This window comes from Phoenix dactylifera, chromosome 6, assembly GCF_009389715.1.
Source record: "Phoenix dactylifera cultivar Barhee BC4 chromosome 6, palm_55x_up_171113_PBpolish2nd_filt_p, whole genome shotgun sequence".
NCBI classification, from domain to species: domain Eukaryota; kingdom Viridiplantae; phylum Streptophyta; class Magnoliopsida; order Arecales; family Arecaceae; genus Phoenix; species Phoenix dactylifera.
The window spans coordinates 6,839,969-6,902,336 of NC_052397.1; the positions used below are offsets into that span (position 1 = coordinate 6,839,969).

General features: G+C 36.8%; 2 protein-coding genes and 1 long non-coding RNA gene across 8 annotated transcripts in view; 2 read left to right on the forward strand and 1 right to left on the reverse strand.

Annotated features, from left to right (window-relative positions):
* The window catches only part of LOC120111219, a 5,671-nt gene extending 3,421 nt beyond the window's left edge, over positions 1-2,250 (reverse strand). Inside the window, exon 1 of the long non-coding RNA XR_005512300.1 lies at positions 1,969-2,250. This is a non-coding gene — a long non-coding RNA (uncharacterized LOC120111219). The remainder of the gene's footprint in view (positions 1-1,968) is intronic.
* Positions 2,251-19,674: 17,424 nt separating this feature from the next.
* Positions 19,675-31,171, forward strand: LOC103722402 (probable pectin methyltransferase QUA2). Of its 2 annotated transcripts, XM_008812952.4 has the most exons (9): positions 19,675-20,037; positions 20,488-21,121; positions 21,211-21,340; positions 23,131-23,371; positions 25,538-25,760; positions 25,854-26,023; positions 26,173-26,476; positions 27,168-27,306; positions 30,681-30,944. In XM_008812952.4, the coding sequence occupies exons 2-9, from the start codon at positions 20,496-20,498 to the stop codon at positions 30,834-30,836; spliced, it is 1,989 nt and encodes a 662-aa protein (XP_008811174.2). In that variant the 5' UTR covers positions 19,675-20,037; positions 20,488-20,495; the 3' UTR covers positions 30,837-30,944. The 2 variants fall into 2 exon arrangements, with proteins under 2 accessions (XP_008811174.2, XP_026666314.2); XM_026810513.2 differs by lacking the exon at positions 19,675-20,037 and having other exon boundaries at positions 20,098-21,121; positions 30,681-31,171.
* An 8,420-nt stretch (positions 31,172-39,591) lies between these two features.
* LOC120111033 (protein WHAT'S THIS FACTOR 1 homolog, chloroplastic-like) lies at positions 39,592-60,683 on the forward strand. Of its 5 annotated transcripts, none has more exons than XM_039127328.1 (4): positions 39,592-41,049; positions 57,932-58,437; positions 59,673-59,731; positions 59,937-60,683. In XM_039127328.1, the coding sequence occupies exon 1, from the start codon at positions 39,627-39,629 to the stop codon at positions 40,860-40,862; it is 1,236 nt and encodes a 411-aa protein (XP_038983256.1). In that variant the 5' UTR covers positions 39,592-39,626; the 3' UTR covers positions 40,863-41,049; positions 57,932-58,437; positions 59,673-59,731; positions 59,937-60,683. The 5 variants fall into 5 exon arrangements, with proteins under 5 accessions (XP_038983256.1, XP_038983259.1, XP_038983258.1 ...); XM_039127331.1 differs by lacking the exon at positions 57,932-58,437 and having other exon boundaries at positions 59,937-60,161; positions 60,242-60,681; XM_039127330.1 differs by lacking the exon at positions 59,673-59,731.
* The last annotated feature ends 1,685 nt before the right edge of the window (positions 60,684-62,368 follow it).

Sequence of the window (62,368 nt, forward strand, 5' to 3'; positions counted from 1 at the left end):
ACTTTGAGTTTGAGCATGAGAATCATGCATCCTATGACTCTCTTGATGTCTTTTTAAATGCCCTGTTCCCCCACTACTACTACAACTATAAAGTTTGGCACATTTTTTACATTTAGCTTTCCAGACTCCATCAACCATAACTCTATCAAATTCAGTCCATACAGCACTAGTCCTCTTACGAGAAGAGGTTTGATCTTCACTCGGTTCACTAGTTCTAGAGAAACTAGGAACATGGGGTTGGGGATTAGTTTCTTCTCCCTCAGAAACAGGAGGAATGCCAAACTGACTTTCCTCAAAAGATGACATATCTAAATTGATGAATTAAAAAAATAAAAACTAACCACAAGGAGGATTGGAGGAATTGAGTAGAGGGTCGGAGGGCAGAGGCAGAGCTGCAGAGCCGAGATTCTGAGCTTCCTCTTGTGCTCTCAACAGGAGTGACCTTCTCTTCTCAACAGGAACCTCCTCTTGTGTAGCACTTGAACACTTGCTAAATGCAAACTAAAAATTAAATTGCTAGAAGAGCACTTTAGAAGAGAGAAATAATAGTATTAGAGAAGGAGAGAATAGTTGGTTTGGTGTGGTGAGAATGAGGGAGGAAAGGACTATTTATAGAAGCCCAAAAAAAAAATTTTCCCAAAATACCCCTCAATTCAGCCGTTATTGGACTGTTGGGAGGGGTAAAAGACTTTTTCCCAAAATAGCCGTTGGAAACGGCTATTTTCCTCACCCCTCACCGTTGCGGGCCGTGCCTGGCACGGCCCGTTTGCACCCGTTACGGGCCGTGCCTGGCACGGCCCGTGGCGTGCCGTGCCCGGCCCGGCCCGCCAATAGACGGGCCGGGGGCCGGGCCGGGCTTCCTTTTGCACCCACGACGGGCCGTGCCGGCACGGCCCGCTTCATAAGCGGGCCGGGCCAGGCACGGCCCGTTTAGACCTTGGGCCCGGTGGGCCTGGGCCGGGCCGGCCCGGCACGGCCCGATGTCCAACACTATTGTAGACTAACACAAGCACAAATCCGAATCACAACCTACGCGCTGGGGTGCTGAGTCCCCTGATCAAAATCTCCTGGCACCGCCGACTCTTCCTCTACAACATCAATTATAAATCACAACTAAATTATTTAATATTTAAATATTCTAAACCATAATTCATATCTACTATGGGGTCCATCACCAGGTCCCCAAACATCTCAATTCCTCCAAATCTAGGGCAGTCGGGGTGGCCCGACTCCCACCCTTGTACCACCGGTCTATGTCGTCGCCAACCGTGGCCGCTGCCACGCCGGCGATGATGGCCGGTCCCGGTGAAGAGACCAAAAGAAAGGGATGATTCCTCTCTCTTCATGGTTGGGAGTACATCACCCTCCCTCAAATCCTTTTTGGTCCAAGGGCAACAGCCATGGTGGTTGTGCCCTCTCCTTCCCCAACCCGACAACACCACTGGTCGAACCATCGCCAGCCGTTTATGTTGCAGTCGCCGGCGATGGTGGCCGATCAAGAGTGGGAGAGAAGAAGAAGTTTCTTCTTCTCTTTCTTCTTCTTCTTCCCCCAAAAACCGACACTGGGTCCCCTCCCCCTTCCTCCATTCATCCACGGAAGACCCTCCTCACAGCCACCGTGATGGTGGCTCGGCCCCCACCCGACGGCACCTAACCGCCGTCGTCGTCGCCGGTGGCCAACCGACGAGGGGAAGAGGAGGAGAGATGGGATCCCGAGGAAGAAGACCTCGGATCCACCCTCCCCCATCACATACAAAGCCCTAGAAATCATCTCTGACCTTCACACGAACCCGACCAGCCCCACCGCCATGCATCTCGGCCATCCCGGTGGCCGGCGGCAGCCAAAAATTGGAAAGAAGAGGCCGAAACAGGGGTACCCTGTTTCGGGCTCTTCTCCGATGATTCACCGGCCAACACTTTACCCATGCCACCCAAAATCCAGAAAATAAAACACAAAGGAAGGATTACCTCGGTCCGGCGGGGCGTTCCGGCAATCCTTTCGGCGAGAAATCGGAGGAGGAACCGTGAGCAACTCCCCTCGGATCCACGCTTCTTCATCCGATTTGTGGAGGATCTTCACCGAAGGAACTTCCTCCACGGCCGACCGGATCTCGGCGCTTGGCCTCCTCTCCGGCATCCGGTCTCCTCCGGCGACCTCCGCTCCAACGCCGCCGCCCCTCCCTCAAAATGGCTTCCTTCACGATCGTGCCTAGGGCACGATCATAAGAGGGATACGGGTCTGGTCTTTTTGGGCCGGCCCGTTAACCTCTTTTTTTTTCTGGGTTTTTACATTCTCTCCCCCTTAAAAAAATTTCGTCCTCGAAATTGACTTACTTGAAGCCTCAAACTTTAAAAAAATGCATCTGTTATATCATCCCTGAGATCTCAAGTAGTCTCCCTCTCGGAGTACCTACTCACAAGATTTTGACATACAAAAATCACAGCATCTCAAAACTTGATCCTTTCTATTTACCACACGTAGTAAGTTCTTTTGATCTCCTTCAAAAGAATTCCAAACTCCCAACCTTGGATTAAAATGCTATAATTATATCCCAAAGAAATTAATTTCTCTTAATTCTACCCAGAGATCATAATTGGCTTGACAGAAATAGGAGAAATCTTTAGTATCAAATGCTCTTAATATTCTATAATCATTTTTCTTTCTTAACTTTGCCTGTGATTAAATGATCAACCTTTATCCTAGGAAAACCGCAAACCTGTTCAAATAGATATATTAACAATGTCAGAGCTAGGAGTCGAAGAACTATATTAAATCATTCCAGACCCAAGCTTAATCACAGAGCTATCAATCCGTTAACGCTAAATTTGAGATGCCCCAAAATTCTTCTTAGAATTATCAAAAATAGGAGAGCCCATAACTACTTCCAGTAGGCAACGAATCAACAACATTCCCCTCTACTAGAAAACTAACGCAAGTCTTCCATAATAATACCCTTCAGATCAAGGCATTATCATTACTATTTTTTTTTTTTCTAACCGGTTTCAAAATAACTCAAACCACTACACTTCTGCTGTGCACTCTGATCTGACTCATCAAATTCTCTAAAGTCACAAAATGATTTCTGACCAAAGCATCACTTTGCATGGAGACTAAGAAAATCCAAATTTTAAATTTTTAAGTAGAAGTAAAGCAAAACCTCTAGATCTTTTTGTCCTCGATTTATATAGAGTATACTTACCATAACTAACCCCTAATCCTTTAGTCAAGTTTAAGGTCACTACGTGATCTCCACAACCTTCTTAGAATCCAAAATATCTAAATTTAATTTAAAGGGAGGTAATTCTTGTATTCCCTTAGCAATTTAATTAGAAGATCTACATTGATTTTCCTTCCAACAGAATTTACTTCAAATTCAATGGGTTAGAAGTCATTGAGCCAATACACTATGATTAGAATTTAACTCGATCGATCTCCTGATCTTCCTTCACCAAGATTCTTAACATCCATCAACAATGCTATATATGATAATTCATGTAAGCGTCTCATGACCGAAGTCTCTACTCAATATGACATTTATTAGTGGCTTCATCAACAATGACAAAAGATCCCTGCTCAAATCTTAAACCTAGGCTTGAGTTTTAAATTAACACATCAAATAGTCTTCTACAATTATAAGTAAAATCCAGTAGCCCAATCCAAACATGAGAATTCAAATAATTAGAATTCTCCCATCAATATGCATACTCTATGGCCTCAAAATAATCAAATACATCCATAGGAAATAGACCTATTTGCAATATCCAACATGCCAACACTAGATATAATCCACATACATTTTCAACTTCGAAGAACGTTCCTTTCAATATTATGAAATCTCCTTAGCTTACTCCAATACTAAATCAACGTACAAATCCCACTCTAATAATTAGCAGCAAAACCAAAAGTATGATCACATCAAAACCCACATCAAATTTGAACTTTCAAATCATTTAAATAATATCTGAACATGGTATACTCGATATGCCATTGTTGACCTACACTTATCTTAGGTCAAACCTCTCTTATCATGATCAAAGACAATTTATACTTTCCTTCCGTATGCATCGAAAACCAAACCGATGCATACATTTTATCACAATGCCCAGTGATCTTACAGCTTAAGCACTGAATTTAATTGTCATGTCCAAAGTGATCATAACCTTAAGCTATGATATATTTCTGTCACGATCCTTAGTGATCTTAAACACATGCTCAGATTCCAACTGGTCACATTTTCCAATAATCTTAAACCTCAAACTTTAATGCCACTAAGGCCACAGTCCCTAGTGGTCTTAAACCTTAGATTATAATATCATTCTTGTTACAATCTCAAGTGATTATAAACCAAATCTCTGATAGTTTTTCTATCATAATTCTCCACTGATACTCACCTGAACATAAACCCTAGGATACCTTAACCTTAAGCTCTGATACCACTCTATCACGCCCCGAACCCAGCACCCGGGTCCGGCACGCGACCGGCCGCATGAGCCCTAGAGCAATGCCCTAAAGATCATGCAAGGCCTAAGATAAACAAAAATTCCAATAAATCCATAATTAATGTATTTAAAACAAACCAACTAAAATGTACTGATTTAATTTCTCTGTCACGCCCCGAACCTAGCACCCGGGTCCGGCACGCGACCGGCCGCATGAGCCCTAGAGCAGTGCCCTAAAGATCATGCAAGGCCTAAGATAAATAAAAATTCCAATAAATCCATAATTAATGTATTTAAAACAAACCAACTAAAATGTACTGATTTATTACATAATTTCAAATGTCCATAAATAAAAGATAGATTAACTTCTATCTATCCAGCAATCAGACTCTATGCTGATCTTATTTCTCGTACCACCCAATGGTCTCTATAAATCCAGTGCCTCTGAAAAAGAAAGTAAGTGTAGTATGAGCTTTTTCAGCCCAGTAAGAATCCCAACAGCCACACACAGTAATAATGATAAAATCATCAAAACATCAAATACATGTCATTTCATCATTTCAAAAGCTCAACAAACAACAAGTGTATATAATTAGTACATATACACAAATCCTTTTCCACATTATGTGATCCATTTCCGTATTACTCTGATTCCCAAGTTTTCAGACTTTTCACTTCTGGCTTTGGACTAACCAAGTTCATGACCCAGTCCAAGACTGCACAATCCCACGCATAAGCTCGTGGCAGCTATCCCACGCGTAAGCTCGTGGAGGCTATCCTACGCATAAGCTCGTAGAGGCTATCCCACGTGTAAGCCCGTGGAGGCTATCCTACGCATAAGCTCGTAGAGGCTATCCCACGCATAAGCTCGTGGCAGCTATCCTACGCATAAGCTCGTAGAGGCTATCTCATGACAAGGTTAGTCCAACCCATTTTACATGTCTAGTTTTACATGTTTAATCAAATTCCAATCAAATTCCAATCACACCACATATTTTCATAATTTCTCAAAAATATGTTAATTCTTCCCAATTTAATTATTTCAATATTTCCATAGCAATCAAAATGTACATCTCATATGTGTCATACAAGCTCATAAAATTAATATCAACATACTGATAAAAAATATATCCAAAGATAAAATTCCATACATGCATAAAAAGAGGTACTCAGTTGTAGGATTCTTACAGAAATTGTAGACTGACACAAGTACAAATCCGAATCACAACCTACGCGCTGGGGTGCTGAGTCCCCTGATCAAAATCTCCTGGCACCGCCGACTCTTCCTCTACAACATCAATTATAAATCACAACTAAATTATTTAATATTTAAATATTTTAAACCATAATTCATATCTACTATGGGGTCCATCACCAGGTCCCCAAACATCTCAATCCCTCCAAATCTAGGGCAGTCGGGGTGGCCCGACTCCCACCCTTGTACCACCGGTCTATGTCGTCGCCAGCCGTGGCCGCTGCCACGCCGGCGATGATGGCCGGTCCCGGTGAAGAGACCAAAAAAAAGGGATGATTTCTCTCTCTTCATGGTTGGGAGTACATCACCCTCCCTCAAATCCTTTTTGGTCCAAGGGCAACAGCCATGGTGGCTGTGCCCTCTCCTTCCCCCAACCCGACAACACCACTGGTCGAACCATCGCCAGCCGTTTATGTTGCAGTCGCCGGCGATGGTGGCCGATCAAGAGTGGGAGAGAAGAAGAAGTTTCTTCTTCTCCTTCTTCTTCTTCCTCCCCCAAAAACCGACACTGGGTCCCCTCCCCCTTCCTCCATTCATCCACGGAAGACCCTCCTCACAGCCACCGTGATGGTGGCTCGGCCCCCACCCGACGGCACCTAACCGTCGTCGTCGTCGCCGGTGGCCAACCGACGAGGGGAAGAGGAGGAGAGATGGGATCCCGAGGAAGAAGACCTCGGATCCACCCTCCCTCATCACATACAAAGCCCTAGAAATCATCTCCGACCTTCACACGAACCCGACCAGCCCCACCGCCATGCATCTCGGCCATCCCGGTGGCCGGCGGCAGCCAAAAATTGGAAAGAAGAGGCCGAAACAGGGGTACCCTGTTTCGGGCTCTTCTCCGACGATTCACCGGCCAACACTTTACCCATGCCACCCAAAATCCAGAAAATAAAACACAAAGGAACGATTACCTCGGTCCGGCGGGGCGTTCCGGCGATCCTTCCGGTGAGAAATCGGAGGAGGAACCGTGAGCAACTCCCCTCGGATCCACGCTTCTTCACCCGATTTGTGGAAGATCTTCACCGAAGGAACTTCCTCCGCGGCCGACCGGATCTCGGCGCTTGGCCTCCTCTCCGGCATCCGGTCTCCTCCGGCGACCTCCGCTCCAACGCCGCCGCCCCTCCCTCAAAATGGCTTCCTTCACGATCGTGCCTAGGGCACGATCATAAGAGGGATACGGGTCCGGTCTTTTCGGGCCGGCCCGTTAACGTCTTTTTTTTTTCTGGGTTTTTACAATTTCACTCCATGTAGACATAAGAATAAAAGGTCTGACAACTTAACCATAACCTCAAAAAAATTCGGAGGAAGAAAATTATGACATTTGACCAAGAAGATTGTGAAAAATGTTGGCACGAGATCATCAACAGCCTGAAATCCGGCCAAAGGAAAGAAGTATGGGGCAGCAAAAGTAAGCTAAGTCAAGCTTATAATGAGTAATCTTTGCCAACACTGACCCCATTCTATCTAATATTAATAAAGATTTGGTGCTTTTCACAGCACTAAAATGGTGGTGTTAGGGGGATGTCGCACCCTGTAGGCACTGACAATGGAGTCAATGCCGACTTCAACAGCCATCAATGGTGGCTACCTTTGGACTCTTCTATGGAGGTCCAACTCCCCTTTCTTATCTTGTTTCCCTCGTCCACTAACGTTCATCTGCTCTTTGGCCAACCTATCCATAGTTCTCATAGAAACCATGGATTGTGGAATCATGACCCCTTATAAGATTATCATTTTTTTTTGTTACCTTGGATCAGAAATTTAATTATATGTATAAATTAACATAGAAACCCAAATTTGTGTAGAGAAAAAGTTCATGATATTGTGTAATATGTAAGGTTGTTTCAACAAAAGGTACCAAGGTTACATTATTTATTTCAGACTGTAGGATGCCTGGGGTTGGAATAATTGATGTTGTGCACCTTCTTGTTGCTCCCTTTTGGATTTGAGTCAACCCGGATGACGATTAATAGCTTCATTGGACAATGGTTACTTTTAAGTTACTAGATCATTGACTTTTTAATTTAACTTTAGTTTTTATACTTTAATTTTTCTTGAAAAGGGGGAAGGGAAAATCCACCACTTAGATTCAAATACTGGGAAAGTACTTTTAGGTTTCAAACCATTAGAACCTCCCCCGTTTTCATGAGAGCTACCGCCACTAGGCTATTTCTTAGTTGAGATATCATCTATAAGGCTGCAAGTGGATTGGATTGACCTGCTTCAAAATAAGTAAAAAATTAATTCGGTCCAAACCAAAGTAAACTTATTTGGACTAGATTTAGATTAAAAAACATGACCCATTTCAGATATAAATTGAACTTGGATTTTTAAATTCCTAATCTAAATCCAAACTGATCCAAAACTACAGTACTTTATATTTCAAAACCCTACAAAATTAATCTTATTTCACAATATAATTTGATAGTAACCTATATTATTGATTATAGGTAATATGTTTTCATCAATCAAATCTTAGGTGAAAGATGTTTTTGATAATTTACCTATTGCTTACTATTATTTTATTATATAAATGTTTATTATACAATTAGATAATTAATATTTATATGTTTATTAGGATTTATATTTTGATTATTTTTGACCAAATTTGATAAAAAAATTTCAATGGATTGATAATATTAAATGTGATCAAATCCTATCCAAGAAGTTGAATTAGGTTAGGGACCAGATACAAGCAAGGATTGAATTTCACTTGTGCCCGTCTCCGATCCATCCAGAACTGTTTGCGACCATATTCATCCATCCTATCGTATGCATTAGACTAAACTTGCCTTGATCTAATTTGAGAAAAACAACCTTGTAAGAGCTCAACTTTCTATTTTTTTAGGTTTAGGATCATTAGGATGATGAGCCATTGTTTTGTTCGGTTGCAAAACACACTCAAAATTAGCATATAACAATTGCCGAGGCTATGAGAAATAGCTAGTTGAGTGTTTTAAGTACCAATGGCAATAAAACAGAATGTTAGCTACCCTACCAAAAGAGAATAATTGAGTCTTGTTTAATGGTAGAAGAGAGTTTATTAAGAGGACTTGTATTGAAACTATCAATTTTGATGATAGACTAGATTTATATTGAAAATTAATTCAAATTCTCCAAATCCTTTATTATGCCTACTAATATGTATTTTAGGGGAAAAAAAATTAAGCCTATGCACATAGCAATGTTGCTTATTGAAATATCAAATTTCACTATCTGCATCCAACCATACCCATTTTAAGAGATGATGTTATCTAACATAAAATAGATCAATATTGAACAATGGGGTTACAACATTGATGATCTAACCTGTTCGAATCTATTATCTCTAAATTGCTTAAATACTAAAAATGATATAGCTTAGAGATCTCTAATCTATACATTAATATATATATATATATATATATAATATTTTATTAAATATATTCTTATGTGTGCGCAAATTTGAATATTATAAGTAGGGCCAGTTATTGATGGTGGAACACTACCTACTGTTGGGATTGACCAAGATGTCAAGCCCAGCTGTACCAGTGTGACCCAAGGATTCTTGTCACATTCCAACTCTCCCACTTCCCCCGACTTTCGATTCACCCACTTCAAAACAATTAGCTATTTTGACCAACCAAGATCTAGTTAGACTAGGAGACCTTAATTTTGCCAACCCAATCTTTGAATTATTTTCTCATGCATGCCATATCATATCTACCACTATGAGATCCTAAAATACCTGTCCACAATGTAGACGTTGCACATAATTTTGTCATCTTGTTTAACTAAATCATGAAAGGATATTTATCAATTTTAGGCTTATGCTTTAAAGTGTCGGTGGGTATTATTAAATGGATTTATGTTTGGCAACAATACTAGTGGTGGTGAAGCATTTATCCTCCACCTAGATAATTGATTTAGTAAAAAAAAACAAAAAACTAAACTCAAGAAAATAAAAGTTTTCCTATAAATTTGGATATCTATGTTTGGTTGGTAAATGACTTTCGTTTTATAAATTTTTTATTTTGTTTTGGTACAATATGAATTATTTATTGCATGAAGACAAGAAAAGAGCTATTTGCAAATGGTAGTAGATATAGAATGCTAGCTACTACCCTAGTTGGAGGCATGGTCCTAAATTTCAAGACAACATACGTATAGAATACTAATTATTTAGTTCTATAATTCTTGGATGTTTGGTGCATTTTATCTTTTTGGTCCAGAAGTTAGGTAGATGTCATGCGTTAATTATTTAAACAAGGGCCGAAACATCCAGTGTTCCATAGGCTACGTTTTCTGTCGCCTCCCTAAATTCATGGATTTCAAGATTTAACTTTTAAATGAATTTATTTTCAATTATAAGATTTATGAGTTGGAGCCAGAATAGCTTTCCGCATTTGCATGAATTACTCAAACCAAGCACTATTTTTTGTTTGTGTGCGCTTTTTCCAAGCATCAAGTCACTTGTAAAAATATCTAATTCTTTCTAAAAAAATCTTAAATTTATATTTTATTCTTCCATGATGTAAGTATGGCTATAATTGCGGGATTAGGAGGCAAAGCAAGCAGAAGGGAAAGGAAGCCTGTTCTATATTAAGAACAACGAAAAGTAGAGTTGTTGCGATGGGCAAAGAGAATAACAAAATACGAAGAAAAAACAAGGGAAGAATAAGAGCACATAATATTTATATGATTCGGTCTATTGACCTATGTCACTAGCAGAAATAATGCAAAAGCTTCAGTATATAAAAAAAAAATTATAGAGTATAAGATTACCTTGCAAACTCTAGATCCCAATATATTTAATCTCTTGGATACTTTTGCTTTCTTCTCTTGGGGTTACAAGGGATATATGTATAATAGAGTAAATCGATTTAGACCCGAACTAATGTTCCTACAATAATTAGGTTAGAAAAATATATATAACCAATCTCCTAAGTCAATGTGGACTTGAACTAGTATCCCAAGTCAACCTTCTAGAGCTGATGTGGACTCGATTTAAAACTTGTAAAGTCAAGACATACTCAACAAATATCCACCTTGGCTTAAAATTTACCATATCAATATATATTGAAACTTTTCTAATTATCTCTTCCACACCTGCCCCTAAGGGCACTAGCCTCCACAAACACCAATCAAGTCCAGGTAATGCTTGAATTTGTCATCTGGAAGTGGCTTAGTCAACATATTAGTTGGATTCTCTGCATTTTGGTATGAAGAATGTTTCTCACCTTCAACACTTTCAACTACTGCAAGAGTATACGCAACCATATCTGCATATCATGAAAGTGGTCTAATCTGTCTCCTCTTCCTACTAGTAGCAATACTATACTGTTATTATTATTGTGACATATCATCCTCTATAAAATTCTACATCTCTATTTCATTAAGTTGAACTGGAGAGTTTTGTAACATTCTCTTTGAATTTTCAACATTAAGCTCCACCTATTTACTAAAACCACAGTTTATACCTATACTGTTAGCAGAGTTCTTTTTCTGGTTTAACATAACAGACTCATCAAATGTAACATCTTTGCTAATAATATTTTGGATGACCTAGTATCATTTGTACACCACAATCTCTCCCTTCACCCCCCTCTGCATAACCTAGGAATATGCATCTTTTTGCCCTTGGTTCAAATTTATGATCAATCACATGAACATATACAAGGCAACCAAATATTCTCAAACTAGAATAATTAACAAAGTAACCGAATTATACCTCATGGAGAATCTTACACTCAATTGCAATTGATGGAGACAGATTTACTAGGTACTATATCGTACTAACTACTTCAACCAAAAAAGTTTTTTCAAGTATAATGTTTAAGAGCACACAATGAGCTCTCTCCATGAATGTCCTAATCATCCGTTCTACAACTCCATTCGACTGTCGTATTTCTTGTACAGTGTAGTGTCTCTCTATACCTTTATTCTTGGATAACTTGTCAAATTCATCCAAATAGTATTTCAACTCATTATCAGTTCTTAGTATTTTAATCTTTCTTCTGTTTGATTCTTAACCAACGCTTTCTATTGTTTAAATTTGACAAATTCTTCATCCTTGTGTTTTAGAAAATATACCCAAATGTTTCTAGAATAATCATCAATGAACATCAGAAAATAATAATGCCCACTCATCAATGCAATTGGAGAAGAGACTTAAAAGTCTGAATGGATGTAATCCAACATGTCGTTGGTATTGTGAAATCACTACTGAACTTTGCCCTGCACTACTTGCCGAATACACAACATTCATAGTAGTCTAGTTTCTCTATCTTCACACCATCAAGCAGATCTCTTGGATAGAATCATCATTCCTCTCTCTCTCATATGCCCTAAAAGTATATGCCATAACTGAGTAGCATTCATATTTCATAATCTTAAGATAAAGAAATTGCTGCAGTACTTGTTATTGTTTTACCCAGTAATTAATACAAGCTATTAACCAACTTTTCTTTTATCACTAAAAGGGCTCCCTTAGAGACTTTCAACAAACTATTCTCACTGATATACTTATACCATTAAGAATCCAAAGTACCTAAAAAAATCTATTTTTTTTTTCAATTCTGGAATATACCAAGTTTCTGAGATCCTCACATTACCATCATACATCTCAATTTGGATTATTCCTACACCAACAATCGCAATAGATTTATTGTCTTCCAATATAACCTTTTCTTTCCTAGTCTGATAGATAGAAAACCAATCTCTATCATAAGTCATATTAAAAGAACACCAGAATCAAGAATCCACTCTCTCCAAAGCTACTGATACTGACTAACAAAATCTCACTACTAACATCATTGGAAGTTTCCTATGCTATACTAGTATTAGCTTCAGAGATAGGATCTCTCTTTTCAGCCTTTCCTTTTCTCTCTAGACAAAGTCTTCTAATGTGCCCTTCCTTTGTCGATGAAAATAACAAATATTTTCAATTTTGATCTAGACTTACCCTTACTACTAGAACCTCTTTCTCCAGCAAGCCTTCTTCTTGATTCTCCTCGTAACTCCTAGACATCTTTTTCTTCAACTCTTTAGATTGCAAGGCATCTCTTACATCACTAACTAAAAGAGATTCTCTACCATACAACATGGTATCAATGAAATTCTCATAAGAGAATGGTAGTGAGCATGATAGAATAAGGGCATGATCTCATCATCAATTGAAACACTAATATTTCTTAAATCCAAAATAGCTTTATTAAATTTATTTATATGATCTTTCATGGGTGTGCCTTCTTTCATGTGTAGGTGGTAGAGCCGATATTTCCAGTATATTATGTTTGTGAGTACTTGGTCATGTACCTATTCTTCAATTTTAATCATAGTCCAGTCGTTGTCTTCTCTTCAACGATTTCTCTGAGCACCTCATCTATCAAATACAATTGAATTGTACTATGTGCCTACACCAATAACTCTACCTTGTCTTCCTTGGACATGCTATCTAGTAACTTCTCTTTACCTTCTAATACCTTCCACAGCCTTTGTTGCACCAAAAAGGCTTGCATCATAAGCTGTCAAATGCCAAAATCATTTGCACCATTAAACTTCTTGATTTCTATTTATGCAATCGTCATCACGAAACTCCAATCGAAAAAACCAAGGCTTTGATACCATTTGTTGCGACAGGCAAGGAGAATAATTAAATAAGAAGGAAAAAAAGAAAAAAACAAGAGAAGAACAAAAACACACAATATTTATATGGTTTATATATTGACCTATATCCACAGACAAGGATAATGCAAAAGCTTCATTCTGAAAAAATTGGAGATTACAAAGTACAAGAATACCTCACAAACTCTAGTTCCCAATACACCCAATCTCTAGGATACTCAATTGCTCTCTTCCCTTAGGGCTCGTTTGGTTCACGGGAAGTATTTTCCCTCCTAGGAATATGATTCCTGGGAATCAGATTTCTAGGAAGAGGATACCTAGGAAAGTACTTTTGGCATGTTTGGTTAACCATGGGAAAGTGACAAATTTCCAAAGTGCTTATGTTTGGTTGACCATCCACTTTCCTAAGAAAGTTATGTATAATTTCTATTATGCCCTTAATAAAAATTAGGTCTTTAATGCCTCTTTAATGCTTCTTTAATGCTGAAGGGTCTTTTTGGAAAAAAAATAAAAAAGGAGTGATTCCCACCTCATGGGAAAGTAACTTTCCCATGTTTCTCATGGGAAAGACTTTCCCATGAAATATGGGAATCATATTCCCATGGGAATACAACTTTCCCATCTCTCTCCTTTGAAAACTCCAACCAAACAAGAGGCATTTCATTACTTTTCTGTTGACCACACTTTCCCCCCTCCTTTTCCTGCGAACCAAACGAGCCCTTAGGGTTACGAGGCATATATATATATATATATATATATATATATATATATATATATATATATATATATATATATATATATATATATATATATATATATATATATATATATATATATATATATATATATATATAAAATAGAGTAAATTGATTTAGTCTTAAACTGATATTTCTATAATAATCAGGTTATGCCAATATATAACTGGTGTCCTAAGTTGATGTGGACTTGGACTAGTATCCTAAATCAACTTTCTAAAAGTGATATAGACTCGATCTTCTAGAACTTGTAAACTCAAGACATGCTTAACAAGAGTAAATGCTTGAAGACCTCGAGAGCAAGAAGATGTTTGAAATGAAATATCGTTACATCACACTAGTTCTTAGACTGATCTACATCCACCATGTTCTTGTATCTTCTTGTTTCTTCTTCCCATCTTTGGCCTTTCCCAATAGCTCTTGTAACTATTAATTTATCTAGTTAATAAATCCAGGAAAAGTGTCTCAACTCCTCCATTTTCATTCAAAAAATAAAAAAATATAGCTACCATTTCTTCACTTAATTATTCTTTTAATTACATTTTAAATTGAAAAAGAATATAAAACATAGTATATGAGAAACTATCAGTACTATATATAAATTTTCTATATAGTATAACAATATCTCCCATTCTATGCAATTTTTGAACAATTAAATTTTGCAGGTTGCTCATGGCCTCATGCAACTAGAATTTTAACTCCATGTCCAAAAGTCCCATTAACACCAAAATTGTTATATAGTTATAGTGAGCACCATTTCTATTACCATGCTTGTATCTGCATTATTTCAAAATAAATTGATGACTATTTTAATATTATTATTTGTCTTTATAACAGACAGCTATATTCAATCATGAAAAATAAAAATATTATCTGCTCAATTGGTTTTCACCAAAGAAAGAATAATTTTAGTTAGTATAAAGATTTAAAAGTTGTAATAAGAACCATAGTTTTTTATCTTATAAAGAATATTATAGCCGAGCGTCTCCAAAATCTTTATAGGGTTATCATGATAAACCATCCATGAACCTTGCCATTCTCTGTAATCACAATGTACCAAGTACGTCTTATTTTGAAACTTCTCTCTTAGTAAGAAAACTTTTTCTCTTCAAAGAGATAAATTAGTCGACATCATGCTGCTAACAGTGCAGTCCCGTGGCCACGCTCACTGATTGTCCGCATGCCACATAATTGTGATAGCTATCAAGCTTTGGAGATAAGAACAAGCCTAGAGCAATCTAAATTACCAAAGTCTAGCCCACATAAAAACATCAAGCTTTCTTTGCATCTGACACGTGGCATGTATCTGCCTTAACCTTCGGCCACATATTGGTGCGGATATCAGATCGCCTGTTACGTGGAGCCACGGTCGTCACAGAAAGATGGTCTAGCCATTTTCGTTGATTGAATTGATTTTATGTTATTTTATTTTGTTTTATTTTATATTGATTGAGCTTGTTTGCATATTGTCACTTTATAGGATTGTTTTCTTTGTGGAGTCTTTTTGTTATTTCTTGACCCTATATATACGAGTCCATATACTTATTTAGGGTTATTGAATGATTGAATGAAAATAGCTTTATTTGTTCTAAAACTCTGGTGTGAAGCCATGGCCAGAGCCAGGTGAGAAGCCTAATTATTCTTCTTTGCCCTCCTCTTATCTTCTTCCTCCCTCTTTCCTCTTCTTCCTGCAGTTGTCCTGCATCAACTCTGGGGATTCAAAAAAAAAAAAAAGCATTCGAATTTTGCTTAAAAATTACTTGTTCATTAATTTTTAAGATACAGATTAATTATTTTTGATAAAATTGGGGCAATCTATTGGAAAACTAAGGCTGCAAGTTGGATCGGTACTTTAACACCGGACCTATGTCCAACCCAAATTAGATTTATTTAGGTTGGACGTGAATACAAAAATATAAACTGTTTCTGAATTTGATTTAGATCACTAAATTTTTTATACAAATTTGAACCAACCATAACTAGGATAATATATATTTTATTTCCTCCTTATATATTTAAAAATAATTTATTTTGCCTTATAATTAGTGAATAGTAAGTGTTGCCAATTATACTTGAATATAAGTATCAATCAAACTTATATAAAATACATTTTTAATTAAAAATTCCATACTATTAATTTATTATATAATATATTTATGACATAATTAGATAATAAATTTATATATTTATTGTGACTCATTTTAGGATTATTATTGACATGATTTGACTTAAAAATTGGATCGATAAAATTAATAATTATATCCAGTTCAGTCCAATCCACATGAAAATAGATTAGATTTTGAATTCAATTTCATAAAATAGTTAAAAAAATTTAAAATTCATAATTAAGTAAATTTTTCATGCAAAATTCATCAAAAACATTGATAAGTGGGGCCCCAATAAGTTGGGGGAGCAAGGGGAGGCCAAAGGGATTTGAAAAAGTTCAATGACGAACCCATGAGCCTTGGCCTCCGTCACCGTCCACTAAAGTGGTCTCGCACCAGCCACTCAGCCAGCGATCCTGGCGCTCCAATCGAGAATCTTGTATTATTAGTGCGGCTCGGCACTCGAGACGTCCACAATGTACGGCTGAGATTTTGTCGATTTCCCACTTCCGACCGGAAAAAATTCCACTTCCTCGGAACTGAAGTAAACCGCGTTTCCAGAATCCCAAGATCCGCAACTCTTACGTCCTACAATCTAATAAAATTACATCGCCGCAACTGGTGGACCCAGCGTGAATTTTGGGAATGCCAAGGGTAGAGATAGTTCAGGAACACAATCACATGGCGGCCATCATACTGGAGAGGAACGACGTATATGCGGTGGAAATGGACGGTCCTGATTTTTGAAGGTGTAAATCTTGCGGTTGGAGGTACGACTGGACGCTAGGGAGCGTGTGGGGAACGGCATTGTCGTACACCACCGACACAGCCCAGCGCCGTCGAGCGGTGGTTATCATCACCGGCGGGGACCACACGTCCACATCCTGGCCCTGGACCGGTAATTTGAGTGGCCCTGGACCGTCCACATCACCGACACACCTCACTAATTTGAGTGCGGTGAGGTTACCTCGATTTCATCTTCTGAGGCTTTTAGGGCTTTCAGTGAGCTGCTTTCAAGGGCAAGAAGCACTGCTGAGAATGAGAGCCAAGGTTGTCTTGACATGCAGAGAAGATAAAATGGGGGTCAATAATTTTTTCATCTTTGTTATTATTATTATTATTTTAATTATTCAATAGCTTAATACGCAAATGAGTTATTTTGATCCGCTTGTTTATTTGTTATTTCTAATTGTTTTGATAATTTTGAAGAAACAAAGATTTTAGGCCCTTTAGAAAAGAATTTGATTGTTGATTTTTTCCTGTTTTTTTCATATTCTATTTTCTTAGCAGTCATGCTTGAAATTTGAAAATACTTTATTTTCTCTTTTGAAAGAAAACTTTCGTTGCAAGATTTTACATAAATGTAAATCTTTTCTAGTTATGTGAAGTTTTGTGCAACATAAACTTTTGTGTCACAAAACTTACAAACATTCAATTCATCATCATATTGATAAACTATTGTAAACAAGCTATTAAGGTTCTTTACAAAAAAATAATGGTAGAATGGCCGCTCTTCAATCAAACTTAGTCTCTCCTTGATGCAAATAATAAGGAAAGAGATAGATACAAGCTAGCTAAACAAAAGCTAGTTAATATTCCTCTACTAATCATGATCATATATCCGTTACAAATTCAAAAGCAAGCACAAAGCAGTTATGGCTAACAAATCAATCGCAACTACTCATAATTGACTATATCAATGGTAATTCAAAATGATTCATAATTTCTATTGTCATCATGTTTTCTAGTTTATTCTATAAATTCTATCCAAGATATATTAGATCAATTTGCTCTTTAAAACATTGAGAAGCTATATTTAACTTTTTTTTTTACAATCAAAATTCTTGTTGTACATACACATATAGTCCCATTTATTTTTTAATATATAGTTACTATCTTTCAACCTTCACCAATCTCCATTTGGCATCATACGGTTGCTTTTATTATATAACCAACTTGTCCCTGCTTCCATCAACATCTTCACTTTTCTTCTGTTGTCTATAGCAATCATGGCCATTTTTGGGTTTCAATAATTTTATTCTTCATTTCCTTTCCTCCAAAAGAAAAAGATTTGTATAAAATTTTAATTTTAAATAAATAACATTTAGAAAAAAAATCTTCATCTTCTCAAATGCCAGTCTAATTAGTGTTTTTATATCCAATTGGCAGCTGACTAACTTATTTTCTATTCATCCAAAATTCCATCCAAATGTATGATGAGCTAGCTGATTTCTTTTTCTTATCTAATCATCTTTGCATCTACCCACTAGTCACCAGAAAATCTTTATTGACATGCTCCACTGGCACGTCGTACGTAGAATGTGTGTCTTGAAACTTACTGTTTATTTGCTAAGGTGCTAACATTTTTTAAGAATTTGGTTGATCTAACCACTTTAGTTTTGGGATGTTTTTTACAATTTTCATTTTAAACATCAACGAATAATAACCTTAGTAATTGAAGTAATTAGAAATTCCTTTTTTTAAATGATTGCTATTGTTGCAACAATGAATTCAAACATCATATTATAAAAAAAACAGCCAACGTTGCAAAAATAAGAGCTTGAATACCACTTGTAAATAATCCAAGAAGCATAACAGGTATAGGAACTACTGAAGGGACTAAAGAAACAAGAACAACAACTACTAATTCATCAGCCAATATATTCCCGAAAAGTCGAAAACTAAGAGATAAAGGTTTTGTGAAATCTTCTAGGATGTTAATTGGTAAAAGTATTGGGGTTGGTTGAATGTATTTCCCGAAATAACCCAATCCTTTTTTGGTAAGACCCGCATAAAAATATGCCGCTGACGTGGGTAAAGCTAAAGCAACAGTAGTATTTATATCATTCGTAGGCGCAGCTAACTCCCCATGAGGTCAATGAATAGCAACCACCCTCACTATTGAAGATCAGGATTATCTCCAATATTTATATATTTTCGTGAAGGAAAGAAGAGTAGACAATTAAGTTTGATTATTAGCATTAAGTACATGTTAATCTGACTATATAGCTCACAATGTGACTTATTTTATTGGTCATAAATATAGCATACGTTGACATTAGGGAAAATACTTCAAAGTAATCGGTTTATCATACTGAATTATACCAGAATGTGGTCATCATTATTTTATAAGTTTGTAATAGTATTTCAATATCCACAAAAAACTAGACCTAATATTTTTTGGTAAAAATATAGTGTATGAGGAAGTTAGGGAACATACCACACGGCGACCTGATGTGGTCTTCCAAGTATACCTAATGAAATTACCATTATTTTATAAGTTTATTATCCCATTTTATTATTATATGCAAACATAGCTATTACGTCTTTTTTGCGAATTTAACTTTAAAAGAATTATAATACCGCGATTGCGGCCTTGCAGGCCTCAAAAGGTGTCAAAAGTGGTTCCACAGATCTGCCCCACTTCTTGCACTGATTCGTCCCTCCGGTCAGTACCATTAAAAAAAAAAAAATGTAATCTTTGTAACTGTAGAAATTTGCCGATCGCCCACATTTGATTCCTTCTTTCCGCAACGCGGATCCTGTTGGTGAGTGCTTAAAAGGCTCGTGAGAGAGAGAGAAGCGAAGCACTCGAGAGATTGGGAGGGGAACGCGGCCTCCTCTTCCGTCCTCTTCTCTGTTCCGCCATTTGTTAAGAGAGTGGAAGAAGAAGAAGACGAAGTGGGAGAGAAAAAAGGAGGAAGAAGGAGAACAGGACAGTGAAGTAAACTGTGAGGGAAAACAAAGCAGAAATCCAAGTGTTTTTAGTCGTGGGAATGGTTGGATGACTCTGTCGGGCGAGCTGCCGAGATCCGCAACCTGAAAAAGCTCGGATTTTTCCGGTGGTCGCTTCAATTCTCCTGCAGATTCTTGGGTATAGATTCCTCTTTTCCTTGTTTACTGACTTCCGCTTTGCATTAATGTGGTGTCTTGGATGAGAGGTTGGGCTCCATTGGGGAATAGAAAATAGGTCTTTTGATTCGCTGCCCTGTACTTTAATGAACTGGAACTGAGGTAGGGGAATTGTCCTTTTGAAAAAGTGCCCTTTTTTCCCCTCCTCTTTTACCGAGGAATGAGGTAGATGGGACCGTTCCTGGATATTGGTTCTGCTCTGGTTGCATGGCCCACCAAACCCATCTCTCCATGCTCCCCATCTCTTATCTCCCCACTGCCCATTTAGCTAATCCGCTGTTCTGAACTTAGAAGGGATAAACTTGGCCTTCTTTTAGTTTTTTTGATCTGTTTGTAGTTGAAATTTGAGTTTTTGATCGGAGAGATGAATTTTTGATCATGGATTTTGCTGACTTCCCATTGGGGCAAGCAGGAGGGAAGATGTCGAGGCCTCTATATCGCGGGCTATCCGGCGGCGGACGGGTTAGTGACGACATCGGCGGCTATAAGATGTTTGATCAGAAGTACCAGGTGAAGGATTCTTTGGAGAATGGATTTGGTCATGAGGCCACGAGCCCAGGCAGAGGAGCAAGAAGCCGGCCAAGCCTGACGTTATTGCTTCTTAAGCTTGGTCTAGTCCTCGTCACCATCCTCGCACTCTTGGGATCGCTCTATTGGGCTGTCTCCATCTCCAACTCCTCTCGCCACAACATTTCTCATGGCTACCGGCGGCTCCAAGAGCAGCTTGTAGCTGACTTATCGGATATCGGGGAGCTGTCGCTGGGCAAAGCAAGGTTGAAGGAGCTGGAATTCTGCCCGCCAGAGTATGAGAACTATGTCCCATGTTACTACAATATTTCAGAGAGCTTGGATTTGGGAGATCATGAGGCCCCTATCGAATACGAGCGTCAATGTGTTCGAGAGTCTGCGATTGATAGGGACTGTTTGATTCTGCCACCAAGGAATTATAGAATTCCTCTGAGGTGGCCAAGTGGGAGAGATATCATTTGGAAGGAGAATGTGAAGATCACCGGGCAGGAATTCTCATCTGGGAGCCTAACCAAGAGGTAAATTTCGTGTTTGTTTTTATTTTACTAGATTGAATTTAGCTCGTGCTTCTTTCGATTTATGTGGCTTTTAAGCTGCGTGCTTGCAGGATGATGGTGGAGGAAGAGCATATCTCTTTCCACTCTGACTCCCTTATGGTTGATGGAGTGGAAGACTATTCACATCAAATAGCTGAAATGATTGGGCTGAGGAATGAGTCTAATTTCAATGAAGCTGGGGTGAGTGAAATTTTTCTCATCGTGGTTCACGGCTTCGCATACTTACAGTTGGAGAAAGTGATGTAAAGAACATAACAAAGCATACAATATACGTGAATGTAAAAGATTAAGCTGAGCTGCTTTATTTTAAAAAACAGCTCTGTTTAACAGGATATGTGCTTTGAGTTGCTGTTGGTTCTTGTTTAACTATAAAACAGAATATACTTTATACAAGGCTGTAAGGAACCTTGTTTTAGTGATGCTGTTTGGAAAGTAGGCTAGTTTACAAAAAGGACAATATTCTTAATTGGGTGGATACTTAAGGACTGTTCTTTAAAAATCTCAATTGGGTGCATAGAGTTCATGTCTTTCAAATAACAGGTCATAGTGTTTTTTTCCACTTCATTTAACAAATTTCCTTCACTTTCAACACTTAGAAGGAACTGTTTCATTGTGCATTTATTTTTGTTTTTTCAGACTGGATTGCATTTCCATAGTTCTTGGAATTTAGACCATCACTGCAGAATTTCTTTGGATTAAACCTTTTGTTGCTAAGTAAAGAAGTTAGCATATTTCTGTTGTTTTTAGTATTCAACTAAAGTATCTGAAATCAGCATATCTTTGATGTCACTAGTGTAGACATTTTATTAGTATTAAACTGTTGTTTTTTAAAATATTTTTTATGTGTCAGTGAAAATGAACCTTGAATATGACACTACCTTGGAACTCGTTGTGGCCTTGAGTTTGACAGGTGACTTGATCATGACATTGCCGATGTCTAGGAAGCTGAGTAGAACAAAATCATTGTCATACAAATTTTAAATTATTGAATTTTTTTATTTTAGTTTCCTTCTTGGGAGAAAAGGTACTTTTGTTGTTTTTGGGAAAATCTTGTTTATCTAACACACACAGCAAAAGTTTCTGTTTATTTTTGTCAAATTTCTGCTCGTTTCTCCCTTTTATGTGGCACTTTTTTTCAAAGTTCTCTCTGACACCTTTTAGAACTTTCTGTCTCATAATTCAAGAGGCCCAATTTTGCCTCTTTTTTATCCAAATGTTATGATTTTCCCTTATGATTCAGTTCCAAGCCTGATATTATATGACTTGATAAAAGTGAGTTGTATGGATACATTAAAATATAAATATATACAAAATACTGCTACTGTTGGATAATCAATAATCTCTTGCATGATTTTGTTAAATTCCATATATTTTTTTATGTGTTAAATAAAATTATACCTTAATGTCCATTTACAGGTTATAGATGGATTAAATAAGGCTTGTTGATTATGTTTATGCAAATATTGATATAATTGTCATTATACAGTTAAATATCGTTTGCTTTTTTTTTTTTTGTGAACTGGTCATGTCATGCTGGTATACTTAGAGCTAACTTGGTTGACCTAGCTATCTTTTGCAAAAAAATTCTGTATTGCAAACTTGATTTTATCCGAGCTAGTCTGGAAAGAAACATCATATATTTTGTTGTTTAACCTGGCTGAGATAAGCTATCTTCCTGCACTAACCAGAAAACCTTGACAAGCACATTCAGACAAGAATTCATCTTCATTCTGATCATTATTTTCACTTGACACAAATTTGTTTCTTCTTCTCAACAGCAATGCTTAAAATAGTCTTACTTAATCAAATTAGCCATTGTTATTATCCTCTTTGTCCAGATTTTCATTTGTAAATCAATGTTATTTGATTTGCAGCTTGTTGTTATAATTGTGGTAGTGACAGGTCGTCTTTATTCTACTTTTGTCTATTTGCATGTAACTTATGTGCTAGGTCTGACCGTAATATTGCAGGTCAGAACTGTCCTGGATATAGGGTGTGGATTTGGTAGCTTTGGAGCACATCTTTTCTCAAAGCAGCTGCTGACCCTGTGCATTGCTAACTATGAGGTTGCTGGTAGTCAAGTTCAACTCACTCTTGAGAGAGGCATTCCTGCTATGATTGGCTCATTTGCATCAAAACAGTTGCCGTATCCATATCTTTCCTTTGATATGTTGCATTGTGCAAGATGTGGGATTGAGTGGGAGAAAAATGGTAAGTTAATTGGTCATAATTGCTTAAAGTTAGAATTGCCTTGAATTCTTATTGTTTTACTCTCTTTAATCCTGTGTCTGGGTTCCAGCAGCTTTGATGACCCTTACAAGACCAGTATTTCTTATTGTAGGTGAATATGATAGTGAACTAAAAATATTTGGATCTTTGAACAATTTCTCAATCAAATAAAAAGAGGAATAGAGATGACAAATAACATTTAGATATTTAAGCTGATGCACTCAATTTTTTTCTTAACTTTTTCCTGGAGCATTATTTTACAATTAGTAAAGGCATTGTGAGAGGGAACAATTCCAGTTGTCAAGCCGGTTTTATAATATTATGTTTTTTCATCAGCATATTATGTTTTTATTTGGGCTATTAATAGCATATAAAGGCAGTAGAAACCATTGCTGCATGACCAGTATAAAAGAAATATGTTTGTGATGCTAATTACCACAAACTATTTGTATAAGAACTTTAACATGCATAACAAATGAATGAACAGAAATGGTTTTTCCCAGCTTGGAATGATTACATAAATGGACTTTCATCATTAATTAGAAACCTGAATGACCCAATAACTTCTTGCTTGTACAATTGCATAATTTCGACTCCATTAATTTGTTATAGTATCGTCCATTTTGGTGGCAGTGACATTAGTCTAGGACTTGCACATCAAAATTCTAAGGTATGATGGGCACTGGCTGCCATGTTACAATGGCCCAGATCAAAATATATGGATATAAATTTTCCATTCTTAGTTATGATTCATAACTATGGTAGCATTGTACTTTTATCCTTTTAACAGTCATTTCTTTTTACATCTCAGTTGCCTATGTCCCCTTAAACATTTTGTTCATATGGGCCCTTGAAGGTCAAATAACACATTTCCAAACTTCTTCTTCATAACAATTCGTCCATCATTGTGATAAAGAAAAGTTGCATATTCCTATAACATTAGATAGAAAATGTGGAGGATCCTCAACATTTATCAACTTACTATGAACAGGACATCTTAAAAAAATTCCTTAGGATAAACCCATAGTGTAAAAGGCGAATTTAATCACATAATATAGAACAGAGCAGATATGAGAATGCTGTAGAAGTGTCATACCAAGGAAGAATAGTTCACATGTGTGAACATGATAGGTAGCACTGGACCTTCTCTAACTGCATAAATTGACTGAACTAAGTAACGTAGTATGGTCATGTGCAGTGAATATTTAATGCTGCAGTAAGAGACTAACTTGGATGTGTATCTTAGGTCAAGAAAAAAGACCTTTAAAAGAAATATTTAAAAGCACATGCATGTAGAACTAAGTAGAACTGAAAGGGTATGACTTAGAAAATATAGCTGAGCCCAAATACTTGGGATTAGTTTCATTGGTAATTCATGTGATTTAACCGTATGTGACCTGTAATAGCTATAGATTGCGAATACTCTAGTATATATCATTTTACCAAGGGATGCCATATTAAAGAAATAATTAATAAGATGGCAGAAAAATCAATAGAAAGGTCCAAGCAGAAGATAACGAATGAAACTAGGAGACAGTATATATGAAAATAAATGATCATCAACACTTTCTATTGCTGGTTACACATAACTAAACGAGAGAGTAATAATATTAGTTTTTTCTAACTGCTTCCTGAAGTATGTAAGTTGCACGTGGTATGAATCCTATACAGTTGTCTTAGAGGAGTGCTGCTTTTTTTTGATAATTTATATATTTTAAGTTCTCTGTAATGGAGGGATAAGGTGGAAAAGAAAGTAAAATCAGTAGGCTGAAATTTTATTTCATGGCGATGACTTGAATTTACCAAGTTCTCAAAAATTGCAAGCTTGCTTTTGTTTTCCCGCACTGTCAAAACAATGGGTTGATATTAATGTGTTTTTTCCTTTTCATCTGAATGCGGCAGAGATCTTTTAGATAAGTTGTAGTTGATGTGATATACTGGAGCAATAGACTATGCAAACTACGAAGAAATCCATATCCTCCTAAAGTCAACTTCTTGATCTATTGCTTTTGAAGTGAACTGAGGTTCCTTTTAATAAGAATCCCAGTAGAAAATCATAGGCCCTTTTGTCTCTTTTTGTATATCAGACCCATTTAATTTATTTATTATATTTCAATTTCTGACTTGCTGTCCAGTATGTTGTTGCAGATGGTATTTTCTTGGTTGAAGTTGACAGACTTTTGAGGCCTGGGGGTTATTTTGTCTGGACTTCACTAATGAATACTCATAGATCTCTACGTGACAAAGAGAACCAAAGGAAGTGGACAAGCATTCGTGATTTCGCTGAAAATCTGTGTTGGGATATGTTGTCACAACAAGATGAGACGATTGTGTGGAAAAAGACCAGTAAAAAGAAATGTTACAGTTCTAGGTATGCATTCCACATCCATGTGCTATGTATTCTGTTAATACACAATCAATGAATGATCCTGATTTATGACCATATAATACATTCATTTTATAGGAAATCTGGACCTGCAGTCTGTGGTAGAAGCCATGATATTGAATCTCCATATTACCAACCACTCAATCCATGCATAGCGGGAACCAGAAGTCAGCGTTGGGTTCCCATTGAATATCGTACACCTTGGCCTACTCAGGCTAAATTGAATTCTACTGAACTTGACATACATGGTATGTTATAATATTTAGAAAAAAGAAAAAACAAAGAATGTAACTGTTCTTTGTCTGGTGATGTGATTTCTTAAAGTTACCATGTCAGTTATCATCATTTATATCTGCATGCCTGTTTAACATAGACTAACAGTGTTTCCCTTCACCAGGTGTACACCTAGAATACTTTGCTGAGGATGCTGCAAACTGGAACTCAGTGGTTCGAAATTATTGGTCTCTTCTCTCACCTCTGATATTCTCAGATCATCCAAAGAGACCTGGTGATGAAGATCCTGCCCCACCCTTTAACATGCTCAGAAATGTGCTAGACATGAATGCTCGATTTGGTGGTTTCAATGCTGCTTTATTAGATGCTGGAAAATCTGCGTGGGTGATGAATGTGGTGCCTAGAAGTGGCCCTAACTACCTTCCGCTCATTTTCGATAGGGGATTTATTGGTGTTCAGCATGATTGGTACGTATGACTGCTTCCGCCCGCTATTATTCTGTTCTGCAAGTTATTTACAGTCTTGTGCAGGTACCTCCCTGTGGATGATGCATAATCTGATTGCTGGTTCTCTAGCCTTTATCTCATTATCTTTTAGACAAAAATTGTTTAATATAACGACAAAAATCCCATCTCAAGTCCTCTTTCTTTCTTTCTTTTTTCTTAGTCCCTCATATATTTGTTGCCATCTTTCCATAGAGCATCCAGTAATGGAAGCTGCAAGCATTCAGTTTATGCTGGATAATATTCAAAAGGCAGTTAATGGCTCGTCTTTCATAACACATTTCTGTAGAACATTCAGCTTATAGTCCCTGCCAATACATGCCTTAGAAGGAAGCATTTGATCTAGTTTTCTCACCTTCTTCTGGTCTGGTTACTTTAAGAAATATTCATCATTTCTAGACCTCTTTGTGTAACTTCTGAGTTTTTAGCTATTCATTCAAAGCCATCCCAGATAGATAAGATTTGTTAATTTTGGTTATAATTAGGTCTAATCTTTCTAAAGATGTTATATATATGTATATAGAGTTGAATTTACCTTGCTTGTTTGTTCTAAAGTGTCAATGAGTTCCATTTGATTTGTTTCTTCATGTCTTAAATCTCTCTTCTATTAATTTGTTTTCAATATTATTCATAAAATATGGCTATTTTTAATTAGGTGTGAAGCATTTCCAACATATCCAAGAACTTATGATATGATGCATGCTGATGGATTGCTATCTCTTGAAAAACATCAGAAGCACAGGTGCTCCATGCTTGACATATTCTTGGAGATTGATCGCATTCTACGACCAGAGGTATGCAATTATTTAAGCTTATCTTTTTTTATCCTTTTTCTTTTTTATGTTGGTTGACAGTCAGTAGTCATACCGTGTTTGCTGTAACCTTCATATAAGCAATTTCTTGCAACCTGGAACTTCCTTTTGAAAATGACTGTGTAACCTGGTATTTTAACTAGGTAGCTATTCATCAATATAAAACATTTCCATTGTGCATGGTTGTCTATGCAGCATGAATGACCGTGCCTTAGAATGAAGAAGGCATTTGATGTGATCTACAATAAACCTATTATATAACAAGTTTGATCTATGTGAAGTTTGATTGTTGCTTTGCTATAATTTGTGATGAAGATCCTCTATTTACCACTGTTGTTTGTATTGGAAAAAAAATCAAAGAAAGATCTAAGAAATAATGTTTTATTACAAGATCCGCCGAACCAGTACCGGAATCCGTTCCGGTCAACGGACGGCTGACACACGGTACGCTTGGTAATCATTTTTTTTTGAGTTTTTCAAGTTCAATTAATTGGTAATCAATCTTTTCAATTTTTTTAATGATTTTAAGTCTAATTTGATATTTTTTTATGTTTTTTGATGTTTTTTGATATTTCTGTGATCTTGGTTTAACCTAAATGTTGCATTTTATTGTTTGAAAATTATTCAAAATATAAAATAATTAGTGAGATGTTGCATGCTACAAGAAGCAATATGAAATATCATCAAATCAAATAGTGAGGTGAAAAATATAAAATAATACAATCAATTATATATATTTGAAGTACGACATACATATTGATATCTAAAATCTCGTCGAGTGACAATGTCTTCTGTAGATAACCGGATTATTAGCATAGTCAGGAGGCAGATCAGCCCACCTCTCTAACTAAGCAGTGTTATAGTTTTGTATGTTCATCCCATAAAGAACGCGCTCTCTGGGTTATAAGCATTTCCAGATTCCGGTTCCGAACCGGGTTGACTCTGTGCAAATCAGATAGTTCCCACCGAGTTCGAACGGAATTGGTTGGTTCCGAACGGTTTCGGCTGGTTTGCGGCCGGTTTCGGTCGGTTTGAAATCTATTCCGGCTGGCCCAGAACTTAATTTAATAGACAAACCAACCCAATTTCCCATCGGGTCAGCTCGGTACGGGCTGAACCTGGTGGTTTGGTCATGTTCGGCCTACCTTGTTTTGTTGCATTCTTGAACCAAAAACTGAAGTTTCATTTATAAATAATTGTTTGAGTGTAACATTTATAAATAAGTTTTAAAAAAATACAACTTGTCAGAATAGCCATAATCAACAATCTTAATCCTATATCAGGATATAATTTTTCCTGATCTAGCTTGTCTAGCTTTACAGCACATGCACGGCTAGATCATCTTAAAGTGTCCTTTCTGCTTTTGCATTACAAATGTTTCAGAATTCTCATCTGTAATTTGTCCATCTTTCCAACATGGATCCTCCTTTCACGTGCATATCATACAACATAACTAAAACTAATATCAATGTCATATTACCATACAGCAATAATAACAATAAAAAAAGGAAGAGTGTAATGCAGCCAGCAGCTCTGAGTCTATAGAAACACTTCCTGAAGAATTCCTCTGGAAAGCATTCATAATTCTCCAGCTACTCTTTTTTTTGTGGCACACCCTCCAGTCTCAGTCCTTTTAACATCAAACTAAGATTCAAAACCATATATTTGGAATACGCGTAACTCTGTCCTTCATCATGTTGCAAACCTTCAGATTCAAAGCTTACTTTATTATGCTAAACTCGCTCTTATATTTTGATTTACATAAGATAGTTGATATTATGTTACATTATCTGCTAAGCGTGCTGGTATCAATGGGCTCACATAACCTTTGATACTGCACTTTCATTTATGCATCTCTCTAACCTCTTCAAATTTGGATTTACCTACCTTTTAGTCCTTTGTTTTATGCGGCAAAAAAAATTTACTTGTATGAGGACATGGCTATAAATGCTAGAGCCTCATATTTGCTGGGTAATAAATAAGAAAGAAAATAAGAAATGAATAAAACCTGTCATGTACATGAAAGAAGAAACTGATACATCAAATGTTTATTCAGTTAGGACTAGTCTTCATGATGCTAAGCATATATTATTATTTAAGAAAATGTTATCATAAATTAGGCAAACCTGAATTGCCAAATACCCATTTGAGAAACATACAGAGTATGTGTATGCTGTTCATAGTCTGTTCTTTTGCTGGGAGAGATTACGCTTTTCTTGTTAGTGTTGCAAATTTTAGATCAAATTTGGAAGATCATGATGGTATGTTGGGAATAATATCAATGGAATATAAGGAAACAGGAGGAAGGTCTTGTTGTATCTCAAGTCTCAGCAGTCTTGCTTGTCTTAAATTTGCTCACTGTTCCTCTTTGTCAAACTCTCCCAGTACAAGTAAACCCGGAAGAATAAGTTGATCAGTACAAGAATTTATTGTTCGCGGTAAAGAAATGACCATATTCTTTGAGACGAAAATTAGTTGGCCAGAACTAAATAAAAATCAAACCTGTAATCCATCAAGGCAGAGGAGTTTCCTACTCATAAATAATGGTTTAGATATTACTTCCTACTACTTGAAACTGCTTATTGTTGTCTTCTCTTTTCACGTGTCTCAGAGAAATGATATGCCAAATTAAGCCAAAGTTCTTGCCAGATCAACAGGGAATTTGCTGGCTGTTCGGTCCTCTTCACAGTCCATTTCCCTATAAAAGCATAAAAATAACAAATGGAACATTATGGCCTCATGTTATGAATCTCTTGTCATGTCAAAGTTGATTATAGATAAAATGTCTGCTCATGTATCAGGGAAAGATGCCATCCAATCATCTCTTCCAATCCATAAATTAATTGTTGAAAGGGGATAAAAAACAAAAAAATTTAAATCTTCTGATGGCTGCCGACAGTGGTTTTTCCAAGAGTCAGATTCTTTTGGCAATTGTTTTCTTTCCCTTTCTCTTTTTTGAGAAGAATTGTCAATAATTAATCAACTTCATGATTGCTTCACTCCAAAATAAGATTCATCGAGGTCTGTCTAGTATTTGTGTACTTCTGTATCAGAAAACTAATTGTAGCTTCTTGTATAAGATACCACATTGTCACTTGATTCAATTTCAAACAAATTGTTGAAATTTTAAACTTACAAAGATTACCGATGCTGCTTGTCTTTTTCAAATTCTTTCTGCAAAATGTTACAACCCCCGGGATCATCAGCAATTGGAGAACATGAGATATTCTTTTGCTGGCCAATTTCTGCAAAATATTTGCTTATGTTAAGGATCCAGTTTTTAGCAATTTTGAGCTTCTAAGGTCTGTGATTGCTCTTGTAAGACTTGCATAAACTGGTAATTGATACACATGCAGGGCTGGGTGATACTTCATGATTCTGCTCCTCTTATTCAAGAAGCCAGATCTGTAATAACACAGCTAAAGTGGGATACGCGCATGATGGAGGTTAATGGTAACAACGATGAGAAGCTCCTCGTTTGTCAGAAGCCCTTCTTCATGAAGCAACAATAATGAATATGATTTACCATGTCCCACATGGGATATGATATTTGTTATTTGTGGATGGTGGTTTGCATAAAGTTCCTGTCAAGAAAAGGAGCCTTGGGGATTTAGATTAAATAGGAAGGTGAGGACCAAAAAATAATTCTTCTATAAATACGATAATGTACTCCTGTGGAACCGCAAGGTGTCCATAGGGCTTTGTAATTAGGCAAATGCATGCTAGAGAGCGTAGAGTAGGTTAAATTTTCATGTTAAAGCTCATTATAAGGATACAAAGATGAAGCTGTGAAAGTTATTATATTGTCAAGAAGAATACCAAATAAAGGAATGTTGATGCAGTATAATATATTCATTACTGTCAATGCATTAGATGGACAAATTCTTTTTTCCATTATATTCTTCTTTTTAGCAGTATTTTCTATTCTGTAAGTGCATTTGCACTGCTTGTCTCATGTCACAATCTGTATCCATTGTTGATTGTTTTTGAGATAAAATATGAATGAGCGCATAACGCCATTTATATTCCTCTAGAAGCTGACAACCTCATCAATTGCCCCACCAAGTTTATGCATGAAACATAAATATTGATTTGTCTCAATGCTCTCATATTCTGGTTTTTTTGGCCCTACCTTGCTCTTCTTATTTTAATTAATCCAACCACTCAAGCTGCACTTAAGCAAGCAGGCAGTCATTGGATTAGCTGTGAATTTCACCTGACTTGGACCTGTAGTCATTCAATCTCTTCATTCAACCACCAAGTTCGTGCATGAAACATAAATATTGATGTGCCTTAATGCTCTCATATTCTGGTTTTTTTTGCCCTGCCTTGCTCTTCTTATCTTAATTAATCCAACCACTCAAGCTGCACTTAAGCAAGCAGGCAGTCATTGGATTAGCTGTGAATTTCACCTGACATGGGCCTGTAGTCATTCAATCACTTCATATCATTATCCTTTTTCTGGAACTAGCTCATCTAGTCAACTCACTTAGGTTTTCCAGTCAACATTAATCCCTACAAGGTTGATGTTAGGCATAGTTTGAAATATCGGTATTATAATTGTTGTAACAACCATTGTAATGGTTTTCGCCATCTCTCATAATGTTATTGACATAAATAACTCGAAAGAGTCTAAAATTTTTTTTCTGTTATTTTCTGTTATTACAGACCGTTATAATACAAATGATAGCTGTTATTTTTTCATTATGCTTTCTTTTCAATAAAATACTATTTATTTTTAAATTTAAACTTTTCTTTCAGAATTCCCTCCAAAAAATATATTATTTTATTTAGTAAAAGGGAAAAATAATATTTCTGTTTTTCTATCATTATCCATTATAGCATCATTACCACAGCCATTATTTCATTAATTTTTTTAATATTAAAATTTTAAAAGTTATGCTTTAAGATAAATAATGGATGTTATTACTATTATATCAGACCATGATAACGTGTTAATCAAACTGTGAGGTCGACGGCCATTTGTAATAATGTGCTTAATCTTCCATGAGATTTCTCAACTTAAGTTTGCTTCTCTATCTGACCCCTGCTTAACTTTCTCCTCTCATTATTTTTTTACACTACTATGCTGGCTTGATTACTGTGCCTCTAGGTTCTTATTTTATTAATGCAGTCATAATATTTCACAAAATTATAAATGACTAAAAGGAAGAACTGTTTTACTCCTAGAAAGAGAAGAAATTAATTTACCAGTCTCTGAAATTACATTGGCCAGTGGCAATTGGCAGTTATATTTGTCTGTCTCCATTGTTTTGGATGTCTATCACTTTGGCATTCTTGGAGTATATGACGCAATAGGCATTGAGAGAGAGAGAAAGAGAGAGAGAGAGAGAGTCGAAGCAGGGGTCGACGTCCCACAGAATTGAACCGTTGTATATTCGAACCAAATTTGGTGGTCATTTAAGAGTTAGCTGCACATTTTGCTTGATCTTTATGGTGGGCAAGAAGTTGCTGAAAGAAGGAATAGTCTTCAATCCTGAGATTTTAGAGGCCTGGAAATCACCTTTCTTCAATAGTGTAGGCTATCTCAGGAGGACTAATTTCTTGCCTCAAGCTTGCAAATAAGCTGATCTCCAGCCAGCCAGGCCTAATTATAACTAAATTCTGATTTGAGCCGAGGTGTTTTTAACTTGAGAAGGAATTAAAAAAAAGAAAGAAAAAAAAAAAAGACCAAGCCTGAAGTGTTCCCAAATAGCTCATATTTGATTAGAGCCTGAGATCTCCTCAATGTACTACAATTCATGGTTATATCTCATTGCTAGAATATATTTTTAATATATTAAACCATATTTTAATAAAGTAATAAAACATATAGCAAAAATAATAAAAACAAGGTGTGAACTTGATTAATTAATTATATTTGAGCTTAATTAAATCATGCTTGAGCAAGTCAATTTTGAACTGCATTTTAAATCAAATATAATCTACTAATAACTGACTTGCCCTTTCAACGGTCCTACTTCTGTTCCACTAGTCCCTCTATTTCAAAAAAATTCCAAAATAGTCCTTCTTTATTGATGGAATACAGTTATGACTTTAGCTTTTTATAAATGAGATAAAGTAGTCCCATGATCCAATCAATGACCAATCAGTTTAATATTTTTGTGTTAGTTGACAAATATAATCTTCAGTGCAAACTCCTTTAGTTATCCATATCTCCACTCTCCTAGGTTATAAAATTAGAGTATATTAAGATTATAATCATTTTTGAAACATCAAAATGTTACTTTTTAATCGAGACTATTTTGTCTTATCTATTGAAAAGTAATTTGTTGGATATCTTCTTCTTCAAGTGGAAACCAAGCTTCAAAACTCTACGCAATATAAATTTGATGTAACATTGTAATGAACCGACCTTAGCTCGGCAGAGAGGAGGACAATAGTTGGTTTTAACTAGCAATCTTTAAGTCGTTGGTTTGAATCCAGCGGATCGAAAGTTTTAAAATTTTTATTTTTTAAAAAAATAAAAATAATAAAAAACTAATCAATTATTTACCAAAAAATAAGATTTTTTTTATCTCTTTAATTTCATTTGAAAACAATCAAAATTTTTCGTCTTTACACTATAGAAAGCTCTTTCAAATAATTAACCATCAAAATTTTGCGTCTTTACACTATAGAGAGCTCTTTCAAATAATTAACCATTCTGTCAAGCCTGTTCAATAACTAGAATAAGATTACTTGCACACACTTTATTCCAACAATGCTCAACTCCTTCAAATCAGGCAAAATTGGTCAAATAATAGTCATATTTCGCTAATAAACCACAAATATTTTAGAGAATAAATTGAAAGTCACTCTCAATACCAATATTGTTCATTTATATATTAAAGGATCAATTTACCATCTTAACTATCTAAGTATTCATGATCTTAACTCGGTAGAGCAGAGAAATCTAGTTGGTTTCAACGAAATATCTTTAGGTTGCTGTTCCAAATTCAGCAGGTCGAAAATTATAAAATCTTTAAAATAATTTAAAACTAATTTAATTATTTTCATCAAATTTAGCAGATCGGAGATTTTGAAATCTTTGATTTTTAGAAAATCATTGACAATCAATCTAATTGTTTTCAACAAAAATTGATAAAAGATTTTATTTTACGTTTTTAATTTTGTTGAGAAACAATCAAAAACTTTCCAAGCCTTTGTTTCCTTACAAAATTATTTTTAAACTAATCTATTTTTTATCAAAAAATGGAGATAAATCTCAATTTTTCCTTTTAATTTCATTAAAAATAATTAAATTCCATTAATAAAATATAAGAAAATCAAGCGAGTTTTAGAGTATATTTTAGTAGCTTTTTGTCTTTTTGAATTTATGTAGATAAGCTAAACAACTTAACTCTATACAACTCTTTCAAATGATTAAACATTTTATCAAGCCCCATCAATAATTAGAATAAGATTACTTGGAGAAACTTTATTCCAGCAGCAGTCAACTCCTTTTAACCATACAAAATTGGTCAAATGATAATCATATTTGCCAATAAACCACCAATAATTATTGGGGCCGCCTTTTGTATCTTCATACATCTACGGTGTTGTTCTAAAGATGCATTGTGGAAGCTAGGCAGTTTTTAAAACTCTTTCAAGTCGATGATAGGATCTATTGGAAGTGTTCTAAAAACAATTTTGTAAGAATTTTTTGTCAAGACATGTGCCAATATGGATTTGAATCTTGATGAAAACAAGGGCACAAATTAGGGGGAAAGCAGACATTTTTGCCTATAAAGGCCCAGCTGCTTGCATTGATTTCATTTTTATAGAAGATGAGAAGGACAAGGGTAGCAATGGCTCTTTGAAACATCCGGCAACTCATCTTACGAAGAATTTATTTATCGAGAAGTAAACAATACTGCAGACTAGATGTCTTCCTTTGTTTTTCCTTCATTGTGGACCATTCTGGTGCCATGATTTGGATGAATGACATTATATTGGATGTATTCGTACTAGAGTCATGTGAGCCATCCATCTCATCAAAGAAAAAAAAAAAATCTAGCTATTGAATTATGGATATGATTGCCAATCTACCATATATGGGCATACCTCGTTTGATCACATGCTATGTAGAACTGCCACCATACTTACCTCCATGCCTGATTATTATTGCTTTCTATCACTACCCATACTCCCATGTATAGCCACCATTATCTGACATATTTTACGTTGTACACATTCCATCTGCAGCTAATTTGTGCTGTATAAATTAGGATCTTCCCAAAAGAACTAATCAAACAAATTCTTTCCAAAAAGCTTTTTCTCTCTCATGGTATCATTACCATCAAAACTTCAACAATCTAAAATTCTTCCTAAACAAACACATGTTGTCCAAAATCCATCATCTCTTCTCAAAACCTTTATTCATGGAGTCTGCATCCAACATCACTCAAACTTCAACCTCATGGGTGGTGCTTCCATTAGCAACATCTCTAACTATGTCAAACTTGTAGGGCCAAACTACTTATATATGGTGCGATCAACTTGAGTCCATCCTCATTAGCATAGGCTTGATGGGCTTTGTTGATGGTTCCAAGCTGGCCCCTCCCAAGGTCATTGCCACATTCACCTTTGGACAATAACCACAACTGAACCCTGCCTACCAACATTGGAGGGAGCTTGATCACATTGTATAAATTTGCATCAATGCTACTCTTTCTGAAAGTTTGGTGCAAAAGAGGTTTGCAACTAGAGCTGATCATGGGTCGGACTTGGGCATAGAAAAAATCAAACTTAAATAGGCCAACCCGAAATCCGATTGAAAATGAATAGGGTTAGGCCCGAAGATTGGTCTGTGATCAGCTCTATTTGCAATACCTCAGCTCAACTATTTCAACAACAGTCTATGATTTTAAAACCAAATCTTCTATATGACCTCCAACACATCAAGACTGCCAAATTCACTTGCTGCAATGGATGAGAGGTTAAAAAATTCTGATCTTGTTAGGTCTCAGATAAGATCCATTTATTACATCCATAGAAAGTTAAATAGAGAGCCTCCAATTCTCAATAGCTCTTATTCTAGAGGCAACAACGATAACAACAACCGGCGAGGTCGTCTACATGAGCAGACACGGCCACAAGTATCACTTGACTTTCCTTTCTATATCTCTCAGCAACCTATCTCCACTCCTGGACAGCCACAACAATATAACAGACGAATATTATTACTGCTACCTCTCAATCGCTGGACTGCATCCATGCCTTACTTTGTTGATAGCCAATGGATTCCCCACTCATGTGCCGCCTCTCACATGAGTTTTGATCCTAATACTCTACATCAATCTTAGCTATATTCGGGTTCGGATCAAGTTTGTGTTGGAGATGGTAAGGGTCTTCCCATTTCTCATGTTGATTCCTCATCTACTGCAAAATCTACTTTGGCTCTTCATGATGGATGTTATAGTTGTTCCTCATATTCTATTTTAAAACTCGCTAGTGATAACTAATGCTGTGTTGAATTCTCTCCATGGGGTTTCTCTATCAAGTATCTCGAATGGGAACCATGAGGACCCATGAGTTTGTATGTAGTTCTATATTAGTTATGTACCGGATAGATCTTGGGTACTTATATAAAGTCAAGAAATTAAAATAATACATTCTAGCTAATCTTTTTGGATAAAATCTTGAATTGTTATAAATAGTATATATCAGAGCAGATCCGGTCCATAGTCTATATGGACTAGAAGATACTTCAGCATGAATCTACTAGGACTGATTACAAGCCGATCGTGGTATTTTGCAATTAGATTTGTAATACTTATAAATGGATTTATATAGATTTGGATCTTTAGCATGGCGAGGTTACTAGAACTTAAATAGGAAGGAGTTTGTGAGAACTTATGAGGGTATGTTTAGTTTCATATCAGTTAGGCGCTAGGTATATTTTGGATATTTATACAGGACCAATGAACTCAAATAATATCTTTTGGCTAGTCTTTCTGAATTAGGTCCTAAATTATTACAAAAACACCGCTACTGGCCAGACCAGCTAAAGAGGATATTTGCTCTCTTTCTATTTCTGCTAACAAATCATCACATCGGCCAGCTTTCTTTAGCACCCAAGTCTCAGCTACCGCATGGCATCATCATTTTGGACATCTCGGCTTTCATTTACCATCTTCTATAAAATCTAGTGAGTGGCACAAGCATGGTAGGTCAAATATTAGTTTTAGAGCTACTTAGCATAAGATTAAACTAGTTAAGCAATAATCTAAACTACTAAGGAAGCATAAAATAAAATTTAAAACCTAAAAGCTAAGAAAACTAAGGAACTAACTAATTAGGGATAAGTAGTATCTTCCCATCTTACAATTGGAAGGGCTCTATCATCACCAAGTACTTAACTGAGCAACACCATTGTAGCATGTTGCAACTAAGGACTTTATCATCTGGCTTGCTGCCAATTCCCAGAATTTACCAAGCTAGATGAATACAGAGGATATATAGGGTGTGTTTATAGACTTTAGGAGCTCTATAAGGGATTAGGACAACCGGGTATCCTTAGTGTCCAAGTTAAACATGAAAATAAACTCCTAATACATCATTATTAAGCAAACTTATCCAAATAAGGCTTCCTGAAGAAAAACTTTTCTTACATTAACCTAACAGCCGTCAGAATAGTACATATGGTAGCTATTTTGTTGCCGCAATAGGTTGTGAAAATTCTACCTTGGTCAACTCAGGGTCTTTGGTTTTCTCGGACGATGTGCAGGCACGGCCGTTTTTTCTTCGGACGGTATCTTGGCTTCCATCGAATGACATGGAGTCAGACTTAGACTTGAAGTTTTAGTGGCTTTCTAGAAGGCTTTGCTGACCGTCTTTCTTCTGACGATGGACTTCATACCATTGGAATGGCAGATGTTCTGCCAAATCAATGTTGCTTGGTTTCCGGTCGGGCTTGACTTTTTTGTTTTTGTCCTTTGACTTTTTATTTGATATCGATACAGTTTGTGAAATTTATTAAATAGCCAAAAGTAGAAAGTTACTGTTTCATGCTTTCATTAATGAAATTTCTACTGCACCACTCTTTCTTGTTTTTTTTTTTTTTTTGCTAAAGCGAAAGGGGTAGGGGGGAGGAAGGAACAAGCCCACCCCCGCATAGCAGCCCCCACTGGGCCCACGCCCCGCCAGGAGAATGTTCGATGCGGGCAGAAATGGCCGTGTGTTGGGCACCCCGACCGGTTTTACTCATACCCTCCCCACCCGTAGGCCCGGCTCAGCTACTCCTCTAAGCTCTGGCTCGAGTCCCACGTGTGAGTACGTCACACCCGGCACCACCCCGGCTACTAGCGGTTCAAGAGCGGTCCTACACCACAAGTCCAAGCAGTGGCCAAAGTAGTGAGCTCCGGTCCACAATTTAATCGTCGCCGCAGCGATTCGAACTTGGGACCTTGTGGTTAGAATTGATGCCCAGTACCACTAGGCTACCACCTTGGTGGCACCACTCTTTCTTGTTCATTGTGATGTGTTGGGGCCGCCCAAGTTGCCTCTGTTTCTATATGGCTTTTGTAGATACACATGGTTCTATCCATTGCAGTCAAAATATGAAGATCTCATTTGCTTTCATCTCTTCAAAAATATAGCAGAAAATTTATTTTCCACCACTATCAAATATTTATTTTCCACCATTATTATTTGCTCTTATTTTCCACAACTTTAATCTTGATCATTGCCCTCATGAAAAGTGTTAGGTAGCAAGATTATATTCATTGCCACCAGCGGCAGCCAAATCAAAAACTTCTATTGGCAATTATCGTCCAAACCACTCGGTAAAATGGCTACATAAAATCGCCACTCATTATCAAGCAAGCCACCCATCAATTTATTTAAACATAGTTTTTTGCATAACAGCAAATCGCTGAGCCACTAATCTCTAATCAACAATCTTTTTCTTTAAGGATCTATTTAGATAATTCTATTGGATCTTTGGATAATCCTAGTGGATTCTTAGCGTTAGCATTGGAAACAGGATTTTTGGTATTATATAATATGAGGTCTAGCCTAGTCTATGTCAGCTAAACCCATTCGAATCTATATTCCTATAGGATGGAAAAAAATAATAATATATTTTTTTTATTCCTATAAAATTTGGGCCGGCCCATTCTGAAAAAAATGATTGCCCAAGTAATCCAAATAGATTTGGACTGCCCAGGTTATCCAAACGGGCCTAAATGGGATAAAAAGACCGCACTGCGCTATCAACACCACCCATGAAGCAGTAATCTTATATCATAACGACTCGAACCTCAATCGTAAAGCCTCTCCCTCTCCCAAGCGAGCTCATGGCATGGCGCCGCTTCGCCACCGCCAACCTCTCCTCCCTTCTCTCCCCAAAACCTAACCCCAACCGCAACCTCCCCTCCGGCGCCGCCTCCGCCGCCCCCTCCGCTCCCTCCGCCGCTGACGTCCTCCCCTTCCTCAACTGCCGGCAGCGGAAGAAGCTCCGGAAGAAGCTGCAGAGCCCCCGCGTGCGGCCCATCCAGCACGACGCCGGCCGCCTCGTCCCCCACTTCGAGACCATCCTCCACGGCGAAGCCCACCTCCGCTTCATCACCCGCACCAAGTCCTTCCTCGCCGGCCTCCCCGGCCGGGGCCTCCCCCTCGCCGACGCCGGCAAGCTCCACCGCGAGCTTGGCTTCCCTCGCGGCCGCAAGGTCTCCCGCTTCGCCGCCCGTCACCCCCTCCTCCTCCACCTCCCCCGCCTCCCCCCCGACTCCAAGCCCTACCTCGCCTTCACCCCCCTCATGGATTCCCTCCTCGAAGAGGAGCGCGCCCTCATGGACGCCATGGAGCCCCAACGCGTCACAACTGTCCGCAAGCTTCTCATGATCTCCGCCCGCCGCCGGATCCCCCTCGCCAAGCTCCATCACTGCCGCCTCCTATTTGGCCTCCCCGACGACTTCCGCGATCGGGTCCGCAAGTACCCGGACTTCTTCCGCATCGCCGTGGACCCCGACGGCCGCCATGTGCTCGAGCTCGTGGAGTGGGATCCGGCGCTTGCCGTCAGTACCCTGGAGCGCGACTTTGTCCCCGATGAGGCCCGGGTTCTGAGGACCTTCAAATTTACCATTCCCCATGGAAAGTCCTTACCTCTGGAGGAGGATGACGAGAGAACGTTGAACTCTCTGACTACTCTCCCCTTGGTGTCGCCATATTCTGATGGGTCGGAGCTGAAGCCATGGTCGCTGGAGGCAGAGAAATACCGGGTAGGCGTGATTCATGAATTCCTGAGCTTGACATTGGAGAAGAGGGCTTGGATTCACCATCTTGTGGAGTTCAAGGAAGAGTTTAGCCTCACAAAGCATACGTACCAGATGCTTTTGAAGCAGCCCCGGGCATTTTATCTTGCAGGCACTGCAATGAACTGGGCTGTATTCTTGAAGGATGCTTATAAGGATGATGGGAGTTTGATCGAGAAGGACCCGCAGGTGGTGTTCAATGAGAAATTGCATAGATATGCATGCATGACAGAATCCGAAGGAGGCGAGGCAATTGTTGAAAAAAGGATTAATGGCTGATAGTGGCTATTTTATATATTAATGTAGATTGATTTGAGAAGGGAACATCATTGGCAATGAAGGCAGCAGGGCAGGCTGGGTCTATTTGATTGCTGCTGGAACTGGCATCTTGCATGAGATTGGGGCTTTGAGGCAACTTCCTCCATTTTAGGGGTCTTTGAGTAATTCAGTTACAGGCTATTGACTGGTAACTTCTTGTTCTCATTGACATATTATTTTTTCTTTGTTGAACTTACACATCACTGATTCACTTTTCTTGCTTTATTTTGGTTTGTCGCTAACATCTTAGTAATGTGTAATTCTTTCAATCAAATCAATTAATTGTTCCAATACTTAAGCTAAGCCTTCATTTTTTTTCAAATCACATTGTACCTGTTAATATAACATAAGATTATGATAGGATAAAAACAAATTACATAGATTACCAAAATAACAAAGATAAACTATATAGTGTAATCCTATAATAAGCCTATAATGGCAGCATGTAGATATTATTCTAGAATAGAAGGCAAATAATTCAACCTGTGTTAATAAGACTTATGACTTGTGTGGCTCAGTTTTGCCATTCTTGCAGTACAATCCATGACTGTTATTTCATAGATGATGCGTAGTTCATCTCCTTATGTTTAGTAAAATCTTTTTGCAGGAAATATATCAATATTCAGTCTTGTTTTGTAATAGATTAAAAATTATTGATATATATTTGTAGATATATTGTTGTATATGATGATGTTCATTATGTCTATTTTTTAATGTTTGGCACCTTATAGCATTATCTGGTATTGGTACCTATTCATGCATCTCAACTTAGGATTATAGCTTTATGATGTGTGTTGACATGGATGAGTTAAGTGAGAAAACAAAGCAAGTTGGCCTTAGAGGCATCCAAATTGTGGACTGTCATACTTGGTAAATCTTATTGGAATCTAACTTATGACCAAATGTATAATATATTTTTATCAGATTATGCTCTGAAATGGAGCAAAAGACAAAAGGAGTGCAAATTAATTCATTGTGATTTAGTTGGAGTCATGGTAGCAATATCTACGGAAATGTGCAAAAGAAAGCTAAGAACAGTCTAAGACTGGTCACATGAATAGAAAAGTAGAAATGCACCCTTGGAGACAATGTAGCACTTAAAGAAAAGAATCCTACAATTAAGCTTAAAAGAGGTAAATGTTTCCTTCTTTCTTGTTGGGTAGGGAAGTAGGTGCTATGACAACAAAAGAGAGAGTCCACTTCTGGTGTAAGCTGACTAGTATTCAATTGCATGTTTGGAACTTGAGAACTTTTAAAATCTTGTCAGCCTCTTAGGACTCCAAAGGAAGTGGATTTTGATAGTCCTAATTTGCTGAAACATGGAGTAATGTTATATTGGAGAATATGAAGGATATTCTTGTAGTAGTAGTTTCTATACAAGTCTTTGTGTTAATAAGTGGGTTATCAAAAGATCCATGCTTGTCAGAGGATGAGGATTTGGCATTGGTAATGGTGAAGCTAGGATCTTGCAAGGGAAGGAGTGATGGACTTGATTCGAGTAGTTTTGCTGGGTGGCTTGGAGATGAGATGATGAAATCAGATGTTTGATGTCAGAGAGTAACAAGCATATCTATGATTTTGACCTTTTCAAGACTTGCAATTTGAGTTTGTAATACTGGTTGCTTGAATGTATATGTTCCGAGATGTTTAAGGCATTCAAAGTATAGGATTTCCATCCTTTTTAGCATGCATTGTGGAAGGTGTAACTAATGAGTGATTCTCCTCAACTAGGATTGGGTTTGGGTGGAATTTTTTTGGCAAGCCAGGTCAATAATTCACAAAGTACCAGTAAAGACTATGTGCATTTTCATTTTGATTCAAGTATATAGAGTGAAAGAGTTGAATGATAGTTGCATTGGGAAACATTTGATAGAAAGCTATTATAGGTTAGATGATAATGATGCAAGTTCTCTTAATGTGACTTGGGCTACTTGAGGGAGTGGATTAAGGTTATAAAGATTATTGAATTAAGTGAGTTAACTAAGGTTTTAAAGGGCACTGAAGCTTCATTTACAAGTATTCTAAATGTAGTCTGTTTTAGTAGAATGTCCTTTTGGTATGGATACTAACAAGGTTTGCTGTCTCAATACCGGATATTGTATCAATACCATGCTGTTACAATATTGATACGCTCAGTACGGGAGTCGGTTCGGCATACCAAGACTCGGTCTGCATCTTGGTTTGGTATTGGTATGGTGCAGTATGTCCGGTATGGGATGGTACGCACCGTTATGGCGAACCATGGATACTGGAATGTTGATTGGTTGGTTCTTGCAACTAGGATGTTGAATATGGCCTAGCATTGAAAAGCCAAAGATCCTAACAATTAGGGTGGACCAAGATTGATCAAACCATAGATTTTTCTTGAGAGCCTCATTTTTATAATTTTCTTGGTGGAAATAGAACTTCATAAATTCATTGTCCTATGCTATAGTTCTCACCTATTTATTAAGTCTCAATTGGGAGATAATGCTATTATAATAGAGAACCTTCTCACTTTCTGTCAAAAGACCCCATACCTTTTGTCTCTCTGCCTACTTTCTTCTATCTCTTCATCTCATCCTCTCTTTAGCCTCTAATCCAACTTTCCATCTTGTTGCTTTTCTACAATCCATGCATATATGCCTTCATATGTCTATGCATCTATAAGTGTGGCTGTGGCTTGGATCAGATTGTCTCTTTAACCTTGGGCATGTAGGATGAGGCAGTCTTGCCATGTATTTTTTGTTTTCAAAGAGTTGTGGATGTCTCAAGTTTTTTGTGTTTAACCCTTTTCTCTTTTTCCTCCTTGCTTCATCTATTGTTTCACTTATATGGTATTTTAGAAACCTTTGCCTTTTTCATTTTTGAAATAGATTATGTTTGCTTTTATGCTGGCAAAGTAGGTCAGGTTTGTTGTTAGTACTGGTTGGTAATGGGTGTGACTACTACTAGTGAAAAGTCGAAAATGACAATAACAATATTACTATTAAAAAAAAGAAATTGGCAATGACAATAATGATCTAGATGTCAAAATGGAAGATAGTGTGAAGTGTACTTTTCTCATGCTTCCAACTCGAATGCATGAGCCAAGGCACATGACAAATAACTGCATATCCCATAGTTCTAGGTTCTAAAAGACGTGCAAGGTGTAATACTTGGAATTCATAATCCTACAACAATATCCACAAAAAGAAATATTCTACTCAAATTCCACATGACAAACAATTGTCAGGCTCAAAGCATCCATTAACCACACTATTAAAAAAAACCAACTACTAACTAGAATCCAATCCAACAAATCTCCAAAACTAAGGAAATCCACTAATACGAAATTTTGAAAACGTATATTTATCAAAGTTGCTGACAGCCACAACATACTAAGTTATAGCACAACTAAGGCTAACAAGAACTAAGACAATAGTTCCAAACCAAAGGGCATGTTTGGTAGTGCTTTAAAAAAGTGCTTTTGTGATTAATGCACAAAGCACTTCCAAAGGACAATGTGTTTGGCAACGTTTTACGAAAAGTGCTGCTGTAGTTGGACCTTTCTTTTGCACTACTATGGATAGTAAATAATAGGAAAGATTGGATTCAACTATTGACTACTTCTAGCGGAAATAAAAACGCTTTTTAGGAGGAGCTAGAAAACCTTGCTTCTGGCTTCTTCTCTTTTTATAAAACAGAAGCAACACCAAACATAGTCTAAGCCTTCCATGCTCACTACCTGTAACCAGTAGCCAGTTCTTGGTGTTTTCAAAAGAAAAACAAAAACATGGAAAAGTGAGCTAATTAGCCCAATAAGTTACCATTAACACCACTAGAGGGATCAAGCCTAAGTAAAATAGATAAATAAATAAATAACAGTAAGTTCATGAAAATATTGGAAGTAAATTATGAAACATAGAGTAATTACAATCTCACTTTGTAAGCAATCAGTAATTTTAAAAATTCAACAAGTGATAACTTGTAAAAGAGGTGGAAGAATTAAACTATAATAAAAAAATAATTGTTGAACATTTTCAATGAGTTTTCTGAAAATTTAGCTATACAATTTATTCACTCTCTGTGTCTTTATGATTATGGCCACAATTAGCCCCATGAGATGGCCTGAAACCACATTTGGCCATCTGGTATTGGCTTGAAATCACATTTGGTCCTATGATGGAGGCATGGAAGAAACTAGTTTTTGAGTATAATAATACCAACGATTAGCACAACCCCATTTTGCCCTGTAACAAGGCTTGAAAGAAAATAGTCTTTGAGTACAACAATGGAAATGATGAGCCTACTAGCTAGGCGGGATCATAGTCAAACTGAGAAAGTTCAGACAAGTCATAATTTTGTTTTCGGTATCATTCTCAAAGGTTCACCAATGTCCAAAACCCAGTTAAGATTTAGAATTTCCAAAGTAATTCGTATAAACAAAGCTCCCAAAATGTAAATAATCCTTTCATTTTCAAATTGACACAAATTCCTAAAATAACAGGTTTCCATCTCAATAAATGTTAAGAGCCTTGTTGCTCCTCCGTACTTCATCCAAGTTATAAAAATATTGTATTTATAAAAAACATAAACTATTTATTTTCATAATATAAGTTTTTAATGTGTAACCATAAAATCAAGCTTTCAAGGGGATACAATTAGCTAATTTTGCAATACAAACTATTTAAAAGCTAAGCACATGATACCATGTTTTCAATGTAATGAATCCATCTAATGTCATTTCGAATAAATAATTATATAAAATTTAATTTTCAACCTATTATAAGTGATAGAGGTAACTTACCAAATCACGAGTACTTATAAGTAGATCCTTCCAACAAGGAGCAACGACTGCACTATCCCAACCTTAGACAACACGATCATGACATTTATTTAGATTCATATGACTACTCAAAAGCTCGATCCTAGGTCTAAAACATAGATCTTCCCCCATAGGGGGCTGCATAACCTTTCTTTCATGGCTAAACCACAAAGCCTAAACAATTAAGAAGCCCTCTAGGTGCACTACGACTTAGGGCAGAAAATCCACAAGAACAACCACCAAATGGTGGCTCTAGGCAAGGGAAAACTACTACTTGGTAGCCTGGGGCTGAAGCTTAATCTTGCTATATGTCCCATAAAACACAAGAAAACCCCTAAATAAATTTATTTAAAGTAGTAAGACTATTGCACTGCTGATATTCATGGAGAAATAATTGCAATAATCATAAAATGGGAACATCTGAGATCTATCATTTGAAGAATTCTATTATACATGAGCCTTACCCTGACATGCATGATCAATCTATATAGATTTTAAATGCACATAGGACTCCAAAATTATAGGGTGAGGTATTTAACTAAATGCAATCACCTGATGATTCATGCCTTCTATCCTCCTCTTATTCCTTGAGATGAGAAGCCCTAGCCTCTAGCCTTGAGAGAAAACAAGATGGGAAGGAGAATATTAGCCGGTTTGCTCGTAACGATAGAAGTACATATGAGAGATAGCGAGCAATAGAAGGAGAGATCGAGTGAGAGATGAGAGAGAAGAGAAGAAAGAGTTGCCTATCCTGAGAGGATGCGAGAGAGTGCAGCAAGAAGAGGGCTTGACATGAGAGAAAAAGGGAGAGAGATTCTCAACATAAGGAAGAGTGTGTGAGAGGGAGGAAGACAAGAGGGACGAGCATACTGGACAGAGAGCATGGGCATGTAAGAGAGGTAGGAGAAAGAGAGAGGGAATATGGGGCATGCAAGAGAGAGATACAAGAGAGAGAGGGAGAGAGCATCGGTGGTAAGAGTGAGAAAAAGGGGGTGTGTGTTTGGAGGCAGAGAGAGAGAGAGACAAAGAGGGGTGCAGGCATGTTGTGCAGAGAGAGGCATCAGGGCTTACACACCATAGAGCACTCCCCTTTCCCTCCAAACCGAGTGATATTCAATTCACCCAGTCAAGTAGAGCTGGATCTCCTCAGTTATTTTTCTTAAGGGTATTATAACTTCTCATCCTACAATTAGTGCTCAGTTTCTCAAATTGGAAGATGCTTGATTCTTCTGTAATTACTTGTTATTAAAAGGAATTGCTTGGAATAATTTAAAACCTCATCTGCAACACCTTTACAAGCTTTCTTGCAGATTTACGTTCAAAATTGTGATATCAGAATTTTGCTGCTTTTCCAGGTGAGCAACCTTCTTACCTTTTCCTATTGAACCTAGTGAAAAGAAGCCACCACTCTGGTTTGCTTCCAAGTTCCAAACGTGAAGGTTTTTTATGTTATAACAGTAGCGTCCTTACGAGATCCCACTGTAGAAGGCTTTATAGATGCAATAAACCACCAGATATTTTAAGAAATACTAATCACAACCTCCTATGCTTCCATCTTTTCGATCACTCTACAATTAAGAGCAATTTCAGCAACCAGTCTGCATCCCATTGAACATCTCAGTTTTAGATTTTGGCTTTGTTCACCAATTAAACCACCAGATCATGCTACGCTAGTTATCTTTGTGCGACTCAGAATTTAGAGAGTGAATGACATATATTGACCTTTGGCAAGATTTTGTCTTTGCACACCTAAACGATCTTTCAAACAAAATGAACTTCTTTTCCTCTGAAGAATGGGGTATTTAGGCACAGTATTGATAATTGAAAGGCAGCCGTTGTGCATGGGTCGTAGATCATCCTTAATGGAGTCTATTTATTTGTATACTGGAATCGAATGTGAAGGTATGCTAACAACTGATCATCCTGGATGCTTAATCTCATAATGGAAAATTTTAGTCAAAATTCAAACCTCTCAAGGAATAGAGGATATCAGTTTTGATGCAGCTAGTTTCATTCTGGTAAAAATTTGTCTTGACAATAACCAACCTAATACTAGGGTTGCAAGCTAGTGAGTTTGGATGACGTTGTGTATAGGGGTGGCAAAATATGATCCGACCCGCCAACCTGATCTGTGTTCGACCCGCCATAAACAGGTTTGGGTTTGGCCTAAACAGGTTCGGGTCGTAAACAGGTTGACCCGTTTAACCTGTTTAGTAATTGGGTCGGATACGGGTTTTAGATATCTGATCCGTTTAACCCGTATAACCTGTTTAATTTTTGGGCTGATAGATAAGGAAATAAGGACCACAGGCCCACAACCCACAAGGCCTACAGGCTACCGCTCGGCCCAACTCACCGCTCGGCCCAGCTCCCCACGTCGGCCCAGCTCCCCGCGTCTGCCTAATTTCAGCGCGAGCCGTGAGGTTCACGAATCACGATTCACGGCTCCATCACTCCACCCGTCCACACTCATGTTCTCCATTCTCCTGTTCTCCATTCTTTTTAGGGTTAGGGTTAGCTCTAGCGCCGCCGCCGCCCGAGTTCTTTGCCTGTCCCTCTTCCCCTCTCCTCCGGACCTCCGCCCTCTCCTCCCTCGTGCCGGCTACTTCCGCCTCCCCGTGTGTTGCCCAAGGTGACAAGCCAAGAGGGGGGGGTGAATTGGTTTCTTTTAATTTTAACTATCTTACTTGTGTTAAATGATGAGTTAGTGAACTTAAACAAATCACAATGCAAACAACAAGAGGTATAGTGGTTCGGTGCTCTCCTTAGCACCTACCTCCACTCCCCAAGCGACCCCTTGGGAATTCACTATAATCCCGCGGATTACAGTTGGATTGTTTTCCGGGCTCACAATCCAAAAACCTTTACACCTTGGTTTTCCGGGTTCACCAAAAACCTATGTTGGTTTTACGGGCTCACCAACGAACCTTTGTTGGTTTTACGGGCTCACCAACGAACCTTTACAATTGGTTTTCCGGGTTCACCAATCAACCTATTCCGTTGGTTTTGCGGGCTAACCAACCGACCTTTACAAGTAGTTTAACAAATAAAGAAAGAAGATTTAATCTCCTAGATGAGCAAATATAACAATATAGTCTACAAAGAAGAGTTTAGAGAATAGTTATCGCTTGATGTGACTTCTCTCTTCTTTGTCAAGGATGCTTCACTCTTCAAGGGTGGATGGAGCTCTTAATGACTCTTGGAATCTGCTCAACCACTTTTTTTTGACTCTTGAATGAAGCTCTTGGATGAAGCTTGCCTTGCTAGGGTTCTCTCTTGAATGCACTTGATGTATTTTCCAAAGCTTACTTCCTCTGATGAATACTCCCTCTTAAATACTTCTCCAACCTCCAAATAGTCCTTCCTGACCGTTGGATTGAAGAAACTAGCCGTTTATAGCCGTTGGGAGTCCAAAAAGCACTTCTGCACAACTAGCCGTTATGCTTCTGCCCGTGCTTGGGTCGACCCAAACCACTGTTCATCAGATTTGGGTCAGCTCAAACTTTTTTTGGGTCGACCCAAACCACTGTTCATCAGATTTGGGTCAGCTCAAACTTTTCTTGGGTCGGCCCTCTCAGAACCACAGAACCTTGCATTTCAGCCTTCCTTCACTTGGGTCGACTCAACATTTCTTTGGGTCGACTCAAGGTTCAGTTGGATCGACTCAACTTTTACTTGGGTCGACCCTCTCAGGGTTTACAGAGAACCTTTTCTGTCATGTTTTCTGTCATTGTCTTTGGGTCGACCCTCTCACTGTTTAGGTCGACTCAAGCTTGGGTCGACTCAACTTCATCTTGGGTCGACCCTCTCAGTATTTCCAGAGAACCATTTTCCTGAGTCTTTGAGAGGCTTGAGGTTTGGGTCGACTCATGCTTTCCTTGGGTCGATCCAACTTACTGTTCATCTGTGCCATTTTTGCAGAAGTGTGCCAAATGCTTTCTTGATGTGCCGGGGTCGACCCAATTAACCTTGGGGTCGACTCAATCCACACTTTGCTGCATCTCAAGGTTTGATTCATTCATATAAACAATGAAATGTATTTATATCAATTTATAGAAATATACTGAGAGTAATAGACTTATAAATGAAGTATCGATTTAACTTATAACATACTCTAGATAATTGCTTGTTAATCATCAAAATAACACTATCATCCTCAATCTCCTTCTTTTTGATGATTACAAAATAAAGAGTATGAGCCTATTGATACTTATCTTAAAATTAGTTTTAAAAGGGCTTAACTTGCTGAAATTCAGCTTTTCAAAATATAAGAGTGAAGTCTCCCCCTATATCATTCAAATGTTGCCAATTTGACTTTTTGAATTGCTCCCCCTTTCATTTTTAATTCTTTAAAGATGAAACTCCAAAAATTTGAGATAAAACATGAGTTTCAGGTTATGTATCGAGGTGTGAAAGGTGCGTGCCAAATTCTGAAATTCTATGTGCCAAATTCTGAAATTTGATAGAAATATTTGATTTGATCATTTTCATTGTTACAAATTGCTCCCCCTTGGATGTATATGATTTTCAATTTGTTTTACAAGTTATTTCTCTTTCTTTCTTTACTTCTCCTCTTATTGCTCTATCTTTACTTCTCCCCCTATTACTCTTTCTTTACTTCTCCCCCTTTTTGTTATCATCAAATAGGTGCATGGGAAAAGACACAATAAATAACAAACATTCAAACTTCATTGATCAAAATAGGAACATTTTAGTACATTCATGTCAAAAACAAAAGCAAATACAATGTTCCTCAGTCAAAGTTTAAAGATACATGATAAACACAAAATACATATGAGAACTAGATATCTAGCCTAGGCTCTAAACAGAAATGCTAATATCAGCCTAGGGAGTATCTAATGGCTGGGATCTAGTCCTCATCCTCCTAGTGTACGTGGCGAGGGGAGGTCGAGCCTGTAGCTTCTCTTTCCGCACGTTGGATCCGTGAGACTCTCCCGGATCGCTTGGCTACGGCTCTCTTGGGTCCCATTTCTCCAAGATCGTGAAGTAATCTAGTGTTTGGATATGATTGGAGGAGATTGGAGAGTGGGGAATAAGGTTTTCGGAAGAGGACAAAGGGTAAACAGTGCCCTAATAGAGCTCTTGGGTCCCCCTTTTAACAGTGGGGTCCCGACGTTGGGTCGACTCAAGAAATTTCTTGGGTCGACTCAACGTTGGGTCGACCCTATTCTGGGTTGGGTCGACCCAAGTGCAGAATTTTTCTTTTCTCTTCCTTTTTGCTTCTAAAAATTTTTCTTGCTTCCAATCCTTATAAATTCTTTCTGGGACAATGATACATGAGTAAGGAATCTATAGATTACAAGTTTGACTCATGTTTTATGGATTTTTAGAAATGGGGGGAATGTATCATGAGACTGCTTGCTCCCTTTTTATATCTCTTCAATAAAAAGGATCACATATGCCTAATTTTCTCCTTAGCGTGCAGACTCTATCTTCACTCAAGGATTTTGTGAATATGTCAGCTAATTATTTTTCAGTACATATATGCTCAATACATATGTTTCCATTTTGCACATGATCCCTAATAAAATGATATCTTATTTCTATGTGTTTGGCTTTAGAAATGAGACATTTTAGATGTGAGCCAAAAGAGATCTCTAAATGTAGATTCCAAAGATATTTTTCAAATCAAGTGTAGATGGAATCTTTTTCAAGTTATTTCAAGGAGTATCAAGAATAATATTCAAAGAAGGCACGAATGAAAATTCAACACCTTTATATATATATATATATATTAAGTATATAGCAAGATGAGAGCAATCTAATTAATTTTCAGAGTATAGTATAAGAGCAAATAAAGATCAAAACTTATATACTCGAAAAATATAAGATTATGTTGAATCCTTAATTCTTAATGACTTCAAAGTTCTTTCATGATATAAAAGTATTGGGGCATAGATACCAAAACATGAATTTATGCAGTGTAGGATACATAAAATTTAAGGCTTTGAAAGTTCTTTTAGAGCTCTCTTAAAAACTTTCTTTTACTCCTTTAAAGATCATAGCATCAAAATCAATTAAAATGAATTGGCTCAGGATTGAAACACTAAAGTGCAAGCCAATAAGAACTCATAAGTAGATTCCAAGATAAATTTTCGAAACTAAGACAGATGGAATCCTTTTCAATTAAATTTTCAGAAATAAATGATTTACCGATGAATACAGATGGAAATCCAACTTTCAAAAGATATTCAATGAAGCACAAAGTTTAATACCACTTTACATTTAGTATTCTTTGTCTCATCTTTAGATGCGAATTTATACGATTAAGTTCTATATGATCTCTCACTCTGAAATTTTCTTTCTCCCCCTTAATTAATCATTCCATTTGAGAGTTTAGAGTTTGAAGATAATTTTCAATAAAGAGATTGAGTATTTAAAGCTCCCCCTCGAAAGATGCATTTTCTTTCAAACTTTTTTTTTTTGTTCTTCTATAATATCAAGAATGTAGAGTGATCTAGAATTTTTCAAAATTTATAGCAATCACTCTTTTAATCTTTCAAGAATAAATTATATTTTCTCTTAATTTTTTTTTGAATATGTATGAAAATATTAATCAGAAAATAATTCTTTTGAAGCTCAAATTTCTTTCAAAAGTAATTATATTTTCTTTCCTATAAGAATTATTGAAGTGAGTTGAAATATTTTAAGCTTTAGGATCATTAACTCTCTTCTTAAAAATAGCTTTTCTTTTTAATGATAGAAGCATTTAATTATGTAGGAGTGTATATTCAAAATATTAATTTCTTAGTCATATTTTTTCAGCAATGTATATATGAAGCACTATAAATCTTTTTAATATCAAAATAATATCATATGTTTAGAACCATTTATTTGCAATCAAGATCATTGAAAAACACATCATTTAGACCAATTTCAGTATACTTATAAGATAGAAGAAGATATGTTTCATATGCGTATCGGAGCAAACAACCAAAGCATCAAAATTAATTCTATTTTTCTTAAACCGTAGTTTTCATCTAGGAATCATATTGAGTTATTCTCCAAATTTTTTTTTTAATTTCTTCCTTTAACCACTCAATGAACATTTTGATTATCTTCATTTGTTTTTCGGTTTTACTTTTTTATGCTCTATATTCTATTTGCTCCCTATCTGGTGGAGTTGGAAGGGGCACGAGGTACTACCACTAGCCTCCCTCTTGTGCCGTCCCTAATATGCCCTACACCGAATAGTTGGGTCAAATAGTGCCGGGTACTACCACTAGCCTCCCCATTGGCACCATCCCTATGATGAGCAATATAGAAGGGTTAAAATGTTCACTTCAAACTTTTTCTGTAATTAATTACGGATTTTATCTCTTCCAAAAGAATGCTCACATAATTCTTATAAATGTGCTGAATATATTATACTTGTTTTGCTTTTACCTAAGATTGGAGTACTTAGTTTTATTATCTTAACAGATTTTTATGAATCTTTTGATATCAATTAGATGTGATTCATTAGAATTAGTTTTGCATATAAGCACAAAATGAGCATACAATTTGGCCTACAAGCTGCATGATATGGTAATACAGCTTCAAACAATAAAATTACCTTGCTCATTATTTTTAAACTCTACAATATGGGGTCATAGATATACCTTTCTTCATGCCAAACTTCTGTAAGAATATTCTTGTGAACTTACTTTGGCCAATGAAGATCCCCTTTCTTATTTGTCTTAGTTTGGAGTTCGAGAGGAAAGATTAGTTCATCCATTTTACTCATTTCGAACTCACCCTGCATAAGATTAAAAAAAAAAAAAAACTTTACATAAAGCTTCATTAGTAGCACCACAAATAATATCATCAATATATATTTGAGCAATTATGATATCAGAATTTTTCTTTTTGATACATAGTTTTATCACTATTACTTTCTATCAAAAAGTTGCTTAATCATTCATATCATGCTCTTGGTGCTTGTTCTAAATCAAATAGTATTTTATCATGTTTGTAATGAATATTTTTCAAATATAGATGATTATTTTTACATAAAAATTTTAATAATATAACCACACAAAAGTTCATTCTACACATTCATTTGACAAAATACAAGTCTCATAAAACAATCAAATGAAAGTGGTTATCTTTGGCTTCTAATTATGCAAAGATTTCATCAAGATCTATTTCATCTTTTCTGATTAATTCTTTTAGTAATCACAAATTCTTCTTAATTTAGTGTGTTTCTGAAAAACTCAGTTTTGTTCCAAATATAAAAAGTTTTCAGATTCTTCAATAAGATTTCAAATTTTATCCCTTTCAAAATGATTTAGTTTAACTTAACCAATTATCATCTTGTTCATTCTTCTTAATGTCTTTTAAATAGAAGCAAAAATGACAAACTATATTCTCAATAAAAGATCTAGTTTTAATAAGAATAATATGAATTGACATTTCTACAACTGGTATCTTTTCATTGAATATTCTATATGCATTGCTTAGAGAGTAATATCTAAAGAAACACTTGTTTTATCAGATTTGGCATATATTTCATTCTTGAGAACATAACATGTATAACTGAAAAAAATGAAGGTATGCACCATTTGATTTTCTATTTTTCATGAGTTCACATGGGGTTTTCTTCAAAAATAGATTTAATAGAAACCTTATAATATGACAAGCTGTGATGATAACATTAATCAACTGCTATCGTAAAGCATTGTCCTTACACAACAAAGGTTCTATTTTTATATTTTTATAACCCCTATATGTAATAGTATTCTTGGTGCAAAAACAATTGTATTCAATACCGTTTTCTGTGCAAACCTTATTAACAAATTGGTTTTCAAAACTGTGCCATGATACTTTCACAGTTTGCAAACCTTTTTCATTTGAAACCTTTTGTAAGTTTGTGCCAAAGCAGAAAATATTTCAATTTAAGTGCCAAGAATAAAACCAACGTTAGCTTTGAAAAATCATTCATAATTACAAAGTCAAGAAGCTTATCTCCTATGGAGAATTTTCAAAGACTAAGAGGTGGAAACAATGTTTTCAGATTTCGAAATGATTCTAGTTTGTTCTAGATGACATGCATAGCAAACTTTGACCTTGTAGAAATTAATTTAAGTAAGCCAATGACAAGGTCTTTTGAGATTAAGTACATACTAGTATGAGTTGATTTTATATGCCAAAAGTGGTTTCTTTAATCTTGGTATTCATAGTGCATATATTTAAAGTCATACCAAGTATACATTCTCATGTCTATGATCAATAAAAGATAATACCATTGATAAAAACTCTCAATCAAGCATATAGAGAATTCATAGAGTTATTCTTAATAAATTGATTAATCATTTAGCAACTTATCCAGCAGTAAGTAAAGCATACTATAAAATGAAGTGATTTGATTATGTTTTTTAAAAATATTACCTATATCACAAAATTGATTAATACCTGCAATTTATGTTTTAATTAGATACTAAGGCAAAGAGAATGATGAGATGCAAGGATTACTAATTTCATTATTCTTTTCATTTCAATTACTTTTCTTAAGTATATTTTAAGTTTCATTCTCTAATATGTGTCTAGAGCACCCAATGTCTAAATTAACATCTTTTGTTGGAGCCTTGAGTGCTAGACACACCTATAGAAAATATTCAGATTTTCAACTTAGGAACCCAAGCTCTTTTGGGTCCTTGTAGGTTAGCTATTATTGTTCCTTTTGGAACCCATATTTTCTTAATAGCTATTTTGTCCATAGGCTTGCAGATTTTAGGATTATAAGGAATGTATTTCTGCATACTCTTATTAAATTTAACAAACATCGATTTAATATAAGTAGATGATGGATTTTTAATTTTCTGTTTTTGTTCATTAGGTTCATCAGATAAATTAGAATCCATTTTATGATAGATAGTGGAGGATTTAACACATATGTCATTAAGGGATTTTTGTGTGTACCAAGATTGATATCCTAATCCAGCCTTTTCAAATTCAGCTCTTTGATTATTTATCATTAAGTTCAGTTTTTCAGAGCTGATAGTAAATTTTTCAACTATAGGCTTAAATTTGTTAACCTCTTTAGTTAGCCTTTCATTGTCTTCTGAAAGTAATTTATTATTTTTCTGAGTTATATCATAGCTTTCAGCAAGAGATAGATTTTTCTGATTTAGCTTTTTATTCTTTAAACTAAGCTTCTTATATTCTAAGTATAGATCAGAAAAAGGATCATGAAGTTCATCAAATGTAAAATCAGATTGAGTTTCAGCATGTACTTTATCTTGGAATGAGAAATCACTTTGTGTTCCAATACATACCTTATCTTCATGTGCCATAAAGCAAGGATTTTTAATTTCAGTTTGCTGCTCTACTTCTTCGGAGCTAGTTTCAAATTCACTAGAAATGTTAGTGCATTCATATTTAACTTCAAGCATACTCCATATTTTCTTAGCAGTCATGCAAAAAGATATGTTATTAAGTTCACTATCATCCAATGCACAATATAGAATATTCATGGCTTTTGCATTTTGCTGAGCCATTTTCTTATCATGATTAGCATTTGTATGTAGCCCATTGACTATGATACTCCATAAATCGTAGTCATGTGCTTGAATGAAAATGCGCATGTGTGCTTTCCAATGTGTGTAGTTTATACCATTAAATAGTGGAGGTCTATCAATTAATTGTCCCTCACTCATAGAACATCCCACTTGGGTTGTCATGATCTTTAACTCTTGATTGTGAGATCAATAATTACTATTGGAGCACCTTGCTCTGATACCACTTGTTGCCCAAGGTGACAAGCCAAGAGGGGGGGTGAATTGGTTTCTTTTAATTTTAACTATCTTACTTGTGTTAAATGATGAGTTAGTGAACTTAAACAAATCACAATGCAAACAACAAGAAGTATAGTGGTTCGGTGCTCTCCTTAGCACCTACGTCCACTCCCCAAGCGACCCCTTGGGAATTCACTATAATCCCGCGGATTACAGTTGGATTGTTTTCCGGGCTCACAATCCAAAAACCTTTACACCTTGGTTTTCCGGGTTCACCAACGAACCTTTGTTGGTTTTACGGGCTCACCAACGAACCTTTGTTGGTTTTACGGGCTCACCAACGAACCTTTACAATTGGTTTTCCGGGTTCACCAATCAACCTATTCCGTTGGTTTTGCGGGCTAACCAACCAACCTTTACAAGTAGTTTAACAAATAAAGAAAGAAGATTTAAACTCCTAGATGAGCAAATATAACAATATAGTCTACAAAGAAGAGTTTAGAGAATAGTTATCGCTTGATGTGACTTCTCTCTTCTTTGTCAAGGATGCTTCACTCTTCAAGGGTGGATGGAGCTCTTAATGACTCTTGGAATCTGCTCAACCACTTTCTTTTGACTCTTGAATGAAGCTCTTGGATGAAGCTTGCCTTGCTAGGGTTCTCTCTTGAATGCACTTGATGTATTTTCCAAATCTTACTTCCTCTGATGAATACTCCCTCTTAAATACTTCTCCAACCTCCAAATAGTCCTTCCTGACCGTTGGATTGAAGAAACTAGCCGTTTATAGCCGTTGGGAGTCCAAAAAGCACTTCTGCACAACTAGCCGTTATGCTTCTGCCCGTGCTTGGGTCGACCCAAACCACTGTTCATCAGATTTGGGTCAGCTCAAACTTTTCTTGGGTCGGCCCTCTCAGAACCACAGAACCTTGCATTTCAGCCTTCTTTCACTTGGGTCGACTCAACATTTCTTTGGGTCGACTCAAGGTTCAGTTGGGTCGACTCAACTTTTACTTGGGTCGACCCTCTCAGGGTTTTCAGAGAACCTTTTCTGTCATGTATTCTGTCATTGTCTTTGGGTCGACCCTCTCACTGTTTGGGTCGACTCAAGCTTGGGTCGACTCAACTTCATCTTGGGTCGACCCTCTCAGTATTTCCAGAGAACCATTTTCCTGAGTCTTTGAGAGGCTTGAGGTTTGGGTCGACTCATGCTTTCCTTGGGTCGACCCAACTTACTGTTCATCTGTGCCATTTTTGCAGAAGTGTGCCAAATGCTTTCTTGATGTGCCGGGGTCGACCCAATTAACCTTGGGGTCGACTCAATCCACACTTTGCTGCATCTCAAGGTTAGATTCATTCATATAAACAATGAAATGTATCTATATCAATTTATAGAAATATACTGAGAGTAATAGACTTATAAATGAAGTATCGATTTAACTTATAACATACTCTAGATAATTGCTTGTTAATCATCAAAATAACACTATCATCCTCACCGTGGGGCACAGCAACTCAAGGGTTTCGACGGCTCGGACCCGAGCAGCGGGCGGCGACGAAGGAGCCACGGCGGAGGAGAAATCTCACAGCCGCCATGGAGCTGAGGAGCAAGACGAAAGAAAAGGAGCAGAGAAATTAGAAAGAAGGGAAGAGAAACGGTGAGTCGTACTCGTATCTCTCTTAATCTCTTCATTTCAAACTAACAGTCACCCTCTCTCTCTTGCCAAAGCCCCAACCCCCCACCTCTGTCTCTCTCCGTCTAACCCTCCCACAGTCCCACCTCTCTCTCTCTCTCTCCGTCGAAGCCTCCCAACCGCTCCACATCTCTCTGTTGCCGAACGGAACCCCAAGGTCCCCAATCCCCCACCTCTCTCTCTCTCCCCGTCGAACCTCCCATCTCTCTCTCTCTCTCTTGCCGGTGGATGACGACGATAGCGGGCCGACTATCGAGGAGCGCCGATAAGCTCCCCGATGGGGAAGACGAGGGAAACAGTGAAGCACCGATGACCGAGCACGGGTAATTTCTAATCTCTCTCCTTTTTTTGAGTATTTTATTTTTAATTATTTATAATAATATTTAGTTAAACGGGTAAGCATAAACGAACCCGACCTGTTTAATTGATCCGTTTATTAAACAGGTTAAACGGGTCGGATCGGATTATCTGTTTATTAAACAGGTTGGGTTCAGATTGTAATTTCTGACCTGTTTAATAAATAGGTCAGATTCAGGTTTATATATTTCTGACCCGTTTAACATCTGACCCGACCCGTTTATGTCTGACCCGACCCGATTGCCACCTCTAGTTGTGTATGATCTAAGCTTGATCCACTTAAACTCAGATTTGGATGGATAAGATTTAAGGTTTATTTTATTGATCCATCAGGTCTTTAGCTCAAATCAGAAAATAGACAACCACAACATTAACCATAGGAAATTGGTGTAATTGGATTACTTTTTATCGTAAATGTATCTCGTAAAAAGATAACATTTATAACAAGATATATGCTTTCTTAGCAACCTGTCCACATACTAACAATCACATGTTGTTACTATTGAGAACCCGAATAGTTGATTTACTACATTAAGTTATTCCTAAAAGCACCTTAGTTTCTTAAATTCGAGGAGGGTCTGGATGGTGCAGAAAAAAAAATATTGTATTTGTTTTAGATTGGTTTTGCTTGGCATCAATCCATATCTGAATTGAGAAATAAGTTTTTTTTTATCCAAGCATGATACAAATTACCATGGCTCAGATAGGACCCCTGTATTTTTGAGTTGGTTTAAATCAACAATGGGTCAATTGGATCCACTTGCAGCTGTAATGAATATGTTTAGAATTCAACCATTTGTTTTGCAAGTAATTTCCATGAGTTATTTGATGATGTGTGCTCCAATCAGTAAGTTTTCCGGTGCTTTTTTTATCAACATGACCTTTATAAAAAAAATCATTTTCTTTTCTCATAAACGAGAAAATGCATGGAAAATTCTTAGGGAATAATGGATAAGAATCTAATAAACCATGCAGTCTACTGATAGCCAGAGGTTAATATTTAAGATTCCTTATATCTTTTATGCATTTTCATAGGTTTGTATATGTCATTGAGAGCTTCTGCTTTTTGTTTTTTAGGATATTTCCTTACCTCTTCCCATCTTCTGTTTCCTGTGTGACACCTTACATCCCTTTTTGAAAGGGATAAGTAACATGTAACTTATTTTTTCCTCAAGTAATTAATTTCTTTTAAATCATGTAGGCAACAAGAAAGCGACCAGCAACTACAAACAATTTGTACAACTACCCTAATTAAAGCAAGTAATGCCAGAAGTCTCTGATTCCCGTTTCTTTGTTTCATTTGCAAGTCTACAATGTCTGCTCTCACCTTTGTGCAGGAATAGGTGAAGCAGCATGTTCTCCATGTTGCATCCCTAATACCTACTAATCGATATCTACAGTCAATTTTATCTCTCATGTATGATTTCTTTTCTTCTGAACCGAGTGTTTGATGCTTGTCTTGCAGAGTATGGCACAAGTGTTGGTGCTTGCCCTTCAAGCTGTGTATTGATTTTTCTGCTCGTCACCTTTTCTGGTCCTGCACTTGTTCATAGCTCTCAAACCCTTGTTTGCCTGTCTCGCCAGCCGCCTCTGATAAATCGGACCTGCTATCCTCAAAGTTTGGCCCCCTGCAATGCTGCTAGTTGCCACCTTCCTTGGCCTCATTTTTTTTATGGCGCTATTTGTTCAGGTAAACAAGCTGTGGGAGGTCGAGACAGCTTTCTACAACCAATTGACCCCAACTTTGCTCTGCTTTGGATTGCCTGACAGGTTGAGGTCCAATGGAGGGTTGTCGCCAATGAGCTGTAAGAGGGCCTTGCCTGTGGTTAAATTATTAAAGCTTAGGTCAAGAACTGAAATCTTTTGAAGCTTATGAAGCCCCTGTAGACTGCTGATTTTATTTCCAACAAGATATAGCTGTCAGATGAGAAAGCGGTTTGACAGTCCTGAAGAAGTCATTGGACAATTATTTTCAGTTCAGTTACTGATGATTGGTTTTTAAATCTGTCCAAGAAAGCACTTGGCTTAAAGATTATATGCATCAAAAGAAATTAAGAAGGCAGCAAAATTTACTGTACATCCAGTGCCTACCATGATTGCTATCATGACTGATTTGGGAGATGGGATTATAAATTAGATCACGATTGCAAACTCGTGTCAGGTTTCCGACCTCCTCGATCACTTTGATCTTGTTCCTGGGCAAATCAAGGATGTGAAGGCCTATAGGTAGAGAAATTGGAGGAATATGTGCTGCAGTAGCAACAAACAACAGCGGGAGGCTACAATCTTATTATAGATTTTTACTAGTAAATAAAATTATTTTCATGTTATAAAATTTTATATTTTATGAGCTATTCCTAGCTATTATGATAGTATATAATAAGTTATAATAGTAAAATAAAATACAAATAAAAATTTAAGTCGAAACAATAATAAGATTACTTGAAATAAAAGAATTATAAATATATCTTAAGTATTATTAAAATAAATAAAAGAATAGTTACTAAATCAAAAGGTTTTTTAGGGTTAACTTAGCTTTTTTGATGAATGAGAAGAGGCTTTTATTAATTATTACTATAATTTGTATTTTTAATTTGTTATCGTTCTCTGCTTCTATTTTATTCTAGTATAAAAGTAAAACTTATACTCAAAATCTCAAGTAATATGTGAAAACATATCTTTGAAATCAAAGACAAAAGCCAAACCCACTTAACCCCGAGGCCATTCTGAATTGAATTTAACAATCTCATGTAGATCTGTTGTACATGACATGTTGATGGAGTAGTTGTTCACTTTTCATCATAACACTGGTGATCGTTATTTTTGACTTTCAACGCATAACAACTCAATCTTGTCCCTATCTTGGTTCCTAAGAAAAGGGCAAGATACACAACTTTTATTTATAAATGCTTAAATTTATATTGAAAGTATAGTAGCGTAAGAAAAATATGCCATTCTTTAATTTTGAATATCTTAGTATTAATAACAGGAAATGAGGTTTATATTATTATGCTCCATCTCACTAGCATGAGTGGCATGTGACAGATGACTGTATATCTTATAAGGACAAGATATAATAGATTAAGTGGAGAGAGTGGATCCAGCCCATGACTTATATAAGCTGAAGGATATTGCAGTATGGATCTACTTGAGTTGACCATGGGCTAATAGAAGTACTTGTGATTGGATTTGTAGTATTTGTAATTAGATTTGAATAAAAGTGGATCTTTAGCTCGGCGAGAATGTTGGGGTTCAAACAAAAGAAGTATGTGAGGATCTGTGTCTTTGAAGATACAAAAGAGGATTCTTGATTTTTTATCGATCTGCCAGCCTTTGAAGGAAGCATGCCCGGCATATCTCTACTATTTACGTTACACGGTGATTGACAATATTCATTGTCTTTCCTGTATGCGAGCTTTTGCTTGATGAAGGGGGTTTATAAACTTCTTATCAAAAGAACGAGCGGCGTGACGCGGTCTACTCAATTAATGGGGAACGGTCTATCGTGGTGGTTTAAACTTCAAAGAGCAGACACAAAAGAGGATTCTTAATTTTTTATCGATCTGCCAGTCTTTAAAGAAAGCATGCCATCGTATCTCTACTATTTAGGTTACACGGTGGTTGACAATATTCGTTGCCTTTCCTGTATACGAGCTTTCGCTTGATGAATGGGGTTTATAAACTTACTCTTCTGTCTCTCAATAACTTCTATGAAATGGTTTCACGGGATTCAGCCAATTGTCTCGATCATGGGATATCATTGAGAAATAGGAATCCGTGTTATCAAAGGATTTCTTGCAACATATTTAGTCCCACATCGATAATGCATTAGGTACATTCTAGATATTTATATAGAGCTAAAGAATTCAAATAGCATCTTCTAATTAGTCTTCTCAG

Coding starts and splice junctions, on each gene's coding strand:
- LOC103722402 (XM_026810513.2), top strand. CDS start 20,454: ATGGATTTTGCTGACTTCCCATTGGGGCAAGCAGGAGGGAAGATGTCG. Junction 21,122..21,210: donor TCTGGGAGCCTAACCAAGAG/GTAAATTTCGTG, acceptor GCGTGCTTGCAG/GATGATGGTGGAGGAAGAGC. Junction 27,307..30,680: donor ATCGCATTCTACGACCAGAG/GTATGCAATTAT, acceptor ATACACATGCAG/GGCTGGGTGATACTTCATGA.
- LOC120111033 (XM_039127328.1), top strand. CDS start 39,627: ATGGCATGGCGCCGCTTCGCCACCGCCAACCTCTCCTCCCTTCTCTCC.